Raw genomic sequence first — 72,089 nt, 5'->3', positions numbered from 1 at the left:
AAAGAATCATGAAGCTCTAGACTTTCCCACGGCAGAGCGGCATATAAGAGAGCATTTCCCTCCGTCTGCATCCCAAATGGCACCCTATTCCCTATGTAGGACACTACTTTTGACCAGGACCCATAGGGCACTATATAGGGCACTACTTTTGACCARGACCCATAGGGCACTATGTAGGGCACTACTTTTGACCAGTGCTCACAGGGCACCATGTAGGGAATTGGGTGCCATTTAGGACGCACTCTCAATCTTCCAGGGAAGGTAGGTTCAATTTGGGTCTGTGGCAACTTCTAGTTCTGTTAAAGGGCCATTCCCCTGTTCCTTATCATTACCAGGTGCACATGGGACTAATCAGACTAATCAGAACCAAGACACAGGTTGGAGCAGGACCATGGAGACTATGCATAGGGACTTAAGTGGTAAGCATATGAGTATGGCTTTTATTATGGGAACTAAACTTATTACAGTTACGGATGTGCACCAATAGGTCCACTGATTTTTACAGGAAATGGAACACCTGGACTGATCTGTTTTCATTAGTATTTTCAGCCTTGTCTCAAAGACTAGACGTAACATAGTAAACGTAAATTGGATTTCCCTCCAATCCCAACCAGCGGTGTGTCAAGGGGGTGTATATACCCCCCCCCCCAAGATCTGATTGGTCGTCTCTAAATATATTGATAACTTTGACCAAGTCGCGCACCGACAGCAAGACTCACTCATCAATCTCACCGGAAAAAGCATCCGGGCAAGCGAAACAGCTCCCCTCTGTCTTAGTAGTGTATCTGATGCTGCCCAAAATATTATTGTCTGGCCTAAAAGAGTATGACATGTCATATTATTTTTAGCCAGACAGTATCAGATACCTGTACATAGGCTACAGATAGCAAGATAGAGGGGCGCTGTTTTCCTCACTCTGATGCTTTCTCTGGTGAAATAGATTCAGCCTCCTGAAGGATGCTTTCTCTGGTGAAATAGATTCAGCCTCCTGAAGGATGCTTTCTCTGGTGAAATAAGACTCAGCCTCCTGAAGATGCTTTCTCTGGTGAAATAGACTTCAGCCTTCTGAGGATGCTTTCTCTGGTGAAATAGACTCAGCCTCCTGAAGGATGCTTTTCTCTGGTGAAATAGATTCAGCCTTCTGAAGGTGCTTTCTCTGGTGAAATAGACTCAGCCTCCTGAAGGATGCTTTCTCTGGTGAAATAGATTCAGCCTTCTGAAAGGATGCTTTCTCTGGTGAAATAGACTCAGCCTCCTGAAGGATGCTTTCTCTGGTGAAATAGACTCAGCCTCCTGAAGGACAACTATGAAACAAGAATAGACACGAATGAGAAACAATTTTAGACATTCTTATCTTTGGGGAAGCCTGGCTTTCCTTGGCATCCATGAATACACACCACTTTGTAGGCTGAATGTCATTTCACATTTTACATACATTTTTATTTAACCTTTATTTAACTAGACAAGATCAAATTCTTATTTACAATGACGGCCTACCCCAGCCAAACCCAGACAACACTGGGCCCTATGGGACTCCCAATTACAGCCAGATGTGATACAGCCTGGATTCAAACCAGGGACTGTAGTGACACCACTTGCACTGAGATACAGTGCATTAGACCGCTGCACCACTCAGGAACCCATGTTTGTAATAGATGTCCCTTCCTATTCAAATGCCAGTGCACATTGCACTGTTCGGATGCTGGACCTATTCTGGAGTAGACAAATGTAACCTACTTTTTGAAGAGATTTGTTTGACAATCAGATGAAAATATCATGACTGGTTGTGTTCATGACACATTAAAAGGTAATGCATTTTTACAGTTATAAATAATAATAATAATAATATTCTGGGTAAAAATTGTCATCTTTAATTTACAAACTGTAGAAACTATGAGAATAAAAAGTTTCAGAACTTTTGTGAAACATTACAGCACAGTTGCAAAATATATAGCAATTAAAAATCAAAACTAGATGGTTTTCAGAGATATATGGGTGGGGTTGAGGGTAGCTGAAGAGTGGGACTAAAAACAAATTTAAAAAAGAGAACTAATGTCAAATATACTGTGTCCATAAAATGTATATAATATGTATAAGCAGGAAGTAGAAGCCTAAATATTGTTGTCCATTAGTTTACTCAAATTACAGGAGCGGTGGTAGGGTTAGAGGAAAATAATAAAAATTGAAAAAATATTTTATAAAAATATATAATATTTAATAAAAATATATGGGGAATTGGAAATGATGCCGACAATTACATTGATAGAACCCACAATTCATCTACAATATTAAAGCTGATCTACCCCTTAATTAAAAAAAAGATATAATAATAATGACATGTTTTTACCATAAAGAATATTTAAAAAACATAGGAGCTCCCGTAAAAACATGGAGACCCCCGAATGTCACGGTATAATTCGTTCTCTGGATGGTATTTTCAAGTTAATTTACTGCTGTATGCTGATACCATTATATACAATCAGAATGTTATGGCCCCTCTAAACTGGGTCTGTACCTCACCTTGACCACCCCATTCAAAATGTTCTGTACACGCCACTGCCTCCAATTAGTATGATATGATACGTTTGGTATGGTTACGTAAGACGGAAGGTCACTTAATATTTTGCCAAAAATTAAAGGAGGAAGGTTTGTCAGGGAGGATGGGTGGGCATATAATGCAAACTTCTAAGCGATCCAAAGGTTGCGTGTGCAAATCACATCAGGGACAATTTTTTGTAGTTTAGCTAATTAGCATCTTTGTAACTACTCACWATTTTTTTAGCTACTTTGCAACTACTTATATACTGTATTTTATACCATCTACTGCATCTTGCCTATGCCGCTCGGTCATTGCTCATCCATATGTACATATTCTTATTCCATCCCTTTAGATTTGTGTGTATTAGGTAGTTGTTGWGGAATTGTTAGATTACTTGATGATATTGCTGCACTGTCGGAACTAGAAGCACAAGCATTTCACTACACTCGCAATAACATCTGCTAACCATGTGTATGTGATTTAATTTGAACATATCATGYGTATTGCWAATTCGTAACATATTGAAAGAAATGGATGATGGACATCCACAAATGAATACATACCATATAAAATATAACATATCTAACTAAAAAGGAAGGTGACAAATGTACRTTTACTATGTTACCAGGTTGGTATTTGACCAATTTCAGCATCTGTTGCAGCCACAGGCAGTCATTCAAATCTGGTGTTCCTATAACTGAACTAATGATATCCTGCATCAGCTACACAGCTGAGAAACAGTTTGTAATCCCTTTAGTAACTCGGTAATAGGATAGATCTTATCAAATAGATTGCGTGCATCTTCCTGTTAAAAGTACAGCTAGGGTAAAGTAAAAGGAGGTCATCTCTAAAATGCCAGAACACAGACCTAACAGACTATYAGGTGGATGGTGCAGATGCATGAATAAATACCCAACAGATCAACATGTATATTCATCACACAGGGTTRGGGAGTATTGAACTACATGTAGCTCAAACAGTAATTTAACTAAATGTTGCCGTAGCTTGGTGGTAGTGGAACCCTAACTTTAAATCTAGGTAGTGTTCTCAGTAGATAATGACTTTATTGCTTACTACTGGAATTACACACTCCTTAATATGGGTGAAGTAGGCAATAATTACCTTTTATTTTCGGTATCAGACCTGCGTAATTCTCACTTGAAACATTGTTTTTGTGTTTAATAGGCTAAATTACACATTATGCTAACATATGACCCCAAAGTGATCTGTAATTTGTAATCTATGACATTTCAGATTTACATTTTAAAAAATCAGCGAAGTCGTTTGAAAGTAGTGAACTACTTTTTCAAAGTAACTTTAGTTCAGTAAACAATATATTTTATAAGGGTAGCTTTAGTGTGGCTGAAGTTCTTCCAGTGTGAAGTCATTGGTAGCTTGGTAACAGTGGAGGCTGCTGAGGGGATGACGGTTTATAATAATGGCTGGAACGGCGCCAATGGAATGGAATGTATTTGATACCATTACACTAATTCCGCTCCAGTCATTACCACAAGCCAGTTCTCCCCAATTAAGGTGCCACCAACCTCCTGTGCTTGGTAAGCTATGTTTTCAGAGTAGCTTCCCCAACACTGTCATTACATTGTTGGCATGCAAGGAACCAGGGGCAATTTATTTTCATTTTGATCWTACACTGTAGAGATGTTCTCTATGATGTTTGGGTGGAGAAAGGCAAAAAATACCACTTCATTACCTTTGTATGTCCCAATATGTCCCAAGATTGATGGCAATAGTGCACAACAATTGCCCAGAGGTCTACTCATATTTTCTAATCTAACAGTGCACTGTATCCACCTTGGCAGGTTGGCAGAGGGACACATGAGCATGTGAATGGACACATCATGCACAGCAGATGGCAAACACCTGGTATTAAATGGGTAGTTTGTTAATTAATTAGTTTTCTAAAGCACATATGTGGCTGCAGGAATACAAATTGAGTGAGTTGGCCCTGTGTGTGTGTGTTTGTGTGTGTGTTTGTGTGTGTGTGTGTGTGTGTGTCTATCGTTGCATGGTCCAGCACTGTGGTGCACTGAGCTGGAACTCAGTAATTACTTTCTAATGAAGAATACAGTCTCGACAATACGGTGCTCAATTTATGTGCTCACCCACTGAAAKAATTAACATTTCTAAATGCTGCCGTTTCACATTCGCAAATTAAAGCTGAATCGTTTTGAAATGCCAACTCCCCTCACATGTATTCTCATCTAGCCTGTTTTTGTTTTCAATAGAACATTTGACATACGAGCTGCGACAAGCCTCAGTATAAATCCTCATTGAATACATTTGCGTTTGATGTGACTGTTTGGAAGAAAGGCCATTGCATTGCAGTGCTCTGATGGACCAATTCCGTTCTTTGAAATAGGTTACCATCATCGTCAGTGTTAAAGTCTTGCTTCTCTAAACAAGTGGTCCATTTGAAAATTAGAGTTAGGGTAAAGGCTAGGGTTGAACCGGGATGTAGACATGAAGCTAGGGGTTAGGATTACGAGGTTGCATGGGTAGCAACCCTCCCAGACCCTTCCATTATATCCCCTTACCACTAGAACAAAAATAATGGATCTGTCAGCTGTAGTATTAGAGCCGTACAACAGCCATGTAGGACTCTCAGCTGATAATGGCTCCAGCACAGTGGGAGTGGAGAAGAACGCAGGCTGAGACCTAGAAGGATTAACTAGGATTTACTTTGTCATTGTTTGCTCATTAAAGCATTATTGTGCTGTGTGTAGGTTCAGGTTCTTGCTGCACTGTGATTTATCATGGATGAGAGATGTTGGCATGCCTCCCTCAGGGCTGCAGACAGAGTGAGTGTGCTTTGTGTTTGGTGTTCAAAGTGTGGAGGGAAGACAGGAAGTCAAATAACTATCCCCATAAAGACTAAACTATCGAATCCTATTGATGGCAGTTGGAAATATGCTGCCTGGAGATGGGTTGGCCTGGTGCTGTAGCTCGACTGAAGTTGCAGCCAAAGTTAATCTACAATAAGGAGGAGTTGTTGGGCCCTTAAGATTTTCCTGACCATGTGACCTGACTATATACTCTAAGAAAAAAGGTGCTATCTAGAACCTAAAAGGGTTCTTCGGCTGTCCCCATAAGAGAACACTTTGAGGCACCMATTTTAGTTCCAGGTAGAACCCTTTTGAGTTCCATGTAGAACCCTATGTGGAAAGGGTTCTACATGGAACCCAAAAKAGTTCTACTTGGAACCAAAAATATTATACCTGAAACCAAAAAGGGGACAGCCGAAAAACCCCTATAGGAAGCCTTTTTTCTAAGAGTGTAGGAAGAACTTTGGATCGTATCCGTTGCTAATGAAGAAAAAACAACCATGTACATAGTGTAGGGTTACCATTCTAGGGCCATTCTAGAGCACTGTACTAGTCTAGTAAGAATAAAACTACGAAAGCCTTCTATGAAAGCCTGGCATCAAGCCAAAAGCCTTTGCACTTTGTGCATGCTGCTATCCATAAACTACACCAGGAAAACACAAACAGGTCAGGCCATGGTGGACTGTGCTAAGAATACTATTTCTCAGATTCAGCGTCTAACACTGCCTCACCAGCCAGCTCCTCTTATTCCTRTCCCACATTCTCTTAGGCTGTGTCTAGACTTGACAGTTCATGCATCTTTAGTATGCTGATCATAGAGTTCTGATCATGGAATTCGGAACACGTCATGCATCTACACCTACATGTGAATGTGTCTACCATGTCCAGTGTGTCCTGATTCCCTTTTCCCGYGCTATATTCAAATGCCAGTATACATTCTATAAATGGTGGAATAGGCTACATATGAAAATAACACAACAAAAAATGATGGTAGTAGCTAACTACTGTAGTTTATTAGCCAGCTAACCTMTGTAGCTAGCCAGCAAGCTAGCAAGCAACGCTAAAGGGATTGCAAACTCACAAAACAGGACCGCCAAGTGCTGAAGCGCGTCTGTCCTCAGTTGCAACACTCACTACCGAGTTCCAAACTGCCTCTGGAAGCAACGTCAGCACAAGAACTGTTCGTCAAGAGCTTCAATAAATGGGTTTCCATGGCTGAGCAGCCACACAGAAGCCTAAGATCACCATGTGCAATCCAAGCATTGGCAGGAGWGGTGTAAAGTTTGCCGCCATTGGACTCTGGAGCAGTGGAAGCGCGTGGAAATCACTCTTCATCATCTGGCAGTCCAACGAACGAATCTGGGTTTGACGGATGTCAGGGGAACGCTACCTGCCCCAATGCATAGTGCCAACTGTAAAGTTTGGTCAAGGAGGAATAATGGTTTGGGGCTGTTTTTCATGGTTCGGGCTATGCCCCTTAGTTCCAGTGAAGGGAAATCTTAACAMTGCAGCATRCAATGACATTCTAGACAAATCTTTGCTTCCAACTGTGTGGAAACTTGACTGGCCTGACCTCAATCCCATCGAACACCTTTGGGATGAATTGGAATGCCGACTGCGAGCCAGGCCTAATCGGCCAATATCAGTGCCCAACTTCACTGATGCTCTAGTGGCTGAATGGAAGCAAGTTCCCGCAGCAAGTTCCCGTAGCAATGTTCCAACATTTAGTGGAAAGCCTTCCCAGAAGAGTGGAGGCAGTTATAGCAGCAAAGGGGGGACTTACTCCATATTAATGCCCATGATTTTGGAATGGGGTGTTCTATGGGCAGGTGTCGACATACCTTTGGTCATGTACTGTATGAGGACCCCAGGGCAGCCAGATCAATACATGTCTGTCTACGACCAGGTTGCTACTAATATCATCACTGCTTGGTGACTAATGTCATCACTGCTTGGTGACTGTAATATCATCACTACTTGGTGACTAATATCATCACTGTTTGGTGACTAATATAATCACTGTTTGGTGACTATCATCACTGCTTGGTGACTAGCATCACTGCTTGATGACTATCATCACTGTTTGGTTACTGTAATATCATCTCTGCTTGGTGACTGTCACACCAGCCTTCGCTTTGTCCAGCCCTCCTGTTCAGCTCAGACGTTCGGCGTCGCCGGCCTTCTAGCTGCTGCCGAACCTGCTGCTGGCAAACGCCCTTCACTCATCAACCCCAGACGTGTCTCGTCATCATTACACACACCTCGTTCCAATCCCCACTCTATCACTGTATATATACTCCCTCTGCCATTTGTCTTTGTCTGTCATTGTAAATATTTCCTGAGAGGAATCGCTCCTACTATTTCCTGAGTACTTTATTATTTTGCACTTTAGGTTTCGTCCGGCTTTTATATGTGGTGCTTTAATAAATTCAGTAGTTCTAAACCTGCGACTGCTTCCTGCCCAGTCCTCTCTACACTTGTGACACTGAGCGTCTGCAATTTAGTCACTGGTGTGGATGGATATTTAGTCAATTAGGGAATGCATCTAATATGAAAGCTAACATGATCACAAAAATAACTCTCAAAAGCTGATGAAAACATTGTTTATGTGGTTGAGTATTTCCTGTATTACCCCTTATCTAATTTTGGATCACTCTGAATTGAATGTTCTGATTGTGTGTTCCAGTGAGGATGTTATTTTAGTTCATGGCTCTTTTGGCCACACAAGGTGATGAGAGGGGGACTTGCAACAGGTTTAACTACCCATCAAATCCTGAGCATGAGACACTTTTGCTGTTCTAATGGCACTTATCACAGTGTGAGCCGTCATTACAACTAGTATGCATGTTCGCAGCAGTCAATGAAAAATGTGCTTGCGGGGAACTTTCAGATATTGAAATGCTGAAAACGGCATGTTTCTGGGATAATCAAAGGCTGCTAACTTCCAGACTAATCACCTCCTCATGGTTTGGCAACAGGAGGGAATTCCACCTCAACATTTAAAAGAGTAACCCTCCCCTCTCTGGGAATTGTTGTCCATCATTTCAAATAGCCCTAAACTATGGGAGTATGGGCTCATTGTAATGGAAGGAGTAGAATAAATRGAACMGTATCAAACACATCAAAGATATGGAAACCACATGTTTGACTCCGTTACATTGACTCCATTCCATCCTTTACAAGGAGCCCATCTCATATAGCTCCTCCCACCAGCCTCCACTGCTGTAGACCAACATCATTCCTACAATTCACAAATACATTGCATAACTTATTCTAAAAGCAAGAATTTATATAGTCTTCCAAGCAAAGTACAAGTCCAAGAACTTCAATTTGTTCCATACTTTCTGATGGTTGTCAAACCACTACAGTACAACTAGTTGCGCTAACGTGGGAATTGGCTCATGGGATCTKCTCTGCTTCCAAAACACTGCATGGGAACAAACTCTGAGTTACGCCCCACCGTTACCTTCCCTTCTCTCCAACCTAAATGTTATGCTTCATGCAGACACAGGAAACAGACCTAGGAGGAACTCAAATATTTGTAGAAGATTTTGCAGTCATGTTGGGTCATGTCTTTATTTTCTCACCAAGTGGTGACTGAATGACCCCGTGTCTACCTATCAACAGTCTTCTCTCCACAAACTTACTGATCATTTCAGAAACTGACCCTTGACCTTGTTGTGATATGTGTTTTGTCCTATATTCTTTATTTATTTTTATCCCAGCCCCCGTCCCCGCAGGAGGACTTTTGCCTATACGTAGGCCGTTATTGTAAATAAGAATTTGTTCTTAACTGACTTGCCTAGTTAAATAATGGGATCCGCCCCTTCTTTTTCAATTTTCTCCTAAAATGACATACCCAAMTCTAACTGCCTGTAGCTCAGGACCTGAAGCAAGGATATGCATATTGTTGATACCATTTGAAAGGAAACCCTTTGACGTTTGTGGAAATGTGAAATGAATGCAGGAGAATATAACACATTAGATCTGGTAAAAGATAATACAATGAAAAAACATGTGTTTGTGKTTTTTTTGTCCCATCTTTGAAATGCAAGAGAAATGCCATAATGTATTATTCCAGCCCGGGCACAATTTATATTTTGGCCATTAGATGGCAGCAGTGTATGTGCAAAGTTTTAGACTGGTCCAATGAACCATTGCATTTCTGTTCAAAATGTTGTATCAAGACTGCCCAAATGTGCCTAATTKGTTTATTATTATTATTATTATCATTATCATCACTGTGCACTCTCCTCAAACAATAGTATGGTATTCTTTCACTGTAATAGCTACTGTAAATTGGACAGTGCAGTTAGATTAACAAGAATTTGAGCTTTCTACCGACRTAGAAACAGATATGTCTATGTCCTGGGAAATGTTATTGTTACTTACAACCTCATGCTAATCGCATTAGCCTACGTTAGCTTAACCGTCCCGCGGGGGACCCACCAATCCTGTAAAGGATAAAGGTTAAATAAAATAAAATACAAATAAAATAAAACCTAAAGCTCCCACAAAAGTCTGGGCTCGTTATGATTCAAAACTTGCTCTTTGAAACAAAACTCTAAGCGACGTGAAATTGTGGTAGTTGGGTTTAGATCAGTAGAGAGGCTGCTGAGGGGAGGACGGCTCATAATAATGGCTGGAACGGAACGAATTGAATGTCATCAAACCATGTGTTTGATGTATTTGATACCATTCCACTAATTCCGCTCCAGCCATTATCACGAGCGCTTCCTCCCCAATTAAGGTGCCACCAACCGCCTGTGGTTTAGATGGATGCCAAGCCCAGCACAGGAGCTCATCACAGCTGTCAATCTGAAATATCAAGCATTTCACTGAAATAACCCTCTTCCAAATCCAAACTCCCTCAGATTACCCAAGGTGTCATGTGTCATGTGTGAACATGTGCCTGCACCATGCTAGATAACAGCTACACCGTACATCTTTCATGGGCGTTTTATGAACTCTAGTCAACTGTGGCCTTGATTTACTCCAAAATGCAATTAATGTCACAGTGCGACACAATTCAGTGTTTGAAAAATTGGGGTCATTGAGGAATCTGATATAGGACCCTCACACGGGCCTGTAGGAAATGAGATGCTGCTCTCAATTTAGTCATTCTCTATACATTACTGTGAGGCTACAGTGGTATTCAAATCAAATCAAATCAAATGAATTGGTCGCACACACATATTTTGCAGAAKAAATGCTTATGTTTCTAGCTCCAACAGTGCAGGAATATCTAGAAATATAAATCCACAACATTAAAATAAAGAAATTAAGAAATATCAGAATTAGTCATGTCAGAGTCCGGAATATAAATATATATGTATGTATTTGGTTACTACATGATTCCATATGTGTTATTTCATAGTTGTGATTTCTTCACTATTATTCTACAATGTAGAAAATAGTATAAATAAATAAAAACCCTTGAATGAGTAGGTGTGTCCAAACTTTTGACTGGTACTGTATGTGCACACACACACACTCTGTGTCTGAAAATGTTTGCTCAAGCAGATCTCGAAGCCTTTAGCTGAGTAGCTGAGTACAGAGGCTTTGTTATTTCCAACCTCAGGCTAACAGGCTATTCTCATTGACAACATTAACRGGAGCAGTGTGACGTTACATTACAGTAATGTCTTTCGAGAGTCGACAACTCTTGAGAATCTCCCTAAATTCTCCTTAATTCTGTGTCAAGTTTTTCAGCAACATTCCTTACCAGCTCTCACCAACAGAACTAACAAGGGCATACAGTTTGTTGATTTGTTTCTATTACTGCTATAGCAGTAGATGCTTCCTTTGAGATGTAGCTTTTTCAAACCCACAGTTGATAGTCATCTTTCTGAAGTGTAAGCTATTTAAACAAAATAAAATGTCTCTCTAGTAAACCAGCATTTTTGCCATATCTTTACTTGAATAACAACTTATTTGTTGAGCCATTGCAATGTTTGTGTAAGCAGAGATAAACAAAGTTAACTGTTGACAAAGCAGTTTTTTTAGCTGCAAAAGGACTTGAAATGCTCAGCAAATAAATAAAAAGATCTGCCCTGGAGTGTGTCAATCCATGCATAGCAGCATGCTACATGATCAATGAAAATGTGCACACGAGGGACACCACAGTCAGTCATAGCCAGCCTATAGGTCCCTGCCAGACAATGCAATGGTATAATTATAGAGCACGCGCTGAACCCAGTGTGTTGCCGTGGGGGTTCAGTGCTGCTCTAGAAATGTCTTCCTTTTACTACAGGATCAAGTGAGTTTAATCCATGAGTCCTTTCCCCCTGCAGCAGCTGACTAATCTTCAGATGAAAGAGCAGAATCTTCTAATGGGTAAAAAGCAGAGTTTTCATACCCCATCACAATCTGGAAGAAAGTATATTCTGAGTGTACAAAACATTAGGAACACCTTCCTAACATTCAGTTGCACCCCCGCTCTTTAATAACCTGTCTCCTCCGCTTCATCTACACTGATTGAAGTGGATTTAACAAGTGACATCAATAAGGGATCATAGCTTTCACCTGGATTCACYTGGTCTGTCTATGTCCTGAAAAGAGCATGATGTTTTATACACTCAGTGTATATTAACAACAAAAGGTCTACAAGACATATCAGGAGACTTGATAAAGATGGATTTCTGCTGACTGTAAAAGCTGAGGCATCTGCTAAGCAAATAAATGAACCTTCAACATTCTGTCAAACCTCTCAATCTCTCTTTTCCTCTGACATTCTGCTGTTCTGCTCTGGCAAATGTGAGTTTGGTTCAATCTCTGGGTCCTGAGGTGTGTCCTATTTCAAGAAGAGACACCCAACTCCTCCTCCTTCTCCTCCATTTCCTCTCCTYYTCCTCATCCTCCTTATCCTTGGCATAACCAGACAGTGGTGAGACAGGCTCAGAGAAAATGGACAGAAAAGAGGACCCACATGAAAAAAGACTATAGTATACTATGTTTAAATATTATAGTATTTTACTGACTTTACTGTAGTATTCACTGGTGTTTTTGTGGACTAAATTCCGCAAAAACACTACAAACTGTATGCCCTACTGTATTCTTAAGCAATAAGGCCCGAGCGGGTGTCATATAAAGCCAATATACCACGCCTAAGGGCTGTTGTTAAGTACGACACAATGCGGTGTGCCTGGATACAGCCGTTAGCCGCTGTACATTGGCCATATACCACAAACCCCCTACAGTATACTATAACATTCTATAGTAAGAACCAGAGATGTGGACTCGAGTCACATGACTTGGACTCGAGTCAGACTCGAGTCACAAATATGATGACTTGCAACTCGACTTTAACACCAATGACTCGTGACTTGACTTGGACTTGAGCCTTATGACTTGACCTGACTTGATACCCTCCCCAAGCCCAAATATAAAAAATTATGCTATTAAAAAACGTGTGCAGCGCATCAACTCTTCATTTAATGGATTGCAGTTTGAATCGGACAGCAGCCAATCAAATTGTGCCAGCTGAGAAAAAGTTGTGCGTGGCAGTGCAGAGGAACGTCGGCGGGTGAATTCAGATGGAACCCTTRGAAAGGGTGCGTCTTTCTCATGGCTACCCGTGTATTTCCATGGAAATATAACGTTTATTTAGAAAGTAATAAAAATATAGATATTTTTTAAAGCATTCATGATTTGCGTAAATGTAATATAGTATTACTCTTGTTAAAAATATGAAATGGTATTACATTTGGTGAAGAGCATATTAGGACTTGTTTAGGACTCGAAACTCAAAGTTTAGGACTTGAGACTTGACTTGATACTTGACGGTCTTGACTTGAGACTTGACTCAGACTAGCCTGTCTTGAATTGGGACTTGACTTGGGACTTGAGCCTTATGACTTGACCTGACTTGATACCCTCCCCAAGGGGAGGACTTGAGACTTACTTGTGACTTGTAAAACAATGACTTGGTCCCACCTCTGGTAAGAACTACACATGATGAAGGTATGTTACAACGTGTAGTATAGTATTCTACAGTATACTACAGTTTACTACAGAATTCTAGAATAGGTAGTGTAGTATTCTATGGAAACTATAGTATTTCTTCATGTGGGGAGGACTAGAACATAATTGAACAAGCTCGGGATACTTCCATAGCAGCTGGATGATGTTTCAATAAGACAATTTTCAGACAGTAGATGTGAGGCCCCTTCTCTATGCATTTCACTCATGTATTTTAGAATAATACTGAGACATTCCAATCACTACTATTCATACACATTCCGATCATTGTTAAAATGATCAAGTGCTCGTTACTGTACTGTTTGAAATATGAGCTCTCGCTGTCAATTTAATGAGCTGTCTGCTAAATTATGGCTTTTCATCACTTCCTCTGATTTCACAGAGTAAACGCTTTTATCTTAATTGTGTAAATAAATAAATTTGACAAAATGTCAAGATGATGTATCGTTTGTTGCTTTACAAATGGAGCAATTTCAAATATTAAGTAATTCAATTTGTTCTGGGATCAAGCGAAAGGGCTCTATTCGATCAGATCTACTCTAGCCGACATCCGCAAAGCGGTTGTTTTGGTGGTGTAGGAGGTGGAAATGTGTTTGAGCTGTCAAATCCACCAGTGGACATTGTCTTTGGCTGCACTGAGTTGCATTAAGAGAAATCCCATGCAGCCTTGTTTACAAGTTGGTACCCTGGAATGTGAGATGTAATCTACACCTCGATTCGGCTGATAGAAATCATTATTTTGTTTAGTGATTTTCAATTAGAGTGTCATTACTTCTATATAGCCTACACTTTCTAGTTCCGAACTTCTAACGTGATTGGGAGGGGTGTGGCTTTGTGACAATGATCAGAAGAGCAGCTGCTCACTGGTTTGACAGCTACAATGCAGTTACACCTCCGATACCGCCAAAACATCAGCTATGTAGGTGTCGGCTATCGCCGGTTAACACTTGATCGCATTGAATCTAGGCCTACGTCTGCAATGAATGACAACAAACATTGGGGGGGCGGGACATATCCACAGCACACAACCAACCATGCTGAAACAGAGAAATTCACTTGACTAGTCAAATGTAGTCAGAATGGACAGTTTGGCCTGGCCTGGTGAAGCTGAAAAGAATGTTGATAAGAGCATCTCATACCTGCAGTCACCTCAATGCATTTACCACAAAATGGATTCCAAACAGCAAGTCAAAGAGCTGCAGTAAGAACATCGCCACATAACCTAAGGCCACTGTTGCCATGAACAACAGTGAACACACTCCATTAGTGACAACATGRCTGTCACAGGGTTCTGCTGTTGTTGTGGTCGTTGTCAGAGTGAGAGAGCCCTTGTAGCTATGGGCTAGGCTATGTGCCCATTGAATCTAGTGCCGTTGATTACATTGATAAACAAGGGGCTTCTTGGTAATGGAATTCAATGCCTAGGGACAGGTTTGCATATTCTTCCGCTCTCTCTGAGCTCACCAGGGATGGGAGACGTTAGATAGGTCTCAGAAACAGAAGGAGACATAGAGGAATCCTGTGGTAAATAGTAATGGACATATTTCCTCAGAGAGCGGATTTGTTCACTGGCCCATAATGGAGGAGAGGACAAAATGGCGTCAGGGCACTAACAGAGCAATGGTATGTCGAAGTGGAAGACAAGCTCTTGACAACCAGTGAAACATATTTTCTTTAGAGGATAAACAATAAAGACTGTCAATAGTTGATACAGTATAGAGGTGATTGAACGGAAAAACAACCTTGAAGAACCCTGTCCAAATCAAATCAAATCAAATTCTATTAGTCACATACACGTGATTAGCAGATGTTATTGCGGGTGTAGCGAAATGCTTGTGCTTCTAGCTCCGACAGTGCAGTAATAGGTAACAGGTAATACCTAACAAATTACACAGCATAATCCCAATACACACAAATCTAAGTAGGAATGAATTAAGACTATATACATATGGACGAGCGATGTCAGAGCGGAACGGACTAAGATACAGTAGAATAGTAAGAATATAGTATGTACATATGAGATGAGTAATGCCAGATATGTAAACGTGAATGAGATACTGTAGAATAGTTGAACAGTAGTACCCAACACTGTGTCAACCATAACACTTAATATGACGTGTTTAGGTAAACACTGTATGTGGGCAACGTTGAATTCATGATACATTTCTTTTGTTTTTCTTCACCACAAAAGTGTATGGTGTGTCAACTAGACAGTGTTGACCAGACGTGACTGATGTCATTGTTTAATTAAGGGGTGTTTGGTGGCTCTCACACCATTCAGTGGTTTCTACTGTTGACATTGTGGGTAGAGCACATGGTTAAACATGTCTACACTGAAAACACAACCAGATGCTCTGCCACTGAATGACATGCAACCCGTAAGTTGGTAGAACATGACACTTGCAACGCCAGGGTTGTCAGTTCGATTCCCACGGGGGGACCAGTACAGAGGAGAAAAACTAAAAGTAGGACATTTGCATCCTGTAGCACAAACTCAAAAATATTCTGTKACACTGTAAAGTCCATGGAGAATAAGAGCACCTCCTCCCAGCAGCCCACTGCACTGAGGATAGGAAACACTGTCACCACCGATAAATCCACGATAATTGAGAATTTCAATAAGCATTTCTCTACGGCTGGCCATGCTTTCTACCTGGCTACCCCGACCCCGATCAACAGCCCTGCACCCCCCACAGGAACTTGCCCAAGCCTCCCCCATTTCTCCTTCACCCAAATCCAGATAGCTGATGTTCTGAAAGAACTGCAAAATCTGGACCCCTACAAATCAGCCAGGCTAGACAATCTGGACCCTCTCTTTCTAAAATTATCCACCGAAATTGTTGCAACCCCTATTACTAGCCTGTTCAAACTCTCTTTCGTATCATCTGATATCCCCAAAGATTGGAAAGCCGCCGCGGTCATCCCCCTCTTCAAAGGGGGAGACACTCTAGACCCAAACTGCTACAGACCTATATCCATCCCACCCTTAACAAACAGATTACCGACCATTTCGAATCCATTTTTATCGGCAGACTCAACAGCCTTGGTTTCTCAATTGACTGGCTCGCCTGGTTCACCAACTACTCCTCAGACAGAGTTCAGTGTGTCAAATCGGAGGGTCTGTTGTCCGGACCTCTGGCAGTCTCTATGGGGGTGCCACAGTGTTCAATTATCTTTTCTCTGTATATGTCAATGATGTCGCTCTTGCTGCTGGTGAGTCTCTGATCCACCTCTACGCAGACGACACCCTTCTGTATACATCTGGCCCTTCTTTGGACATTGTGTTAACTAACCTCCAGTCGAGCTTCAATGCCATACAACTCCCCTTCCGTGGCCTCCAACTGCTCTTAAATGCAAGTAAAACTAAATGCATGCTCTTCAACCGATCGCTACCAGCACCTGCCCGCCCGTCCAGCATCACTACTCTGGACGGCTCTGACTTAGAATATGTGGACAACTACAAATACCTAGGTGTCTGGTTAGACTGTAAACTCTCCTTCCAGACTCACATTAAACATCTCCAATCCAAAATTAAATCTAGAATTGGCTTCCTATTTCGCAAAAAAGCATTCTTCACTCATGCTACCAAACATACCCTCGTAAAACTGACTATCCTACCGATCCTCGACTTCGGCGATGTCATTTACAAAATAGCCTCCAACACTCTACTCAGCTAATTGGATGCAGTCTATCACAGTGCCGTCCATTTCGTCACCAAAGCCCCATATACTACCCACCACTGCGACCTGTATGCTCTTGTTGGCTGGCACTCGCTTCATATTCGTCGCCAAACCCACTGGCTCCAGGTCATCTGTAAGTCTTTGCTAGGTAAAGCCCCGCCTTATATCAGCTCACTGGTCACCATAGCAGCACCCACCCGTAGCACGCACTCCAGCAGGTATATCTCACTGGTCACGCCCAAAGCCAATTCCTATTTGGCTGCCTTTCCTTCCAGGTCTCTGCTGCCAATGACTGAAACGAATTGCAAAAATCACTGAAGCTGGAGACTCATATCTCCCTCACTAACTTTAAGCACCAGCTGTCAGAGCAGCTCACAGATCATTGCACCTGTACTGTACATAGTCCATCTGTAAATAGCCCATCCAACTATCTCATTGCCATATTGTTATTTATTTAATTAWTTTTTTGCTCCTTTGCACCCCAGTATCTCTACTTGCACATTCATCTTTTGCACATCTTTCACTCCAGTGTTTAATTGCTAAATTGTAATTATTTCGCCACTATGGCCTATTTATTGCCTTACCTCCCTTATCTTACCTCATTTGCACACACTGTATATATAATTTTTCTATTGTGTTATTGACTGTATGTTTGTTTATTCCATGTGTAACTCTGTGTTGTTGTTTGTGTCGCACTGCTTTGCTTTATCTTGGCCAGGTCGCAGTTGTAAATGAGAACTTGTTCTCAACTAGCCTACCTGGTTAAATAAAGGTGAAATAAATTWAAAAATTAAACATGTATGCACAACTATTGACATGTAAATGTAACCCCTAGTCTTGCCATCCCCTGCGGTCACTGTCATACCAAACAGTTGTCAATACAGCACAAACAGATATGAATCCAGGCTATCATGAACAGTGTTCTAGCTGTAGATCATGTAAATTGCATTTGATTCTATCACAGCTGTTAGTTGATGTAGATCTTGGCTACTGCATTACTTTTTCCAGGGATGTGGAATCAAGTGGTGAAGGCATCTCAGTAGAACAGAGTTAATGGGGATTGATTGTCTTTGTAAGTTGCCCCTATCTCCTTAGGGAAAAGGTCAAGTCTCAACTGATCCATACGAAGACACTGACCATAACAATCACACGCAATTCATTCTACCTCAGGATCAATTCAGGTGTTTGCCCTGGGATTGAGTGATGGGATCAGTCTGTTACATTTTCCAACAGCTAAATGAAGGTTATATTTCTCATCAATAGCCATTATAATGATGTAGAAGTGCTCATTAAACACTGCATTATTCCACCGCAGAAATCACCCATGTAGATTAATCTGTTTAATCTCCAGATGAAAAACAATTTGTCGCAAATGATTTGCTCATCTTTTATGTATTATCTTTGTTTTATTTTAGTTGAATAACAAACAAAAGGCTTCCCTACACTCCCGGTCCCTGAACATCAGGGCACATCTTTTTCAATTTCCTAAAAGGTCACAGATAATGGGGCCCAAACAGTATTGTAGCATTGCAGGATCCTACACAGCCGCAACATAGAGACTGGCTCTTATAATCACACCAGACAAACGGACAATTTGCACTGTACTAGCCCAGCTGTAATTGCTTATTAAAACACAGATAGCTGGGTGGGAAGTGTAATTATACTGGTGGATGCATAGAGATGCATGAGGATGCTGAGGCTTCATATGTGGAGTGATGTCAGAGACGATATCACCCCTGCAATTCTGCAATCGTATTGCCGCTGGACAATCATCACATGCAGCACCCGCACCCCTCCCACACACCTCTCCACCCCAGCTGTGCCCCCACAGGGGTCTAATCGCTATAGAAGTATCTCTCCCCCCTCCCCACCACACCCCTCACTCTCCCCATCACAGCTATCCGCCTTTTAGTGGCTGTGAGGGTCTGGGCGCTGGCTGGCTGTTTATCCTGCAAATAAATCTAAATAAATTACAGTCTGCGGGGAAAGACTCACAGTAGGGGTGTGTTTTTATAGAAACAAGTAGAAACGGATGAGACAGAGATAAAGCCCTTCTATAGACTGTTGCTGGGGCCATTACAGAGAGGTGACACCATTTTTCACTCTTACTCCGTCTGGCTGAGGGAATTTGTTGAATAACAACACACTGAGAGAGGGATAGCTCACGGTCTCACGCTAAGACTCACGCCCAGTTGGTGCACAAGGGTGGGTGGGAGCCTGCGAAATGAGCACAGTGACAACTTACACACTGATGTCTTTGTGGTGTGTAGGGATGGTTATGTACAGGCACATTAACAGACACAGGCGTGTTGAGGCCTGTGGGCTTCCTGTGGTTTCTACTTTCCTGGAATAATTTCCATTTCTATGGAGGACCGCAAGGAACCGGAGCTCCTCCCGAGAAAGCGAGAGAAAGAAAACAAAAAGTAGGGGACCAGATGGGTCCAGAGATAGAAGACAGAGCCTGGTCTGAGCACAGCGCAGCCTGAGGACCCAGCATATAGAGAGAGGAGACTAGAGAGGAGAGAAGAGGGACAGAGCCAAGCAACACACACAGAGCCTGGAGTTGTGGACACTGGACAGAGGTGGAGGCTGAGACAACTGTTGAGACTGGTTTTCCCCAGCGCATCCTTAGTGGCCTGATGAAGACCTTTGGCTTGAAACATTGCACTCAATAAAACTGTGGGAGCATTCAACAGTGTTCTGGTGTCCATATTTCTTTCATCCTTAGAGACTTATCATACATCTGTGGTTTCAATTTCCCATCTTTATTTACCAACGGAGTATCTGAAAGAGACAGACTCCACACAGAGAGGACAAAGGCCCAGGGCTGGGAGCAGAAAGAGATAATCTCACACAGTTACACCATAGACTATCAGACCGCTGATGGTAGAGGTGGAGAGGAGGACAGGGGGGAAGACAGGGAGGCAGGGATCCAATCCAACAGGAAATTATATTTGGCTTAGGTGGCGAGGGACAGCACACCCCTCCAGACCTCCAGAGATATGACCTTTGCCCCCATTGGGTCAGAACAGGAAGTATGGGTCGGCACAGGAAGTAGAAAGTAAAGACCAGCCATTGGTCAGTGGTACCATGGAGGTCAGCTTGGGGTGGCTGGGTAGCTGGCTGGTCCACAAGCCAAATGTCATTAATTGTCATGGTTCAACAACAAGGAGGAGGTGGGCTTGGGCCCTGTCTGTGTGTGGGTGTCTAAAGCAGTGGTTCCCAACTCCAGTCCTCGAGTACCAGAACCACACACATTTTTGTTGTAGCCGCAGACAAAAAAAACTCTGATTCCACACGAGGACTGGAGTTGGAAACCACTGGTCTGACTGTGTGTGTAAGTAATGCTGGTCCCAAAACATTTAGGCAGGTCAGACTAAACACGTCTGTTCAACATTACCTTAGCTACTCAGCTTTCTTTATTACAAATGTTGAACTTTATGTATATATATTCATGGTCAATTTAGAAAAAATATTTGTTTGCTCTTTAGATGTAAAGAAAATTATTTWAAAAAAATCTTATTTTCAGAGGCAATTCCTCTATAATTAAGGTTTACTTCTTTTCAAATAACTGTTCATTATATTTAAAAATGACGAAAGGCATGTCCACAAACTGAACATCACTCTGTTCCAGAGGAACGTTTTAACATGGAAACCAATTAGAGGTAGATTCACAATCTAGTCCCACTCATCCCACATCCATCACACGTAGGGTAATTACTGAGAAAACACACACTGCTCCTGTGTCTCAAGGTTAAAAAAACAACAAAACAATTTATACATGAGACACTAGCCCTGTTTATACCTGGTTCTAACATGTATCCTTTGTCCTGATTTTGTCCACATCATTATGGTGCCCAAACCTTTGGACAGGTGTGATCTAAATGTGGTCAGATCTTCCTGACCTCAACTGGAGGTAGTCAGGCAGATATTGTGTCTGGATATCTAGTGTAGACGGATCTGGACAATGAAACGCTTTAAATCATCCTTATCCCACCATCTAAAATCATTGACAGGTGGCACCATTGATTTATGGCATCAAATTGTGTCTTAAAATAAATAAATATTATATTAAATTATACCACAGCATTGTTGAATATTGGTTTCTGATTGGCTGGAAGGGCATTTTAGAATGGACATTAAAACTAGATAAAGGGAGAATTTAAATAGATATCGGGACACCTTGCAGTCATGACGCAATAATATGCGCCTACACATGCAAATACAGGAAGGGACCATTAAATCTGTTCACAATGCGGACACAGTGGATGGATAAGAGACACATTTTAATACCATGTGTAAATGCATAATCAGGGCATACTCAGAATGTTGACAAGATTAGGACAAAGGACACATGTTAGCACCAGGTATAAACATAGCTTCTATGAATGAGCAATAAGACAGAAAGAAGCAGGTATTCAACAGCAGCAGGAAGGTTTGTATGGTTCTATTGGACCATGTCTATACATGGGGAAATGGGCGGTTCATTTTCAAACCATGTACTGGTGAAAACAATTACATTGACAGAGCAGTATAGCTGTAAAGAGAATCATGTCATTCATGCACCACTCAAGTTCTCTTCAAGTGTGACATGCAGTTACAGAATGTACTTCAACATGTATAAAATAAGATGACACCAGCTACAAATAGTGCCTAGTGCTACATGTACCATCTTAAATTAATGTAAAGTAACAGTGGTGTACTGTATGACAAGGTTAGTCCTCTAACGCAATTAAACTCCCCATCATGCCCAATCAATTTAACGCTGACAGACTCTCAATTTTTCAATTTCCAATACACCGTACCATATGGTATGTCGTCCACCCCAGCATGCTTTCTCTCTCTCCCTTCCTCTCTCTCACTCCCTTCCTCTCTTTCTCTCTCCCTTCCTCTCTCTCTCCCGTCCTACCTCCCTCCCCCCGCCCATGAGAAATCAGACCAATGTGTTGGCTTAATTACTTTCAGCATCGTTTCGAAGGTCAACAACTACTGTAAATCTGATTACGGCACCCTTTGGATAATGGGTTCATCAAGCCAGGAATTATAACCCTGACTATTGATTCAGACTATTGATTCAGTAATCCCAGGGAATCTCTGTAGCAGCAGAGACAATATAACTCAACATTAGACTCTGGCTTTGGTCTTAACTGATGCATGATAATGTGGGGATGCTATCAGTGTTATTTTATACAGTGTAATTCTCTTGAGTCCTGCTTGTTATCATCGCTGGAGTTTTCACTCGGAGTCGGTCTTATCTGTTTGCACAGGTGCATATTACACCAGAATGACACAAAATACAATCAGCTCACACAGGGCTAATCAAATGTCAAATTAAACATGTGACGGACACAAGATTGTGATTGTGACTATGTTATGGAAATGACTCATTACAACATCGAGCGACTATTAAATGTAGAGTGCAGTAAATAATCATGTCTACACACTGTAGAACGTAACCAGCCACTGTGTTGACTCGCTAGGAGAGCATGGTGAGTGAATGCAGGTGAATGATGTCATCTCCTCTCAGGTTCAGAACCTCTGTGAGTCACTCAACAGGTGGAGCAGAACCAGAGACCCGTGGATTGAATTAGTCCAAACTAAATATAACCCAAACCCATATAGACTGCCGAAAACAGACTATAATAGATTATACTCACACAGCCAGCTTCCTGTGTTTGGAGGGCTGCTATGTAATATCCTGTTGGCTCTTGGCTGCTGCAGATTTGTGCTGATTTTACACACCTGGTCTTTCCCCAGAACATTTGAGAACATTAAAGCCCTCATTTATGTATTTCCTTACATGTAATACATTTGAATGAGATGGGATTTAGTTACACACGTGTGAAGACTAATTTCAGCCACATGTTAAGGCTAACATAATAAAAAATGATGGTAGGCGTCCGTAATATAATTTACAAACATTTCTCATGCGACATTATCATGTACTGTATTCTAACTTAATTTGAGCACCGTTKGTGGGCTAAATCTGCGCCTCGGGTAAAATCTTATCTTCAATGAAAAAAATATATACAACAGTCTTCCATGAAAACTGTCATGTTGATTCTATTTTCCCAAACATATTGAAGTACTGTATCAAGTTTGTTCTGTTACACAAATGTATCAAAAATCATTCATGCCGCTAATGGGATATTGCCTAATGTCACATACAGTATTAAATGTGTTCCTTTAAKGAGCTTGGGGAGGATGGTTGTTCTTTCAGCAACCAGAGGCTGTAGTTAGTCCATAGAGGAGGGACTCTCAGTAGCAGACACATACTCAAGAGCATCTCCTCTTTGTTCCCAGACACCGTACAAGTACAATAGTTGATCATGAAGATACACCCCCAGTCACTCATTATAGGCCTAATACTGTATTCAGAGTGCTCACACAGTAACTGTAGCAACAGCACAGCTCGTTACTCTAAAAATGAATACACACTGGGCCACAAACATTTTGGAGGCCTTGAAGAGGTAGTACCATAAATATTGTCAGTAAAAGCACAGGCAACACAGGGGGGCAAAACAGGGAAACAGGACCAAAAAGCTTTTATCCTCCTAAGTGTGTAATTCATTCACTATCCTCCATCAACAAATCCATTTGAACTGAGGTAAAAGCGGAATGGGGGGGGGCACTCACAATTCACATTCATTCTCCTGCAAATGTAAAGAGTGCCTGTTGTACCCGTTGTCATGGCAACATTATCCATATGTGTCTGTGTGTGTTGTTAGAGGGAACCAGAAACCAGCGTCCCTCCCTCATGGGTCCCCCCCAGCTGTGTCGGGGAGATGAATAATGGAGGTGTACATGCCAGAGACAAGACTCCAGCAGAGAGCAAATGAGATAAGGACACCCACCACGGAAGACATTAAGGATCTGACTCCATCTAAATGCTCATAACTAGGGGGGAGCTCAACACATTGATAATACTCCAGTCAAACTTTCCTTCACTCCACTGGACTCCTTTCTCAGTCCATTCTAGACTCAATTATACACTGGCTGGTTTGAGCCCTGAATGCTGATTGGCTGAGAGCCGTGGTATATCAGACCGTGTAACATTTATTTTACTGGTCTAATTACGTTGGTAAACAAGTAAGGCACCTCGGGGGTTYGTGGTATATTGSCMATATACCACACCCCCTTGGGCCTAATTTCTTAATTATAGAACAGTTAGTAGCCTACGTCAAACCGATTAATGTGTGTCTGTTACAGGAGGTTGAAAGGTGGAAGGGTGGGACGTAAGACAGTGTTTTCTTTTCCATTCAAGAAGACCTGACCTTTGGTCGCCCATTACTACAAGGACATCCTCCCCTCCTCCCCTTCAGTCATTAGCAGGGTCAGATTAATGCAGAGGTTTACCAGGGTTGAAAGCCACTGTGCCCAGTCCTCATGGGGGGCCTATGAGGCAGCAACAACAAAAAAGTTACAAAAAAATAAATATGAAGGAAATATATACACGAAATATTATATATGTTGTATATATTTAATATATTTTTTTACTGCAACCGCCAACCACAGGAAGACTCATGTGACCGCTCTCAATGAGTATAGACAGCCTGCTACAGCCTGGTGATGTTCTGCTAATCATCAGATGGGGGAGGAGAGGAGGTCGGGGGGCCAAGTGGCTAACTGGGGGGCCCTGCCTTCATTGGGTAACTGGGGGGCCCTGCCTTCATTGGGTAACTGATTAATAAAAATTTAAAAAATGAACAGCATAATACATACATGTGACTGGTTAATTGTGTGAGTCGGGCAAAAATGTAATCAAAGTACGTAATAATATAATATATAATATATATATTATCCAACCGCAGGAGCCCGCTCTCAATGTTCAAAGTACACCAGAGGGTATAATTTAGCCACAGAGGATCAATAGTTAATAAATWATAACTGTGGATTAAGTTTTATCACAAGYGCATAGAGGTATCTGCCAAAATTAAGGAAACACCAACCTAAAGTGTCTTAAAATGATGCTGTGCCACCAGGAGCTGCTAGAACAGCTTCAATGCACCTTGGCATAGATTCTACAAGTGGACCTAAACCATGCCAAGAACATTTACTGAAGTGTTTACTTTATTTTGGCAGCTACGGTATGCCTACAGTCAGGAAAGCCGCAGTTTAGGCAGCATGAGCTCCAAATACAGGTTACAGCTTTTGTGTTGTGGCCATAGACATATAATCTATAGAGAGGTTCTGTAACCTCTTACCCTGGCAATTTGACTGTTAAACTCATGGGGATACTAGCAAACAATGCCAATCATATGACTTGAATGGGAACTACCATCTATGGATTATATTTAAACGGTTGGTTGTGGCTGTCAATTTGCCGTTTGCAGATTTCTAAATATAATCGCAGGAAAAACGCACACGCACTGACCCCAACGTGAAGTGTGAATTTAAATACAACGCCCCCTGTTGTGGAGGAGGGCCAGCGTCAAGACCGGGAGGTTAATCTGGACAGGTCAGTAACACGTTGGTTACCACGCTCTATCTCTTTGTGACCCTCTCTCGCTCTTTCTCTCTGCTCTTATACTCTCTCCATGACTGACTCCCCTCCTCCCTTCTCTCTCTCATCTCTCTCTCTCTCTCTCTCTCTCTCTCTCTCTCTCTCTCTCTCCTCAGTGGAGCATCTGTCCCCTGATAATCACCATTACGCCATAACACCGTGACCCCTCTGACACCAAGGGATGAGGACAGCATTTCAATCAACTCTCCACTCAGGGATGACAAAGTAGTCCGGTGGTTCATCATGACAAATGACACGGGTTATATGTAATGCTAATTCAAGTGGAAGGAGGTGGGGAGGTCGGGGTGGAGGGTCAAGGAGTAGTGTGGTGGGGTGTGTGAGTGAAACAGGGGTGAATTTGTGATGATTCCAGGAGAACGCTGAAGAGTCCACTGGAGGACATAGCTGAAGAATTGCAGGTATGTTCCAGAAATGAAATGGTGCTCAGACAGGCCAACTCTGCACTAACAGGAGGCTCTGTCTAAACAAGACAGTCAAGACTAGAAAGACAGGGTGTGTTACGAGACTAATGTTGCCCTCACACTCTGACATTCATCACCGCTGAGTCAGTCACCCCAGGCAGGGCTCGTCAGACGAAAACACTGACACACAGAGCAGTAGGCAACAACAACATGGTCCGGTTCAACATGGACCGGTTCAACATGGACCGGTTACCATAGCCTGTTGGCTGTTCTATCTTTTTCTCCTTTCTCCAAATACTCTGAATGGAGTTCAATAACCTGCCCTCTGGGTCCAGGCTTGACGGATAATACTCAGTATATCTCTAATGTGTACAGTTGTGTCCTGTGCTAGAGCCTCTCCTGTTAGTCCCTGCCCTGGGGTGATATCGATACTGGTTGATCCACAGCTGCACTGTCCGTGTTGATGATCTCACTTCCAGGCCTGCTCAGACTGTGCGTCCCAAATGGCACCATATTCCCTTGATAGTGCACTACCTTTCATCAGGTCCCATAATGCTCTGGTAAAAAATAGCGCACTATACGGGGAATTTGGGACACAGGGCCTTTGTCTGTCTAATGCAGGACATTACAGGACATGATTTTGACTGAGCTTCTGCTCCAGATCTAGAGATCCTCTCTCTGCCAGACAGAGTGAGTTAGATGGTCCACAGCTCCGTCAGCACAGCTCAGCTTGGTCTGGAACAGAGAGTACTGTACATTGAGATCTAACACGGTGTGCATCCCAAATGGTACCCTATTCCCTAAATAGTGCACTACTTTGAACCAGAGCCCAATGGGCCTTGGTCAATTGTAGTGCACTATATAGGGCATAGGGTGCCATTTGTGTCACAGACATGGTTCGGGATGGGCATTCCTCAAGTGCTTGTGCTGCCTACAATATTAATAAAATACTAATTCTCCTTGAAAACGGGTTTGATCTTCCAGCTAATTTCTTGTGTGGGAGAGGGTAGTATAATGGTATGTAAATTAGCATATTTGGTCCAGGGGTTGCTGCTACGTTCTCTATATTTTGTATCGGTTCAGTTTGAATACATACATCTTCAACAATCTGTCTCCATCTCCACAAGACGGCTCGCTTCCAATAGAACTGGTTGTGAAAAATATATTCATTGGATAACCATAAGAAATGTCCCACCTTATATTTCCACTGGCTCCAACCTCTGACATTAAACATTACGATACAAGCAGATTGTATCTTAAACTTCAGTGGTAATATATTATCTCCTTCTAACAAGGCAAACGAGAGAACTTGTTCTCAACTAGCCTACATGGTTAAATAAAGGTGAATAAAAAATAAAAAGGCAAACGACATTAACGAACATGAGCCTGTTTTCTCGACCCATGCCCATAASTCACAAGCTTTCTCATCCAGTGCACCAGTGACTCGGTCAATAAAAAAGTGGTCAGATGAAGCAGACGCTAAGCTACAGGACTGTTTTGCTAACACAGACTAGAATATGTTCCGGGATTCTTCCGATGGCATTGAGGAGTACACCACCTCAGTCATTGGCTTCATAAATAAGTGCATCAATGACGTCGTCCCCACAGTGACCGTACCTACATACCCCAACCAGAAGCCATGGAATACAGGCAACATCCGCACTGAGCTAAAGGCTAGAGCTGCCGCTTTCAAGGAGTGGGACTCTAACCCAGAAGCTTATAAGAAATCCCGCTATGCCCTCAGATGAAACATCAAACAGGCAAAGTGTCAATACATGGCTAAGATTGAATCGTACCACACCGGCTCCGACGCTCATCGGATGTGGCAGGAATTGCAAACCATTACAGACTGCAAAGAGAAGCAGCGCCGAGAGCTGCCCAGTGACACGAGCCTACCAGACGAGCTACACTACTTCTATGCTCGCCTCGAGGCAAATAACACTGAAAAATGCATGTAAGCACCATCTGTTCCGGACGACTGTGTGATCACGCTCTCCACAGCCGATGTGAGTAAGACCTTTAAACAGGTCAACATTCACAAGGCCGCAGGACCAGATAGATTACCAGGAGGTGTACTGCGAGCATGCGCTGACCAACTGGCAAGTGTCTTCGCTGACATTTTCAAACTCTTCCTGTCCGAGTCTGTAATAACAACATGTTTTAAGCAGACCACCATAGTCCCTGTGCCCAAGAACACTAAGGTAACCTGCCTAAATGACTACCAACCCGTAACACTCACGTCTGTAGCCATGAAGTGCTTTGAAAGGCTGGTCAAGGCTCTCCTTAACACCATTATCCCAGAAACCCTAGACCCACTCCAATTTGCAAACCGCCCTAACAGATCCACAGATGATGCAATCTCTATTGCACTCCACACTGCCGTTTCCCACCTGGACAAAAGTAACACCTATGTGAGAATGCTGTTCATTGACTACTGCTCAGCGTTCAACACCATTGTGCCCACAAAGTTCAACATTAAGCTAAGGACCCTGGGACTAAACACCTCCCTCTGCAACTGGACCCAGGACTTCCTGAAGGGCCGCCCCCAGGTGGTAAGGGTAGGTAACAACACATCCGGCACGCTGATCTTCAACACAGGGGCCCCTCAGGGGTGCGTGCTCAGTCCCCTCCTGTACTCCCTGTTCACTCATGACTGCACGGCCAGGCACGACTCCAACACCATCACTAAGTTTGCCGATGACACAACAGTAGTAGGCCTGATCACCGACAATGACAAGACAGCCTATAGGGAGGAGGTCAGAGACCTGGACGTGTGGTGCCAGGACAACAACCTCTCCCTCAACGTGATCAAGACAAAGGAGATGATTGTGGACTACAGGAAAAGGAGAATCGAGCACGTCCCTATTCTCATCGACAGGGCTGCAGTGGAGCAGGTTGATAGCTTCAAGTTCTTTGGTGTCCACATCACCAACAAACTAGCATGGTCCAAGCACACCAAGACAGTCGTGAAGAGGGCACGACAAAACCTATTCCCCCTCAGGAGACTGAAAGATTTGSCATGGGTACTCAGATCCTCAAAAGGTTCTACAGCTGCAACATCGAGAGCATCCTGACTGGTTGCATCACTGCCTGGTATAGCAACTGCTCAGCCTCCGAACGCAAGGCACTACAGAGGGTAGTGCATACAGCTTAGTACATCACTGGGGCCAAGCTTCCTGCCATCCAGGACCTCTATACCAGGAGGTGTCAGAGGAAGGCCCAAAACATTGTCAAAGACTCCAGCCACCCTAGTCATAGACTGTTCTCTCTGCTACCGCACAGCAAGATGTACCGGAGCACCAAGTCTATGTCCAAGAGGCTTCTAAACAGCTTCTACCCCCAAGCCATAAGACTCCTGAACATCTAATCAAATGGCTACCCAGACTATTTGCATTGCCTCTCCCCACCCCCTCTTTTATGCCAATGATACTCTTTGTTATTATCTATGCATAGTCACTTTAATATCTCTACCTACATGTACATATCCCCTCAATTACCTTGACTAACCGGTGCCCCCGCACATTGACTCTGTACCGGTACCCCYTGTGTATAGTCTCGCTATTGTTATTTTACTGCTGCTCTTTCATTATTTGTTCCTTTTATTTCTTATTCTTATTCATATTTTTTACCCTGCATTGTTGGTTAGGGGCTTGTAAGCATTTCACTGTTGTATTTGGCGCATGTGACTAATAAAATTTGATTTGATCCGAGCACAATCTCAATGACAAAGTGAATAATGTCAGTATTGCCAGCAACACTCATCATATTCCATTGCCTTGTATTTCAGTGGCACAGCCACTTGCGGTTGCATCCCCTGTCACAAAGAGATACATCTCTATATCGATCATACTGTTATGAGCTGGAGTTTCTTTAAAAAAARAAAATCTGCCTCATTATTTCAGCAGTGTAATATCTGTTGGTGGTATAAGGAGACACTGTGTTGTCTGCAGATGGCTGCAGAGAGATTCTATTCTTCTGTAGTGTTGCTGTTGATTCCAACAGAGATGAGGAGGATTCCCTACAGAGAGATGCTGACATATAATCACTAACAGACCTTTGTATTATTGACATCAATCCTATATGAAACAGACTGGGGGGAGGGAAGGCTACTCCAGTCAGGAATTTGCCTCAAAGTTATGTGACTATGTGAAAAGAAATGTGATTGTTTCGATAGAACAAGGGTTAGTTTATGTGTGTGCTTTTGTGTTAGTGTGTGTGCTTTTGTGCAGTGTGGTGTGTGTGTGGTGTGTGTGTGTGTGTGTGTGTGTGTGTGTGTGGGTGTTGTGTGTGTGTGTGTGGTGTGTGTGTGTGTGTGTGTGTGTGTGTGTGTGTGTGTGTGTGTGTGTGTGTGTGTGTGTGTGTGTGTTGTGTGTGTGTGTGTGTGTGTGTGTGTGTGTACAGTAGATCTGTAGCCTCTCTCTTCTGGTGCAGTCTGATTAAACTCCAGTCTCCCAGCCAGAGGAACAGGAGCCTGCAGTGCAATTTAGCCACGCAGTGGAGGATCCTGGGAGATTTCACCAAAGCAAAGCAGTAGGGAAGAGAAGAGGTCTGGAGGGGTACAGTGAAGTGGAAATATGTGATGGGTGGAATATTGCTGCATCAGTGCCGAATACAGTTCAAATAAGACTTAGTTTTTCTCACATTACTGCTTTAATCATAGAGGATATTATGGTTACTGTTTTTGATGCTTCAAGGCCTTTGTTGCTAGGAAGATCTATATACCATGGTTACTGATTACAGCACTGAGTATGTGGAAAGTGGCATGTGAGTTACAACTGTGGAGAGAACGTTATGTAGCCTACTCAGTTGTTTATGATTTGGTATGCTACCACTTTACCACATGGTCTAAATCACTGGACTGGTAGCAGCATACTGAATCACTATTATTAACTTGCATRTTGTATTTGAGGAAAACACATTGGTTTAAACAACAGATAAGACAAAAGAGGGACATTTTGAAGATTTGCTTTTGCTTTCCCCTCCTTGTTTGTTATTTTGCACTGTCAGGTGTTGTAGTTGCCGACCAGTGGAGGCTGCTGAACTGAGTCCGGCTCATAATAATGGCTGGAATGGAGTCGATGGAATCAAACATGTGGTTGATGTGTTTGCAACAAGATATCTCAGATGTGTGAGTGAATTTTTAATGTTCAAAGTAAAACACCAACAGTAGATGTGCCAATACTAAATAAAAATGTTTATTACAAGAAACACTTTTCAATGAGAAAACAGAAATCAAAATTTGGGTTTAAAAAAAGAGGACTTCACCAAAAATAGTAGAACATGAATACATGAATAGCTATAAATAAAATGCATACAAATGACATAAAACTAATTTTAATCAAGGCCTCCCTGGCAGTCACCTCCTTCTCCAGCCTCCACATACTGCATTAGCATCGAACAGCCCCCGTGATGTGCAACTTTTCAGGGAAGTTAGAAACCAATATACACAGGGAGTTAGAAAAGCCAAGGCTAGCTTTTTCAAGCAGAAATTTGCTTCCTGCAACACAACCTCAAAAAAGTTCTGGGACACTGTAAAGTCCATGGAGAATAAGAACACCTCCTCCCAGCTGCCCACTGCACTGAGGATAGGAAACTCTGTCACCACAGATAAATCCACTATAATTGAGAATTTCAATAAGCATTTTTCTAYGGCTGGCCATGCTTTCCACCTGGCTACCCCTACCCTGGTCAACAGCACTGCACCCCCCACAGCAACTCACCCACAGCCTTCCCCATTTCTCCTTCTCCCAAATCCAGTCAGCTGATGTTCTGAAAGAGCGGCAAAATCTGGACCCCGACAAATCAGACAATCTGGACCCTTTCTAAAAGTATCTGCAGAAATTGTTGCAACCCCTATTACTAGCCTGTTCAACCTCTCTTTCGTGTCGTCTGAGATTCCCAAAGATTGGAAAAGCAGCTGCGGTCATCCCCCTCTTCAAAGTGGGGGACACTCTTGACCCAAACTGCTACAGACCTATATCTATCCTACCCAGCCTTTCTAAGGTCTTCGAAAGCCAAGTCGACAAACAGATTCCTGACCATTTCGAATCCCACCGTACCTTCTTCGCTATGCAATCTGGTTTCAGAGCTGGGCATGGGTTCACCTCAGCCACGCTCAAGGTCCTAAACGATATCATAACCGCCATCGATAAGAGACAATACTGTGCAGCCGTATTCATCGACCTGGCCAAGGCTTTCGACTCTGTCAATCACCACATTCTCATCGGCAGACTCGATAGCCTTGGTTTCTCAAATGACTGCCTCGCCTGGTTCACCAACTACTTCTCTGATAGAGTTCAGTGTGTCAAATTGGAGGGCCTGTTGTCCGTGCCTCTGGCAGTCTCTATGGGGGTGCCACAGGGTTCAATTCTCGGGCCGACTCTCTTCTCTGTATACATCAATGATGTCGCTCTTGCTTCTGGTGAGTCTCTGATCCACCTCTACGCAGACAACACCATTCTGTATACTTCTGGCCCTTCTTTGGACACTGTGTTAACAACCCTCCAGATGAGCTTCAATGCCATACAACTCTCCTTCCGTGGCCTCCAACTGCTCTTAAATACAAGTAAAACGAAATGCATGGTCTTCAACCGATCGCTGCCTGCACCTGCCCGCCCGTCCAGCATCACTACTCTGGACGGTTCTGACTTAGAATATGTGGACAACTACAAATAGCTAGGTGTCTGGTTAGACTGTAAACTCTCCTTCCAGACTCACATCAAACATCTCCAATCCAAAGTTAAATCAAGAATTGGCTTCCTATTTTGCAACAAAGCACCCTTCACTCATGCTGCCAAACATACCCTCGTAAAACTGACCATCCTACTGATCCTCGACTTCGGCGATGTCATTTACAAAATAGCCTCCAATACCCTACTCAATAAATTGGATGCAGTCTATCACAGTGCCATCCGTTTTGTCACCAATGCCCCATATACTACCCACGACTGTGACCTGTACGCTCTCGTTGGCTGGCCCTCGCTTCATACTCGTCGCCAAACCCACTGGCTCCAGGTCATCTACAAGACCCTGCTAGGTAAAGTCCCCCCTTCTCTCAGCTCGCTGGTCACCATAGCAGCACCCACCCGTAGCACACGCTCCAGCAGGTATATCTCTCTGGTCACCCTCAAAGCCAATTCCTCCTTTGGCCGCCTCTCCTTCCAGTTCTCTGCTGCCAATGACTGGAACGAACTACAAAAATCTCTGAAACTGRAGACACTTATCTCTCTCACTAGCTTTAAGCACCAGCTGTCAGAGCAGCTCACAGATTACTGCACCTGGACATAGCCCATCTATAATTTAGCCCAAACAACTACTCTTCCCCTACTGTATTTATTTATTTTGCTCCTTTGCACCCCATTATTTCTATTTCTACTTTGCACATTCTTCCACTGCAAATCTACCATTCCAGTGTTTTACTTGCTATATTGCATTTACTTCGCCACCATGGCCTTTTTTTGCCTTTACCTCCCTTATCTCACCTCATTTGCTCACATTGTATATAGACTTATTTATCTACTGTATTATTGACTGTATGTTTGTTTTACTCCATGTGTAACTCTGTGTTGTTGTATGTGTCGAACTGCTTTGCTTTATCTTGGCCAGGTCGCAATTGTAAATGAGAACTTGTTCTCAACTTGTCTACCTGGTTAAATAAAGGTGAAATAAATAAATAAAACWTCTGGACCCTTCTGGGAGGGAGAGGAGCCCAAAGATGCAGTTTATTTTTCTTTAAGCCTAAGGTTCCTCTTTGTCACCCATGCAGGTGACAGTTGCCCCTCCAGCTCACACTCCTTCACAAAGATCCTGTAAAGACATAAGATGAAGTATAACAATGAAGTATTAACCTAAACATGCTTGTAGCTAAGCTCATGTTCAGAGAAACAAATCACCGGGTCTAACGGTCATCTCGAGCCAGACTGTGCATGTGCAGGCCGTCCAATCAAAGGCACTCGTTCAATATAAAGTTGATTTTGACGAAAATGTATACGTGTCAGTTTGTCACTTCGCAAGGTTGGAGTAATAACATATTCAATTACTTAATGCTGCATTAGGAAACTCAGAAATGTCTTACTTGCTGCAAGTTTCCTAGTTCCAACTAGCACTTGAACGCGGCATAAGACATTTTTGGGGGGTGGGGGGGGGGGGGGGGGGGGTAGCCTGTTTTGCATGTTATTTTGGCATTAATATGTATCACATATCAGTTTGCAAACAATGTCAAATATATATATATCAGTGAGTTAATAAAGCTGCATACAAACAGGCAGCTCCAAAATGCAGGTGTTTCAGCCTAGCTCAGTGCTTTCTGTGGTGGTGGGGCAGGCCAGCAGAAAATAGGAGCATTGCACCGTGATTGGCTCAGCATTGCACCATGATTGGCTCAGTGTTCTGTCACTCATGGGGACACTGTCTCTCGCCTTTAGTAAGGGTAGACATCAAGAATGTGAGCCTTTTGGGTGCTGCCACAGAGTTACAATAGAAGTGCCCTTCCAAAAAGGCTCAAGGTCTTTGGCCACAGAAATGACGTCAAATCACGTTATATGTAACTTTGATTGGACTGATCATGTCAACATCTTACTTTCACAATCTAAGCTAACAGTCATCATCATGAATCAAGTCTACTATAGTACAATTCATGTATTGTTTAGTGTTGTGGCTTTGCTGGCATGCATACCACAAAAAAAAATGTTGACCCACCAAAATCTACATGCTAAAATCACCACTGGATATGACCCACAATTCAATTCAAACTGTAGTCACATATCAAACTCTGGTGGCCGTGAAGTGTCAAATATAATCAACAAGGCTGCATTTTCAGCATGTCAGAAAAAAGTATGACGCTAGCTTGCTAAAATATATATAGGGCTGTCTACTTTGAGTTTGAATCGCAGCATTGGTTGTATTTCGAGAAAAATGTAGCCTGTCTGACCAGTGACCAGACAGCAAGAAGACTTCGAGAGCTGGTGTCAGCCAGACTATAGAAAACAACTAAGGAATAATTTTTTACTTACTGTTCTGTTTCGCAAGCGTTTCCGGAAGTCTCGTGATGTTGTGCCTCTGGGTTTAGAAAGTCTGTGATTAAACTTTGCACAAATTTTTTGTATCTTTGCGACACAGGAGGCTGCTGAGGGGAGAGCGGCTCATAATAATGTCTGGAACGAAGGAAATGGAATGATACTATTCCACTTATTCTGCTCAAGCAATTACCTMAAGCCAGTTTTCCCCAATTAAGGTGCCACCAACCTGTTTGTGTAATAAATGATCAAAGCTGATGTGCAGAAACACTGAATATGTCTACGCTTTGAACCCTGAAATAAAAAAATCATGAAATTGCCATCAAGCTGAATATAGAACAAAGGAGGACTACACTGTTTTGAATTCACTGTCTCTTTCTAAAGCACTTTAGACATCTGTTAGTATTCTTTACTTGAGCTGGTGTGTAGCCGTCTTCACAATCTGGCCAATTGTTTCTGGGGATTAGAATGTTCCCTAAAGCCTGTCCTCTATTTCCCTCCTCCACCTCTCTCTCTATAGTCAAGCGGGGGCCACTTTGTCACAATCTAGTCACAGACACACACACACACACCAAAAGATAATAGAAATTCATTGTCTCTATAGGATTCCTGGGACGTAACTACGGATGCACAAGTTTTCTTTCATTAGGCACCATGCGCAGCTGGAGGGAAAGCAGGGCATACATATTTGCTTTGTTTATTACTAAACCAAGTACCATGCATAAACTAAACCGAAACACACATTCTTTATTCCCAAACAGTTTTCACACAAGCTAAAAAACACTATTATGTTGAACTGCCAAAAGGTCATCAGGTGGAGGAGGTTGAAGGGAGATTTGTATTTATTTGTATTTGTATTCATTAATGATCCCCATTAGCTGCTTCCAGGGCAGCAGCTACTCTTCCTGGGGTCCAGCAAAATTAAGGCAGTTATATACAATTTCAAATATTACATGACATTACATTTAATAACACTTTTCACAACACATTAAGATTGTTGTAGTGTAGCTCATATACTTGAGGAACTGTCATGCATCATGCTCCCTATACCTCGTGGAATATTACGGGATAGGCCAATGACTGTACAGCAGATGTTCTAGGGTTCAAGGACACAGGTTCTTTAGGGACTACTGGGGCTGTAGGGAAAGAGGGGTCATCTGAGCTGTAACCTTGATTGACCAGCAGGTGATATATAAGATTGTAAAAAAAATACATATATCTAAAGCATTACATGGTTAGGGGAACTTTCACAGAGTTAGTGCATGTGACAAGACCCCTACAGATATCATTACTATGCATTCACAATGCACGTGGCAAATTGTCTGCAATCAACATGCCTTGCTGCTGATGACAAATGTATTGTGTGTCACAGATTTACCAGGGGTTCTGCCTGAAAAACTGCTCACTGCAGAGGAAAGGAAGGGAGGGGGGGGTCGGAGAGAAAGAAATTCAGCTTAGCAAACTGCGATATCAGCACGTAATCCATCATGATGCTGGATGATGCTGTGCATTCCACACACAGAGACATACACAGTAGAGGTCTTCATGGGTCCGCCCGAACCTGATTACCCAGGGTCGACCCGAGACCCGACTGGGACGGGTCCGAAATTCTGTAGTTGACCCTCGGATCCGGGTTGCATCAGATTTGATTGTCACAGTTCTTGGGTATGTGTAATTAGAAGTGATTTTCCGGTAAGGACCTGTACAGACCTGAACCTGACTGCTGCAGTAGAAAGAGAAACTCATTTATGCTGCTGCTTCTTTTCACAAAAGTTGCTGCCAGCTCTGTTCCTCTTTCTCTCGATGCGTGCATTAACAGTTTTAATTAATAACATATCTAAAAAATGATATACCTTTAGCTGCTTCCCTGACTCAGATTGGATCACACCGGGTCTATACGGTGCTGGGTCTGGTTGTCCTCGGGTTCGTACGGACCGGGTATTCATATTTCAAGGGAAATGTGAAAAAAAATATATAAAAATCTACTTCATATTCATTATCTCGAGCACCACCCCAACATCAACAAATGTGAAAATTACACATTTATTTTTAGTACAAAAGATGGCAGAAGATGTTTCCAATGACATCGGTGTGCATCGTGATTTTAACCGATTGTGACAAGGCATTGCCAATTAAATGGTTGTCATTGGAAACACTTCTTTCCCATCTTGTTTACTACAAAACGTGCCATTTTCACATGTTGATGTGGTGCTGGAGAGGAATATGAAGCTGGATTTTTTTTTTTACATTTCCCTTTAAAACATAACATTTAGTTGGGTAGGGTCCAGGGAGGAAATCCCCGATCCTTTTTGGAACAGGTCCAACTTCTTTCACCTGAGAAGACTTCTGATGCACACCCACTGGATCAACAGGTATTCTACACTTCCATCTGTGATCTGATGAGCAGAACAGCCACTGTTCTGTCCTGCATGGTTCTGTAGAATGTCTGAATCACATTCAGTAGGCAGGTTTCAACAAAAGCAATGGCTCAAAAAAATAAATCATTGCCACATGTAATGGAAATGGCAGATAAAACATTTTCTAAAGATCAACATTTGTTCGACAGGGGTAGATTATTCTTTTGTCGAACTTAATTGCGAAAAATTTAAACCATTTGACAAATAACGGATTGCCGACTACCTTAAAKGTATGGAGGCCACGTGATATCTAAGCTTCACTCCATTTAAATCTAAATGCCTACTGCTTTTTTTTTACAATATATATAATATATTGTTTCTTTGCAGGACAAGGATTTTTCTGACTTTCAAGAATKCKTCACCTTGCTTTTCTGGTTGGCTGGCAACTTTCACCAGCCAATTGTTTGAGCTAAAGGAGTGCATGTTCCACCATGGCACCGACTAGCCTAGGCAGCCAATTTATTAGAATGGCAAGTCTTAGTTTTTGCATTCTATCCATCCTGGCTTTCGCGGTCTACCCAAGACATGTAACAGATGGGGGGGGGGGTCACCAATTTATTAATGTGCTGAGTAACGCTCCCCCAAAAATGTAATGGAAACAGCTACTTATCACATCTCAGGGAAGGTTGTCAGATGAATAACATGTCCAGGGTGATCGTGGTTACCTAGACACTCAAAGTAATACACTGTAGGCCTACAGCCAGTCCTGAAATAAGTCAGATGTTAAACAAAATGTGAAACTCAAACAAGAAACTGACTAGACTATCATGGAGTATCTGACTAAACTGGATACATTTGCCTTAATTCTGTTCATTTGCGAGTGAAAGCATATCTATGGAGTCGAACCTAATTGACATCTTAATAGGCAGTTGTTTGAACCTGGTGAGAAAGTGCAAGCTGGCCAAGTGGATGAGAGAACACAACATCATTTCATTAAACAGCATTTCTATTTCTGAAAAGAGTGCGGTTACCATGTCCATGATGTTCTCAGATTATTAATGCGCCAGAAGGATGAAATATTTAATTGAATATTAATCAGATGTTTTAATTATCCCAAGCGACGCAATTATTTTACTGCTAGGAGACTGAGGATGCAGCAAGAAAAACAAAATGGCTGAAAATATCCAGGCAGAATGTGGTATTCCAGACAGTTTGACAAAAAATAAATCAAGTCTTAGTCAAGACAGAATTGGACCTTGTACTGTACACAGAACTTTATTGTCAAATGGAAAATATATAACTTCAATAAATACTGTGGTAACAATCATACAGACGTACAAATGGACTTAACATTCAAAAGAGGTTGATGTTCTACAGCTAACACTGACCGTTAATTTAAACAATTTTCATACAGAGTAGGCTACTCCCGCTGGCTGATAATAATATTCTCAAAGCMGTTCAGACTTCTCCAGTTATGAGAAATTGGAAAACACCAAAGTACTATGATGATAACAGAAAATAAAATTGCAGCTGTTAGATTTAGGACTACTTTACCAGCAGCTGCTTGGAGAGGGCGGAGGGCTCTATAGCTACAGCGTCTGCAGGCTAATTCTACTTAGCTACTTGACTTTGCCTACTGACCCAGTGAACTAGTCAAAGCCCATGGCCAAACAATGATACTAGCTATGAGATATGCGTTTGAAATAAAGTAGGCTATGGATTTTGGTGCACTTGCACCAGAGATCGACTGAGTAATGTGTAGCCTGCACTAGAGCGCCACACAAATCAAACATCACTGTACAGTCCTTCAACCAGCAAACATTGAAAACTAGACATTGGTCATCAGAATCCGTGCATTGCATAGCTGAGGACATCCTTGAAAAGAATCAGTGCAATAATGGATTTGAGCTCAGTGACCTTCTCAGCACTGGCATCATTAACCCCATCCTGCATGTAAAACTTGGTGTGGGTGTTCACCCCTACAGTTACGGAGTGACACGCTTCGGGGCTAGACACCACAGCTGAAATCTACCCAGTGACAGAGGAGCCAGGGTGTAGGATATGTCCTCAAAAAGAGATGTAGCACATCCTTTCAATTGATTGGCTGCATAACGATCATAGCCAATCACAACAGTAGTCAGCAACTGTTACTCTGAGCGACATCGCCACTCTGTCAAGCTTTTCTTTGGTTGTAAAATTATAAAAAGACAGCAAAACAAGGGGGAAGCAGGCGATGCTGAGGATCGAAAACAGCGCTAGAACAATATGCAACGTACTAGAACACATTAAAAAGGCTTTCAGCTCTGTCGTAACAGTGTGCAACAGCTTATAACAAAAACATCCCAATTCCATTTGGCAAACTCATCAAGGCAGTAACAAAACAAAAAACACAGGCAGTCCTTTCGAACTTCTGACTGTAAGTGCGAGACCTGGGGGCCAGCGCAGAGCTCCATTTCTCTTCGAAACCATTTCACTGTAGCAGAACACAGCAGTGGTCTCTCGCATCTGAACAAGGATCTTCTCACTCAGTGGTGAATCCACAGTACACTTTTTTTCTTTGAGGACAAGTCAAAACCTGACACCACATTAGCGCATTTACTGTCCAGATCCCGGACCAAAAAAGTGCATGTCATTTCCGCGGGTGAAGAAATGTTGACAAGAAGTCAGCACCTCTTTCTTGTGGATTAGTTTATTGACCTTTAAAAAAAATACACTAAAGACCATCCTTTTTTAAAAGTCTTCAGTGGCCTCAGTCTCTCCTGTGCACTTCTCCTATGACACAGAGTAGGGCAGCTAGATGTAGGTTGGTATGTTTTTTTTGGGGGGGGGGGCTGATGATTTAATGTGCGGCGATAACCCGCCTTCTCACTGCTTTGCATGCATGTCTAGAAGGAGGGGGAGGGGCTCTATGCACAGTCCTCACCACCCACCTGCTCCTCCCACAGTCCACAACAGTCAGTCGCCCTAGTCTAGGGCAATCACATGACAGTACAGCTCTTGGCCTTGTCTTTGCGAAGGTCTGACGTGACAGCGGTTAGTTCGGGCCTAGTGGGCATGTGCGAGATCCTCTTGGTGCTCCTGGAGGACTTGTTGCGTTTGACGTTCTTGTTGCCCTTGTTGACGCAGGCCAGCGTGGCCACGTGGAAGAGGTCTCTGACGCTGTTCTCAGACTGCAGAGACGAACACTCGATGTACGGAGCACTGATCTGCTTGGCCATGTTGGAGCCCTGAGACAGAGAATCAGGGTGAGAGAGGAACAAAGACTCTGGAACAAGCATATTTCAGTATTGAAAATCTATGCAATTTAGCAGACTTTAAAACAAAAAAAGCTGTAAACAGATGCCACATTTATTAATTAATAGTGCCAAGTGAAAGACACAGTACAAGTCCAATAAAAACTACGAACTGCATCTTAGTGAGTGTCAAAGTACGAGCAAAATGCATGTAGCGCCTACCTGATCGTATGACACGGGTGTCTGTCTGTGATTGGATAGTTCCACCAGTGTGGTGAGGTCTGTGCGGAGATCTGACTTGCATCCCACCAGCAGGATCTTGGTGTTGGGACAGAACTCCTGGATCTCTCCTCTCCACTATACAGAGGAAAGAGAACGGGAGAGATCAGCAACACTTCTAGTACAAAAAAAAGTTGTTCTTTTACAGGATTGGTTTATATTCAGCGTCAGAAAACATGAGTTTTGCGTTGATAACTTGACTTTTTGTTATGCGCACAGATCAAGTTACGATTTGGGCTTCTGTGAGTAAAATATGTGCATTAAGGGCTGTATTGATGGACACTGGWGCATCTCAACAAGTCAACCACCCACACACCCTCTCGTTCTCTTTCTATCATGCGGTCATCGTTGAAAACAAAACAAGGTCGCTCTGACAGCGCTAGCTCTCTGTCGCGCAACTGAAGTAATGGAAGACACCCTCTTCCGCTTATTCAGCGCCTTGAACATCATGTTTCCCCTCACAATGCCAGGTCTGCTCAGAATTGTTCAACACAGGACCACACGCCTCAGCTGGTTCAATACCGAGCGTTGGTGACGTCACAGGTCAAAGGGCACTGAGACCCACAATAGCCGTGTCTGGAATCCGAGCGACCATGTGTGAACAAGGTCGGTTGGACTACTGACCCTCACGTGAGTTTGTTTTCACATTCCTCTCAAATGGTACAACCCTAGTTTTAGTCCCCTCATTGGTACAGCCCGGTAAAGTAATTTGGAGCACTGGGGTTTTTGAAGTCACTTGACCCAGTAAAAAAGAAGCCTTTCAGAGAGGGTCAAGGGGGCTGAGTGAAAATGCTAGTGGGACAGGCCACTTCCTACTATAATTCAGGGGCAAAGCAGAGGTAGCTTACAACATACAGGAGATACAAGCCCTGAAACACACACCTTCTTCAGTACACTGTCCAGGGTCTCTGGTCTGCTGATGTCAAAGCAGATGAGGACTGCATCAGAGTCCGGGTAGGAGAGAGGTCGCACGTTGTCATAGTATGGTGAACCTGCAAAGACAAGTGTAAGAGCAAGGTCAAAATATGCAAACAAGGTCAAATTAATACACCATCACATCTCCTCAGCTCTGCGCTGTAACTGTGCTAAAAATCAACATTTCATCAGTTAGACATAGATTTTATACAGCGCATGTGTTAGAATGACCCAGGGATAGCAAACTTACTCCCTGACATCATGTCACTGTAGGCTACTGTGCGAGTCAACACCTAGGGACATCCATAAATTAGTAACAGCTTGTGTAATTATTTAATAAGCTCATGGGGCTCTCCCACACGCGCTCCTTGCTTGGAGCTCTGGCGTCCATTCATACCCAGCCCAGAGCCCTCAGTCAGAATTAGGACAGGAGACCTCGTCTAAATGGAGCAGATAAGGGAAGGATTTCACTGATTAGTTTAGCTATTCAAAGCTTCATCTAAGAAACAAAATTAGACACTCCCGTCCCTGGTCACTGCTGTACAGTACATAAAAGATCCCKCCAGTTAYCCCCCCCCCCCCCCAGAGTGTCTCAACATAAGGGGGACTGGGCAACTGATTAGGAGCAGGCTAGATTGGAATCTAGAATACAGGAGCACAGGAAAAGGAGAGGATGGTCGATGGCACTGCTGACAGACAGCTCATTAGCCCCATTTCAGTACAACCCTGAGGCTTGTTCAGTCCCCTGATTCCGACAGCCACATACCCATCTCCTCCTTAGCCATCCCTGTTTGATGGAGGACATGTTTCTACACAGAAGGGTCTCCAGGGACCTCTAAAAACACTGAGGTGACTATCCCTGACCGGTGACCTCCCTGACCAAGGGCCGCCAGCTCTAGGAAGAGTCTTGGTGGTTCCAAACCATTTAAGAATGATGAGGCCACTGTTCTTGGGGACCTTCAATGCTGCAGACACCCCCCCCCCCAGATCTGTGACTCGACACAATCCTGTCTCAGAGCTCTACAGACAATTCCTGCGACCTCATGGCTTGGTTTTTGCTCTGACATATTGTCAACTGACATACACATGTGTGTGCCTTTTCAAAATCATGTCCAATCAATTGTATTTACCACAGGTGGACTCCAATCAAATTGTAGCAACATCTCAAGGATGATCAATGGAAAAAGGATGCAACTGAGCTTAATTTCAAGTCTAATTGCAAAGGGTCTGAATACTTATTTATATAAAGTGTAACACTTTGCAAAAAYGTCTAAAAACTTGTTTTCGTTTTGTCATTATGGGGTAGTGTGTAGATTGCTGAGGATTTTTTATTTAATACATTACAACGTTATTCTAAAATGTAACAAAATGTGGAAAAAGTTGAGGGCTCTGAATACTTTCCCAAGGCACTGTACTTCAGATATAAAAGGAGAGAAGGTTTTGCTCACAATATAGGCAGAGTTTTGAAAATGAGCTTAATAAATAAAATAAAGCGTTGCAAACAATGGGGTTTTTGTGAATAGAAAAATCCAGCCTCTTGTGAATGTCATGCAGCTCAAACTCACTCAACCCAGATTCAAGAGCTCTGCCAGTGCTACCATATTAGAGGGCAGCCCAGCCATATCAGTCAAGGGCTGAACTACAAAATCATGAAATCCTTAAAAAGCCAGATATAAACAAGCTGTCCTAAGGCCTTTGTCTCAGACTAAAGACATCAAGAAGCTGCAAACAAGTGACAGCAATGACCAAATGCTGTGTGTGCTTGACTACTACACCCTACCTAAACACCAGAGCAACAGCCTGCCTCCCAGGCACTCATTCTCTGACCTGCTCCTCCAAGAGGTAAATGACCAGCCTTAGGGGCATCTACATGAAACGGGTGGATGTCAGTGGGAGATCTAATGAGTCACCTTACATGGACCTCCAGTTTGAAATAAGCCTCTAATCMAAAACACCACTGCATAAAGACAATAAAGATGGACCCAGTCAGCAATAGAGGGTGGGTGGTGCCCCGCTTTCTTCCTGTACCTGATTGCGAGTCAGTGTCTCTTTACAAACCATGCCATTCATTACACTGGGYGATAAAGGTGGGTTCAATAACAAACATGACCTCATTTATAATGCACAGATAGTAACAGTGTAGTGGTGAGCCTGAGGCTTAGAGGTGAGACAACTGACAGCTGATAAACCTACACTTGCTGTGTGCCAGGTCCCTGCAACCATCTGCTCCAATGGCTAGACCCGAGAACCATTAACACACAGTATATAGTGATGCTTCCAAACAAACTGCTTTAACATTAGCACAAGATACTAAAACATCTGGCTTCTCGTAATGCTGGACAGAAACATCCCTCATGAACAGCTTCTGCTATAAGATTACATTTGTAAAATAATATTGCCCCGTGTAGCTAAGACATTCCCCAACATGACCCATATCAGGCCTGGTGTGGTGAGCTGAACTTTTCCTGAAGCTGTGGTGTAGTCACAGAGTAATGTCCTGGACAGACACATGGGAAGCCACAATCAGCTGGTGGACATAGGAGGGGAGGCTGCCCAGAAGTCTCCTATCCCCCCAGCTGAAGAAGCAGCCCACAGCTCTTCCTCCCCCTACAGCAGGCAGCGTGGGAGTTGAGCAGCCCAATCCCCCAGTCAGTCCAGGCTGATTGAGGCTGTAGTATAGGAAATAATTACCACCTGGGGCTGGGTTAAAGGCGTCCGCATGCTTCCCAGGCGAAACAGTTCGGAAGAATTCATGTATACTGTAATGAAACAGCAGGGAGCAGGTCTCGAACCCTCGACCTTCTAAGCCCGAAGTCCGGCGCGCTATGGACTGTGCTGCAAAAGCATGCTCGTGCGGCAGAGTCGATTTCAGCGCTTATAAACCCAGGGTCGTTACAATACTTTATGACATTGTTACGTTTTCGTTTTGGGCCTCGGTAAGGTATTATTTTCGGCTCGAGGCAAGCAGACATCGGTAGTCTACGGTTCTTCGGTTATTGGGCAACAGTAGGGATTCTTCAATAAAGTCTTGTCATTCAATGATATGACTTGTTTTCATGAACATTTTCTTTGACAAATACTGCACCAAGTCCTTCGTTTGATGTAAACTGCGCTATTTAGATCTAGTCTTCAAAAACTAGAAAATGAATGACAGATTTATTGTGTCATCTTAATTCTGACTATTTTGAGGAAGCGTATACTGGCTATGTCGTCTCAAAATTGACAAATTGTACTAATGCCGCTTTTTTGTAGTTTTTCAAAGGAAGTTTTTTTTAAAGAGAGCATGCGAGCACACTCGTTCAGTTCGCCTAGCTGAGTGCGGCTAAGGACCAGCCAAACTGACGCCTTAAGGGTGTCCACATGCTTCCCATCCGAAACAGTTATATTATGGTCTCTGGCAAGGGTTTTCGGCTGTTCACGCACCCATTTTTTTCTTGAGGCAAGCCTAAATTCTGTAGSCTAATTCTACGCCCCCTACAGTGAGTTAATTGTGCAACAGTGGAGAAGATTGAGTGTTCGTTGTCATGCAAAATATTTCACTTGAAAAATAATGGACCAAACATCTTAGTTAGTGTAAAATTGTAYGACTAAGACCTCCTCGGTAACTCAAGAAATCTGTAATAAATTGAAGTTCTTATATTAATTTACACTTAATTAAATAGCTACGGTGTATCAAGACGGAGACAGTACTAATGCCTCTTCTCGTTTTTGAAACAAATATATTTTAAGAGTATGGGAGGCACATACGTTCACTTCGCCTAGCCGAGTTCTGTTAAGAGAAAACTGAGCCTACTATGCAAACGCCTTTAGGGTTAGATCTCCCGGGACCTCTATGGGGGAAATGTTGAGCAAGAACAGATGTAAGTAATGTGTCAGCATTTATTGAGTCATCAAAAACTATTCCAAATGGCAGCCGAGTGATTAAGTTCCGTTAGCCTGTTGCTGTCACCAATCAGGCCTTTTTCTAAAGGTCTTTTTCTAAATGCTATGCAAAACTCACAATATAAATAATTCATTTGCAAATGTATTGTGTTTGTTTTCTTAGCTGGTACCTCAACTGAGTGCCAAATGGCGTCATCTGTTTTTACTCAGCTCTGGACCAAGATGCGCCGAGACAGGTGTGGATGTAGACACTGCACATTGAAGACAAATCCATGCGCTACAGCGGTCCATTCCAACATGCTAGAGACGCGTCACCGAGTTCAATCTCTGTAGAGTCTCTCCACTCACTGGGCTTGTTTAATATATGAATGACCCGTCAAATTAAGATTTCAGGCAGAGCGCACTCTGATTCCCCACAAATTGAAATGTTAAGAAATGTTGACTAATTCGAACGCTCACTGTTCCAATCCAAATTCCAGTCGGACTCGTTCCCTGTGGCAATGTCATATTTAATAAATTCTATGGAGATTTAAAATAAAACATTGTAATGCAAAGTTACTCACCTGAAGTGTCCCAGAGACTGAGTTCTATTCTTTGCGTGTCGATTTCGAAACTGGCTGTGTAGTTCTCGAACACCGTTGGGACATAATTCTATAACAAAGAATTTACAACCCATCATTGACGATCACACACACAAAATTATCAAACAATGTTAAAAGGAATTGTAYCCACAAAAACATTTTCCTTCACAATTTGATCCATAACGCTGCAAGCGTATCATTTGAATAATGGAAGACTTGGCATGTGCTAAAAGCGAACACGAAAGTTAAATATTATTTTCCAACACTTCCCCAAGTAACGCCTTACAAACCGCACAAACACGCAAGTTTATTTGTATTTACCCAAACAACATCCAACAACATACCTCTGGAAAACAATCTTTCGCAAAGACGTGAAGTAGAGCAGTTTTTCCACACTGACTGTCCCCAACGACCACGATTTTACGCTTCACGCTCTGGTTAGGATCCATCCCGGATTTCGGTGAAAGCTTCAGACTGGATCCTGTATCCTTCATTGACTTTTTAAAATGTATGTAGATTGCCGACTTCAAAGAGAAAAGCTCCGCACAGTATTCAGATCCCCCATAGCAATGGCTCCTGTGCTGTGATATTGTTTAGCCTTTCATTCACACGCTTCCTCGTTGCACCGAAAAACTACTGTGGCTAATGCCCAGCGATGCGTACCGGGGTGTATATATGGGCCGCCGGTGAACCAATCGCTTTCCCCGGTAATTTTGTGAAGCAGTAGTCCGCCCCTTTCTCCCTCGTGGAGGCAATCAACATTACCACGAGGACAGCGCCCTCTATTTCTTGGTATTTCAGGATCTCAGAGGAGCAGAAAATAGAGACATGTTCAGAGATGAAAAGAAGTCAGCAAGTTTATTTCCCTGATAGTAAAAAAAATAAAAGTCATTATCATTGTGGCTGAATAAGTGGAACACCTCAAGATGAAGGTATTAATAAAGTTAATTAACTAAACGGTTCATTATGTAATTCAGCAGAAATACCTGGAAGGCTGGAACAAGGTGTCTGTTCAACATCTGGTGAACTAATGCGCACATAACTCTAGAACATGTGGCTGCCCCCAGGGCCAAACAGGCAAATATGTATGGAGAGACTTTTCTTCACTTCTGGTAGGTCTGCTTCTGCATCTGGTAACAACAGGCTAAACCTGTGTTTTCCCGCCCCTCCCTTGGGCTTGGGCAAGGGAAAACAGTGAGATTAATTCAATTCACTTTGAGATGAAGGACACTGGAGTAGTTCAAGATTAAGAGGGAGGGAAATTACATTTGTTTTGGGTTAAGTAGGCCAATCAGGGATGAGATGGGTGATGAATGTAATTCGAGAATGGAACGACTTTGAATGCAGTGTATGAATGAAAGGACACATTAATAAATAACATGAGAAAAATGTGCAGGGACCTTTATTTCACAATGTCTTTCTCCATAAATAGGCTACAACAGGGAATTCATTATCTTCCTCTGAGCTAGTCACTCAAATATCACTGAACGTGTCTAAAAAATAATTTGTCTGACTAAACTACTGACAGCTACGTTATTGAGGAAGAGTGTACTTACTATGCCTGTGATATGTGGTTGTCCCATCTAGCTATCTTAAGATGAATGCACTAACTGTAAGTCGCTCTGGATAAGAGTGTCTGCGAAATGACTAACATGTAAATGTAAAATGTAAACTACCACAGCAGGTCTACTCTTTTTTAAGGTCTACTCTTTTAAAGGACCTTTCCTGGGACTGTGTGTTCTTGTTCATAGAGGAGATGAATATGAATGATGACAGAGCCCATAGGCAACATCTGCTGTCTCTCACCTATCTCACCATCAGTCAGTGTGTTCTACTGTAGCACGATGGAGGAAACGACATCTCACACACACTCTCTCTGAGCAGCACTTATTGTGAGATATGATGAGTTCCCTTGACTTTGCCCTGCAGCTGTTCGTCATAGTAAACACACAACGAGGCTCTAAATAAGGGAGAGGATTCTGCTTTGGGTGAAGGAAAGCACTTCATTCTGCAGCATTGCCCCAGGGCCCGGGGCCCCAACATTTATCCCCCCCCTCTCCATTAAAATGAGCCACTAATGGTGTCGACTACGGCTAATGATGTTCACCATGCGGTCTCACATGCTGTCATTTCCTGAATATGCTAATAGTTGTAAACGGGGGATATACAGTGGGGCAAAAAAGTATTTAGTCAGCCACCAATTGTGAAAGTTCTCCCACTTAAAAAGATGAGAGAGGCCTGTAATTTTCATCATAGGTACACTTCAACTATGACAGACAAAAAAAAATCCAGAAAATCACATTGTAGGATTTTTTATGAATTTATTTGCAAATTATGGTGGAAAATAAGTATTTGGTCAATAACAAAAGTTTATCTTAATACTTTGTTATATACCCTTTGTTGGCAATGACAGAGGTCAAACGTTTTCTGTAAGTCTTCACAAGGTTTTCACACACTGTTGCTGGTATTTTGGCCCATTCCTCCATGCAGATCTCCTCTAGAGCAGTGATGTTTTGGGGCTGTTGCTGGGCAACACGGACTTTCAACTCCCTCCAAAGATTTTCTATGGGGTTGAGATCTGGAGACTGGCTAGGCCACTCCAGGACCTTGAAATGCTTCTTACGAAGCCACTCCTTCGTTGCCCAGGCGGTGTGTTTGGGATCATTGTCATGCTGAAAGACCCAGCCACGTTCATCTTCAATGCCCTTGCTGATGGTAGGCTTTGTTACTTTGGTCCCAGCTCTCTGCAGGTCATTCACTAGGTCCCCCCGTGTGGTTCTGTGATTTTTGCTCACCGTTCTTGTGATCATTTTGACCCCACGGGGTGAGATCTTGCGTAGAGCCCCAGATCGAGGGAGATTATCAGTGGTCTTTATGTCTTCCATTTCCTAATAATTGCTCCCACAGTTGATTTCTTCAAACCAAGCTGCTTACCTATTGCAGATTCAGTCTTCCCAGCCTGGTACAGGTCTACAATTTTGTTTCTGGTGTCCTTTGACAGCTATTTGGTCTTGGCCATAGTGGAGTTTGGAGTGTGACTGTTTGAGGTTGTGGACAGGTGTCTTTTATACTGATAACAAGTTCAAACAGGTGCCATTAATACAGGTAACGAGTGGAGGGCAGAGGAGCCTCTTAAAGAAGAAGTTACAGGTCTGTGAGAGCCAGAAATCTTGCTTGTTTGTAGGTGACCAAATACTTATTTTCCACCATAATTTGCAAATAAATTCATAAAAAATCCTACAATGTGATTTTCTGGATTTTTTTTCTCATTTTGTCTATCATAGTTGAAGTGTACCTATGATGAAAATTACAGGCCTCTCTCATCTTTTTAAGTGGGAGAACTTGCACAATTGGTGGCTGACCAAATACTTTTTTGCCCCACTGTAAATATGAAGAAATATTAGTGTGTGTGATTACATGCTGAGAGCTGGGAATATTCACCACCACCACCGTGGTTAGAGCGGTGGGTCAGTAACCGAAACGTTGCTGGATCAAATCCCCGAGCTGACAAGGTTACAAAATCTGTCATTCTGCCCCTGAGCAAGGCAGTTAACCGATTTCCCCGGGCACCGAAGACGTGGATGTTGATTATGGCAGCCACCCTCACCTCTCTGATTCAGAGGGGTTGGGTTAAATGCAGAAGACACATTTCAGTTGAATGCATTCAGTTGTACAACTGACTAGGTATCCCCCTTTCCAAAATCACTGATGAACATGAACTGACCAAACTATCGCGCAAAAGAAAAACAGTGAGAAAAGGAGAATTATGATACATTTTACTGCAATGCACCTCATAGTTTTTTTAAATGTATTTTATTTTTTATTTTATTTTTTAATACATTTTATCCCCTTTTCTCCCCAATTTTCGTGGTATCCAATCGCTAAATTACTATCTTGTCTCATCGCTACAACTCCCGTACGGGCTCGGGAGAGACAAAGGTCGAAAGCCATGCGTCCTCCGAAGCACAACCCAACCAAGCCACACTGCTTCTTAACACAGCGCGCCTCCAACCCGGAAGCCAGCCGCACCAATGTGTCGGAGGAAACACCATGCACCTGGCCCCCTCGGTTAGCGCGCACTGCGCCCGGCCCGCCACAGGAGTCGCTGGAGCGCGATGAGACAAGGATATCCCTACCGGCCAAACCCTCCCTAACCCGGACGACGCTATGCCAATTGTGCGTCGCCCCACGGACCTCCCGGTCGCGGCCGGCTGCGACAGAGCCTGGGGGCAAACCCAGAGACTCTGGTGGCGCAGCTACCACTGCGATGCAGTGCCCTAGACAACTGCGCCACCCGGGAGGCCCTTGCACCTCATAGTTTGATGCTATTGATTTTCATCGGTGGGAAGCAGTGCAAGTCAATCTGATTTATAAACTGGGTGGTTCGAGCCCTGAATGCTGATTGGCTGACAGCTGTGGTATATCAGACCATATAGCACATGTATGAAAAAACATGTATTTTTACTGCTCTAATTACATTGGTAACCAGTTTGTAATAGCAATAAGCACCTCAGGGGTTTGTGGTATATGGCCAATATACCACGGCTAAGGGCTGTGTGCAGGCATTCCGCATTGTGTCGTGCATTTGACCAGCCCTTAACCCTGGTATATTGGCCAAAAAATGTAGCTGATATGGCTGACTTGCTTAAACAAATGTGGTTTATAATGACAATTGAGATGCACAAACTATGGCATAAGGGGACGACAAGAGGATAAAAGGCGATCCGCAATTGTGATTAAGACATTAATGAGTGAGCTAGGAAGGACGTGTCACGGATCCCTCTGGAACCTTCATTGCGCACACCTGGTCCCTATTCCCACTGATTGTAACTGGATATATGTGCCCTATGTACCCTCTGTCTTGGTCGATTATTGTTACTATGTCAGTTGGTGCGTGTGAGTACCTGTGCTGTGTGTTTTGGCCTTTTCGTGCCCTTGTGGATTGCGCAGCTGAATACGGGTCTCGTTCCATGAGTTAATCATTGTGCTCTAGTGTTATTTATTCAAGGTACTCTTCGCTCTTTTGTTTGGGTTTCAACCCTGTGTTTTTGTTACGTGTTTGTTTGGTCTTCATCCCCGTGCCTTTACACGGCACGCCGTAATTTGGGGCTTAATAAAAAAAAACTATTACGCATTCCTGCGCCTGTCTCCCGAATCTCTTCATACCAGCGTGACAGAACGTTGTCAATATAACTATTTATTTAGCACTTTTGAAATGTACAGCGGGAGAATTCAGRACATGGGCAGTTCTTAGTGTTCTCCCTGTACACCAAGTCAGAACCGTAGGATATATAAAGGGGGCATATAAGACAATGAAAGCTTTTACAAAATTCAATGATTACATTTCTCTAAAACAGGTTATAGGCTATATGTGCACCACCAAGTCAGAACAGTAGGTGAAATTAAGAGGGGTAAATAGACCAAATTATTAGGGTGAGACCCATGGGCTACAAACAGCTTACTACACAACATACACTTAGTATTACTTTCTTAGCTACAGTATACATATCTCCCTGGCATATTACATCATTTATGCAGCAGCATTACAATACATTTTTGGACTCACCTTGTGCTGTGCTCACTTGAACAGGAAGTTGGTACAGTGGTACTTCGTGGGCAAATTTTGTCATCAAAGTCTGGCATTCTCTGGATTTATAGTGCTTTCAAGACAACTGGGAACTCTGGGGGGGGGGAAACAAGGTCAAATCATAATGTCATTGATCTTCAGGTCGTAGCTCTAGAAAGAGGCCCGAGTTCCAGACTTACAATTCCGGGTTGGATGACCGTTCAAAACGTATTTCCCAATCAGAGCTAATTTCTTTCTGGAATTCCCAGTTGTCTTGAACTCAAGGCAAGTTTTTGCAGTTCCGAGTTAAGTAGTTTTGCGCGCTGCACAAATCATTCTTCATTGACAGCATGGCCAATGTTGAATGTTTATCATTTTAAACTTGGAAAAGAGACACTTAATCCCAGATTTGGGACCACACAGCCACGCCACTGAATAGTAGGCTAGTGATTGCTCTGCAATGCTTGCAGTTAGCCACTGTCACTGATTCCTTCCAAACCCCTCATTGTTGAATTTGAGATTTCCAACTTGTGTAATGTTTATGTCCAATGGCCGATGAGCACCGATATGTTTCATCTATAATTTCTCTTGCTATGACAAAGATTTTAGAAGGATTTGCCAGTAGATTGTCGACTTGATTCATGATGATGACTGCTAGCTAAGAAAGTATGATATCACACCCTGACCTTAGAGAGCCTTTTTATTCTCTATTTGGTTAGGTCAGGGTGTGACTAGGGTGGGCAATCTATGTTGTATTTTCTATGTTGGCCTGGTATGGTTCGCAATCAGAGGCAGCTGTCTATCGTTGTCTCTGATTGGGGATCATACTTAGGCAGCCTTTTTTCCACCTTAGTTTGTGGGATCTTGATTTTGTATAGTTGCTGTGTAGCCTGCAGAACTTTACGTTCGTTTTGTATTTTGTTGTTTTTCGGTGTTCATTTTAATAAAAGTAAGATGTTCGCCTACCACGCTGCACCTTGGTCTCCTCATTCAAACGACGAGCGTAACAGATGTCGACATGTTGACAGTCCAATCAAATCTACTGTAGATATAACGTGATTTTATCTGTGGCCAATGACCTTGAGCCTTCTTGGATGGGCACCTATAATGTAACATCTATGGCAGCTCCCAAGGGGCTTGGATTTTTGAGGTCTAACCTTAGACTTGGCGGTGACGTACTGTCCCCGAGTGACAGAACACAGCTACGCTCTGTATTTTCCGCTGGCTGCCCCACCACCACAGAAAGCACTGAGCTAGGCTGAAACACCTGTATTTGGAGCTGCCTTACTCAAGAAAGTAAAGAAGAGACCATGTTTTTATGCGGCTTTATTAACTCAATTATTATTTTATTTGTTTTACATTGTTTGCAAACTGATATGTAACATGCAAAACAGATAAGCATGTTATTTTGTTAACAAAAAATGTGGGGCTCAAAACAGGTGGGGCTCTGCCCTGAATGATGGGTCGCCACTGCAGATAGCTCACAACAGTTCACAGTTCTATGTATTGGGTCCTGGCAATGTGCAATGGCATCCACCCTCTAGAAACAGGCATCACATGAACAAGGTGTGACAGACAGATGCTGTCATCATCGGTTCCCCTTCGTCTCAGTGTAGAGGAGAATGCTGCTTTTTCATTTCCTCAACCTTCTCAAGTGTTATTATATTAAATTGGCTTTATGTTTTTGCTCACAGACTGAGGAAGGTCGAGCTTCTTCAAAGCGCTCTTTAAGCTACTGTCCAACATTAAATTAACCACATCAGAGAAAATAAACCCTATATTACTGTAAACCAGATCAATAGTTGTGTCGTTAAACCACATTAACTTGGTAGCCTGTTATTTTCACACCTCATAGGCTTTCTCAATTACACTCCGTGTGTTGGAACTAGCTTAAATGGCTGCAGCCGCAGGGTCTACTCCTGTCTGGCTGCTAGTCAGACACTAGTCAGCTGCTGGTCAGCCTCCACAGAGACCCACTGGTGGGCTACAGACTAGCCTAGGGTCCTGGTGGTGCTGTCACAGCCATGGATCAAGTGACCGCAGATTAGAATCTGGGTGTCTGCAGGCACTGTGTGAGTGTGCAAACACACACAGAGGGAGAGAGAGAGAGAGCAAGAAAGAGAGATAGAGACTCCTCTGAGATGGTGTGCGGGAGGAAGGAGTGGTAAGTAGAGGGAGAAGAGAGGGGATACAGACAAACAAAGTCAACAAGGGAAAAGGGATGAAGTGGGGCAGGAGGACAGCAGCATATGATGAGTGTAAAAGTGTGTGTGTGTGTATGTGTGTTTGTGTTGTGTCGGTATGCGTGTGTGTACGTATACACTGTATGTGAATGTGTGTGGGTTTAGTGTCAGTGTAGTGTGTGAGTGAGTGTGTATTTGATTGGTCACCCAGGCTGTGAAGTCCAGTAGGCCTGTCATGTCAGATGCATGTTAGCAATGCACGCACGAACAAAGACACACACAAAGACAAAACACACACACACACAGACACACACAATATAGGTTTCTTTGTTTAACAGCAGTCTGTCATCCTGGGGTGGATCTATTTGGTGAGGTAATTCCTCCTTATGTGTCGGCCGCTCTGACTCACTCTTTCTGGAATGTGTGGCCGTTATGGCTAACAGGCCAGCAGGGTAGGAAACTCCTCTATAGAACTGCCCAATATCTACAATGACGCTGTGATTTTACTTATTAGGGTGTGTTTGCTTGAGTTCTTTGAATTACTAACAGCATGACATGATCAGTGGCGGAACATGAAGTACATTTGAGCTGCATGGACAGGACTGTATAACAGGTTTTTGAAAAACCAAGTAAAATAGGCATGGTGTGTACAGACCGAGCATATGCTGTGAAATGCTTACTTACAAGCCCTTAACCAACAGTTCAGTTCAAGAAGGGTTAAGAAAATATTTACCAAATAAACAAAATAAACAAATARAAAGTAACACAATAACGAGGCTATATACAGAGGTTACCGGTACCGAGTCAGTGTGCGGGGGTACGTGTTAGAGGTAATTTGTACATGTAGGTAGGGGTGAAGTGACTATGCATAGATAATAAACAGCGAGTAGCAGCAGTGTACAAAGCAAATGGAATGGGGGGGTCAATGTAATAGTCMGGTGGTCATTTGATTAATTGTTCAGCAGTCTCATGGCTTGGGGGTAGAAGCTGTTAAGGAGCCTTTTGGTCCTAGACTTGGCCCTCCGGTTCAGCTTGCCGTGCGGTAGCATAGAAAACAGTCTATGACTTGGGTGGCTGGAGTCTGACAATTTTATGGGCTTTCCTCTGACACCACCTATTATATAGGTCCTGGATGGCAGGAAGCTTGGCCCCAGTGATGTACTGGGCCGTACGCACTACCCTCTGTAGCGCCTTATGGTCAGATGCCGAGCAGTTGACATACCAGGCAGTGATGCAACCGGTCAGGATGCTCTCGATGGTGCAACTGTAGAACTTTTGAGGATCTGGGGACCCATGCCAAATCTTTTCAGTACATCACTGGGGCCAAGCTTCCTGCCATCCAGGACCTATATAATAGGCGGTGTCAGAGGAAAGCCCATAAAATTGTCAGAGACTCCAGTCCTCCAAGTCATAGACTGTTTTCTCTGCTACCACACGGCAAGCGGTACCGGAGCGCCAAATCTAGGTCCAAAAGGCTCCTTAACAGCTTCTACACTAAGCCACAAGACTGCTGAACAATTAATCAAATGGCCACCGGACTATTACATTGACCCCCCCCCGCTCCCCTCCATTTGTTTTGTACACTGCTGCTACTCGGTGTTTATTATCTATGCATAGTCATTTCACCCMTACCTACAGTACAGGTACAAATTAGATGGGGAATTTCCTGTACTCAGTAGTAACCACAGCGATGTCTGTTGATCTCATGTTCTAGAGCTCTGCTCTGGGAGAGGTGAGCAATGGAAAACTCAACTGTTGTTTCCTTTCCATTTTTCTAAAGAAGCTCTTGCTGTTCTGGAAGATTATTTTCCTTCCTCTTCTCTCTCTGTAACCCACCTCACTTCAAAGCCCTAGTGCTAAATTGAGGCAGAATTAGTGCTAGATTTTCCCAGTGCTCTGGTGAAGGTCACTCCATAAAGGCAGAACAGAAGAGTAGTCGATGTTGTGCGGTCTGACATCTGGGCCTCATGTGATCATGTCAGCCTAGTCTTGTTGGGTAACACAACTTGAGCTACGTAAAACTATCATGATAATGACATGGCAGATGTCATAAACGGCCATGTCTGTTTTATGCAGCCCTAGTGACAGAGGGGTCAAGTAGTCTAAAGTTGAACCCTATGTACAAGGCATAGTGACTGTTGATAAGGAGTCACTTGCTGTACAACATGATGTGTCTGGAAGTTACCAAGGTTATTGGTTATGTTTTTTCTGCGATGGAAAATCAAAATGGTGATTTTTGGGATAGGTTTGATATTTATGGCATAGTTTGGTAGGGTATTTAATAGGGTGAGGCTATGGGAGTGGAGGATGATGACATAAATCCTCACTTTTTCATTAAGGTAAAATGAAAAGTAATTAATCCATTCTGATCTATGGATTAGTAGTGCTATTTTCAAAGGACTTTCACTCAATATTTTCAGACATTAAAATTTAACGAGGTTGGAAAAATCTATGGGATTTCTGTAGTGATAAAGTCAAGCCCGTCAGAGCCTGAGCTGTGTGTCGGCAAGGTCATCCGCCTTGATATCCTACTCACAGCCTTATGAGTGCCTAGTTAAATAAAAGTTCAAGAAATACAGCAAAATTAGGGATTTATATCACGTATGATTAGCCCAACTGTGCCAAATATGTACCACCAGCCGGTCTGGCCACCTCTCCTCAGATGTGTGTGTAGCTAATGTTCAGTCTAGACTATAGTCAGTGTGTCAGTAGAGGAAAAGGTTACAACAAGGATTTATTCATTGGACCAGTGTAATAACCCTGTTAATAGCCTAATAACCATTGCAATAACACTGACATGTATACATCAATCAGATTATACTAAAGAGAAAAAAAAATGACAAGAGTGATGATCACTGACCATTTTCCCTTTGTTGTGTGGCCTTCCATAACATTGTCTGTATTCGTACTTCCTTGTAGCATTGAATAACGTTACCCACAGGTTAATGCCTAGTTGGCTTTGAGGACTAAACCTTTTCACCTGGACTGTTCCCTCTCCCCATCAGACCCTCACATCATTATTCCTAGGTCACCCAATCTCTCAACCATGTTTACTCTAGCTTAGTTAAAGTGTGAAAATAGCACATAGAGGATTTAAGAAAATTGAGAAAGTGGTTAGATTATACACAATACATGGATTTTATATAGAGCTTTTCATTGACCCAAAGACTCTTAAAACATACATCTCTTTTAGCGGATTTCAGGAAGGTGCTGTCATGACCACTGGCATGACATACAGTTATATCAACAGAAACATGTGAAGCCAGATGGATAGGGGTGGCCATAGGGGGAATCACAATCACTGCCCCTCCCTTTCTCCCAAATCCTCAACTGCGGTCTTGAAAATGCATCTGCTCCCCACAGTGAAGGAGGGGTGCATGGGCCTGCCAAGAGAAGAGATACTGTATATCCAATTTATCAGTCATTCATTTTCTGGACAAAATATATGTTTTAACAGCCGTATGATGCAGATTTGCACCTCATTGTTATCTGGAAGCTCAATGTGACCCTGCAGTGACTTGGACTGAAAAAAACATGCCCATGTCTGTTTTGTAACACAAAACATTGAATAACGTTACCCACAGGTTAATGCCTAGTTGGCTTTGAGGACTAAACCTATGTAACACATTGTAACTGTAATTGTAACTGTAATTGTAACTGTAATTATGTAACACATTGTAATTGTAAACAATGTAACACATTGGATGATATGGGAAAATAAAAGACAGCTAGCTACTTGTTCAACCACAATATACAGTATTCAAGTTTTAAAGCACTTCTTGCTCAGCAAAATGTTCTGTGTACATCATTTTGATGAAACGCCTCAATTATGAACTGTCATCTCAAGCAAGAGTTACTTCTCTCAAAATCAATCACACTCCAAATGGTCCACTGTCTGTAAACACCCACTTTCTACAGTCTGRGGCCGGCGCACAGTAGATAGAGGAGGTCCGTTGAAGAGAGGATTGTGAATGTGCTATAGACCCTACCACCCAGTCTTAAAGCAAAGCTACCAATGACTGACTGCAGGAGTCCCGTGAGCCATATGGACGATCAAATACAGTAAGGGTCCACCACTGGTTGGTTGGTCCTCAATACGAAATACAGCACGTACAGAAAGATAGGATTAATGGAGAGGTTAGAGGGAAATCAATTAACAATAGCTTCTACCCTTTAGCCAGAGGCACCCAATACAGCATATCACAACAAAACATTTAGGTCTGATTACCAGACCTGGAACTCTGGTCTAAATTCAATATATAGAACAATAACTCCTCTCTATCCACAGTATATTGGCCAGACTCGTAGACAGCCTTAGCTTGTTATATGGTTTGGTGCATCTCAGATTGCTTTYCTGTAATATCCAAATGTTTGCTTACTTCATTTGCTCAAAATGACAAATTATTTCAGCGGGGAGTGTTCATAAGTAGGCTACATACAAACTGGTGTACTGAAAAACAATGGCTAGATGATTTTTTTTAAAGGTCAACCCAGAGACGGTAAAATGACAAAGCATCTAAAAGCCTACTTGTCTGAATGTAAAAGAATCCACTGATCTCATTGTAACTGTTCTGTATGTATTTATTATTTAACATGGCAGGAGCCGGACAAGGAGGTAGGTCTCCATCTCTCAGAGATCAAATCCCAGCGCAGATGTTTACTTGAAGGTCGCATTTGTTCAGCCTCCCTTTTAAGGAGACCTGTATGTGTGCATGCGTGCAGTCCTGAACTAAGGCAAATAAGCTCTTGTATGCATCAGAGCAGACCAGAAGGCATAATTGCCCTCTTTATTCATCTGCGGAAGAAATTAACGACCTCCTTAAAATTATAAGAGAGGAAGGAGAAAATAGAACAGCGTTCCAGTCTCTGGTACCTGTGCTTTTGTAATGCTGTAAACTCATTTAAATAATGTAAAAAACTGCAATGCAGTAATCTGTCAATAATGACATTGGAAACTGACATTCTCCGTGCCTCACTAGAAAGTTACACCTACAAGAGACTAATCTTCTCACAGCCATTGAAGAGGAGTGGGACAACTCTCCACAGGCCACAATCAACAGCCTGATCATCTCTGTGTGCGAAGGAGATGTGTCGCGCTGCCTGAGGCAAATGGTGGTCACAACAGATACTGACTGGTTTTCTGATCCATGCCCCTACCTATTTTTTTTAAAGGTATCTGTGACCAACAGATGGATATCTGTATTCCCAGTCATGTGAAATCCATAGATTAGGGCCTAATTAATTAATTTCAATTTATATGACCTGTAACTAAGTAAAATCTGAAATTGTTCCATGTTGCATTTATATTTTTGTTCAGTTCCCTCAAACATTTAATCTRTTCTGTTAGAGAAACAAAGAAGTCATGATTTGGGGTTTTGAAGTGGCTAATGATGGGATACGTTTTGGCTTGAAGACATACAGCAGGCCAACTGAACAGTAGAGTCTGGTTCATCCATGTCTGTAGTGATTGCTGTCACTATATCCAAGGTACCTGCCTGTCTCACTGGTATAACTTGGCAAAGGCACTGGGGTCTGTAATGGAAAATTCTGATTTCAGAGAATGGAATGAAAGATGCAAGAACAAATGTTGACATCACCAGATAAGTTTCTTACATATCCCACTGTACTTCACTCCTGTATTATGATATTCAACCAGCCGTGGGCTAGAACACAAAAAACAGAAAATTATGCAAAAGAAAGGTAAGAAAAGAGATATGCAATTTCATGCCAGGTTTGATTCAGTCTATCAGTGGTGTAGAAAGCAAATCCCTGGTATTACAAAGTAATCCATGTGGGAGAAGGGAAGGTGGTAAGTATGAATATATTCTGTATTCTGGCATTGTAACTGTATGTTGTATAGCAGTATGTCAAGATAATCACTATATGCATGCTGATGTTCCTCTAACAGCAGGTGGATTACAGCTGGAGTTTCACAAGGCAACAATTACCCCCCRCCCCCATGTTTTCCTAGGTCTTCCCTACACTTTTCTTCACACATGGAACTCACCACCATCTCATCATTGCTCAACAAAGTTGCACCAGGTGAGAATAGTAATGTTGTTGGAATAGTCAGGTATGGAGGATCACAGGGTTTTGTAGTGGTCATCATGGAGGATTGAGTCGAGACAGAAAACTCTCAGGTGAATATATCTGATGGCAGCCATTTTAATTTATTTTCATAGACATGAAATAAGCTCAGAAAGGAAGCTTTTGGCAGGATGCCACCTTTCCAACAAGTCAGTTCATCAAATTTCTGCCCTGCTAGAGCTGCCCTGGTCAACTGGAAGTGCTGATATTATGAAGTGGAAACTTCTAGGATCAACAACGGCTCAGCCGTGAAGTGGTAGGCCACACAAGCTCACAGATCGGGACAGCCGAGTGCTGAAGCGTGTAGCGTAAAAAGGATCTGTCCTCGGTTGCAACACTCACTACCGAGTTCCAAACTGCCTCTGGAAGCAACGTCAGCACAAGAACTGTTCATCGGGAGTTTCATGAAATGGGTTTCATGGCCGAGCAGCCACACACAAGCCTAAGATCACCATGCGCAATGCCAAGCGTCGGCTGGAGTGATGTAAAGTTTGCCGCCATTGGACTCTGGAGCAGTCCGATGTGATGATTTACACTTTACTATCTGGCAGTCCGATGGACGAATCTGGGTTTGGCAGATGCCAGGTGCCAACTGTAAAGTTTGGTAGAGGAGGAATAATGGTCTGGGGCTGTTTTTCATGGTTCGGGCTAGGCCCCTTGGTTCCAGTAAAGGGAAAGCGTAATGCTACAGCAAACAATGACATTCTAGACAATTCTGTGCTTCCAACTTTTTGGCAACAGTTTGGGGAAAGCTCTTTACAGTTTCAGTATAACAATTCCACTTTTGCACAAAGCGAGGTCCATACAGCAAGGGTTTGTTGAGATCGGTGTGGAAGAACTTGACTGGCCTGCACAGAGTCCTGACGTCAACCCCACTGAACATCTTTGGGATGAATTGGAACGCCGACTCTGAGCCAGGCCTAATCGCCCAACATCAGTGCCTGACCTCACTAATGCTCTTATGACAGAATGGAAACAAGTCCCCGCAGCAATGTTCCATTATCTAGTGGAAAGGTTTCCCAGAAGAGTGGAGGCTGTTACAGCAGCCAAGGGGGGAGGATGAACTCCATATTAATTCCCATGATTTTAGAATGAGATGTTCAACGAGCATACTTTTGGTCATGTAGTGTAATTAGAAAATGAGCCATGAATACATTATATGAGAAACTCCAATATAAGACGATGCGAGAGCACAGATATTAAATGACATTCTGAAACAGCAGGTTTAGTAGGCTAGGACAAGTAGTCACACTATTATTCAGAATGATGAGACACTTAAAATTCTGCTACATAATTATAGAGAATGTAACATTGTATGGCAGCTACTACAGTAATGACAATATCATCTCATGCGTAATGACTCCAGGTAATATTAAACATCAACATCATCCATTTATCTTGCTTTACAAACGTTTAAATTGACATTCTCATTTCATATCAGTGAATCGCATGGACGGTCTACTCAGACCTGCTCAGTTGCTGTGAGGTCCTGGTATATCCCCAGAGAATTTTGTCTCCACCCAACACAGTGGTAATGTCAGCTTTGTCTCCACCCAACACAGTGGTAATGTCAGCTTTGTCTCCACCCCACACAGTGGTAATGTCAGCTTTGTCTTCACCCCACACAGTGGTAATGTCAGCTTTGTCTTCACCACAGACAGTGGTAATGTCAGCTTTGTCTTCACCCAGACAGTGGTAATGTCAGAGCTCATTGAGTCAGAGATGCATTGTCTGGGATAAGGCCTCACATTTGCTCTTTCGTTCTCCAAGCTAGAGCATTTGCCTACCGTTATGTTTACTTTTATAGAGCAAGAAGGGAYAAATGGATAGGATTCRMGCAAGGATTTAACCTGTTTCGACAKATTTAGCTGGAAGCAAGTGAGTTTGTGTAGCAGGGCTTTGTGTTGTGGTAAAATAATRAGAATATAGGATTATCTTAAAATGAGTGACAGAACAGAGGATAAATATATGTTTTTCCCCTTAATTAACCCCATGCCCCTACCTCACCTAACTGGTTCTCTGTTACAGACCTCACTAATCCTTAGATTTGGAGACTGACCGTGGCAGGACCTTCAGGTTACAGGGTTTCATCTTGCAAAGTTACGTGATCCATACAGAACACTACCAGCCACACAATTATGTAACCTACAGAGTTCGTACGGCACACAGTCGTGGCCAAAAGTTTTGAGAATGACACAAATATTAATTTCCATAAAGTTTGCTGCTTCAGTGTCTTTAGATATTTTTCTCAGATGTTACTATGGAATACTGAAGTATAATTACAAGCATTTCATAAGTGTCAAAGGCTTTTATTGACAATTACATGAAGTTGATGCAAAGAGTCAATATTTACAGTGTTGACCCTTCTTTTTCAAGATCTCTGCAATCYGCCCTGGCATGCTGTCAATTAACTTCTGGGCCACATCTTGACTGATGGCAGCCCATTCTTGCATAATCAATGCTTGGAGTTTGTCAGAATTTGTGGGTTGTTTGTYCACCCGCCTCTTGAGGATTGACCACAACTTCTCAATTGGATTAAGGTCTGGGGAGTTTCCTGGCCATGGACCCAAAATATCGATGTTTTGTTCYCCGAGCCACTTAGTTATCACTCTATGATAAGTCATTTGGCTAAAGAATAACGACTCTAGGAAGTGAGTCTATTGGCTTTTGTAATAGAGCTAGTGAGTGGAGCTACGTTTAATAAACCACCTTGATTAGCTGGAAAGTTTCAGGCRAAGTTATTTCAGAAATGGTTTCTTCCACAGATGAAACTTTCTTTTAAGACGGTGAAAAGTTTGTTAAAAGCCATATTCCCACTGGTCAAAAACGGGTTAAATCAACATTGTTTCCACGTAACTGCAACCACAAAAAAATCTATGTGATGATGTTGAAACAAYGTGGAAAACTGATTGGATTTGCAAAAAGTCATCAGCATGAGGGCGTTTCGTCTTTTTTTCATCTAACTTTTGATCCAAATCCAACGTCCTGGTGACACTTTGTTGATTTCAAATTTAAATCAAAACTAGACATTGAACTGAAGTCTGTGCCCAGTGGGTTATGTCTGCTAGCCCCACAATTACCATCTTCTCCCCACTTTACATAACACTGTAAAAAAAATACAATCTCTCTCTCCATCTGTTCATGCTTTTAGTGAGAGTATAGCGTCGTGTAGTGCCATCTACCATGTTAAAGGGATACAGTGAATAGGATTGGTTTGCTAATGACTTCCCTCATGATGAGGGGCCAGGTGCGTCGGGCTCAGTCCTAATTGGATCTCTGCTACAGGGAGGATTGCCCAGTCTGTCATGAGACAACATTTCCCAGGGAGACCCAGGCCCATAGCCATCCCATTACCCACTGAGCCTTCTTTGATTGCAGCTGCTCTTTTCAGAGTTGTAATGGACTGGAGGACCCATTTTCCTTCCTTCGTGACTCAGGTCTAGCTGAAGAGCCACTCTCTCCCTTTTCTCAGAGGATTGTATGAGGAGCACTAAAATCATTGGGAAGAACATCATGAGCTTTACATTTCAGTTGCCGTTCATTTGTTTGAATACGATTGACAATTGAATACGATTTTAYATGATATTTATATATTTTTTTAAATCACAAGATTGTACATTAAGTTCAAATTCCCCATTGTCTAGCCCAGAGAAAGTCATCTCCTGCGGCAGCCTGACCTTTGACTTCTGAACCCTCGCATTGAGCCCTCTGCTGACTGCCCAACGACACCAGTCTACCACAGAAACAGAGCAGAACAGAGCACACAAACCCATGGCGCTGCGGATCAATATAAACTGTGTGCTTCATGAGCATACCACTCTAATCAATTTAAACAGATGCCTATAATTGAATATTTACATGACCAGATGTCATCATTTAAAGATCTAGTCCGCCATCAGAATCGTTCAACTAAACATGTTATGATTCTCTACTGTAGGTATGAAGCAGTATATGTCCATTGTTATGTATATACAGTATAATGCAGCATGTTCTATCTCTTTTCAACCATCAGATCAGGGATAATGGGAGCGCTAACAGACCAGTGGTTATTACAGATCATATGGCTGCCTGCATCATCAGCCTCCTGCACAACAGGGTAGTTATCTCCTCTGTCAGCTACTGCAAAAGAAACTAGGTAATGACAGTGTTTTGTGTCTTTCGTTTTCTCTCCCCGCTTGCTAAGAGTATCATTAATGGTAATTATCTGTTGTGTTCCCATGGTAATTAGGAACTATGAACCATCCATAAGTGTCAACATGGTTGACCATGGTTGGTATTCAACTTCATTATCTGTTGGGTTTCCAGTAGGTTGGCATGGGCTCACTGGTATTGACAAAGAGGCGGAGTCTGTAGTACAGTAGCTACAGTAGGAAGGTTGACATGAGTCAGTTCTTGTCAGACTAGCGAGTTTTAGTTACAATGTTTTGATTTCTTGCTCATGGATAATCATAAGACTTTATAGCATTTAAGTGATTGCTGGAATTTCACATTCAGTTCAGAACTATGTCTTGGAGACAATGAATTGATATTCATAATCTAGGTATCAACCAGCCTTAGATTAGTATCAACCAGCCTTAGATTAGCATCAAACTTCAGCAAGAGCAATAGGTTCAGCGTGCCACATTAACATGTCCCATGGAACGTTCGTGATCACCCCTGGCAACAGGAAGTGAGGCATAAATCAAGCTGTCATGTCATTATTGAAACATGAGCCCTCCAATGGGACGGGACCGCCTCACACACATGAAATAACACATGACCTCAGCTCTGCCAGCCTGGGCCCTCGCTACGGCGCTACGACAGGCCCTGTGTATTTCAGTGATTGATATGCCCCCTCAATGCATCCATAATGCTCACGTTTAGCTTTTGACCCCTCATCTCTGTATCATAGTACGTGCATCGCCATCGAGACCTTGTCTATATCATAGTATGTGCATCACCATCGAGACCTTGTCTATATCATAGTATGTGCATCGCCATCGAGACCTTGTCTATATCATAGTAGGCACTGTGATGAAGAGGAAAGGGGTAGGTTAAGACAGATCTTGCTCCTTTTGTAAGAGTTCCGTTTGACTTATTTTAAAAACGTTCTCCTTCCATTTACCTAATTCTAGCCCACCTTTATTCAAATGGTGGTTAATGCAGGTCCTGAGAGAGTAATATGAATGGCTGTAATAGGTTGAAATCGTCGCTGGGATGAGAGAAGAATCTCCCAGTGAGTCCTGAATCTCCCAGGCACTCAGACAGCTTGGAAAGCCACTGCCTGTGTCCCTCTAGGGAGAGAGAGAGAGGGCCTTTAATACCCATTAGCCCACAACATGGTTACCATGGGAGGGGCATTACAGAATCATTGTGGAATCATGGCATTCCAACACCAGCCTTGTCCCAGATCTGTTTGTGTCATCTTGCCAACTCCTATGGTCATTGTGACATAGCTTGACAAGGACCATAGGAGTTGGCAAGACAGCACAAACATATCTGGGACCAGGCTGTTCCAACATGCAGCAGGTATGTTACGTAATGTGTCTTGGGGATGGAAGGAAAAGGCATCAGTGACATTCTGCTCTTAATTCACTGTTAAGGGACTGGATCATCAAACAAGACCCACCATAGCACAGAATAGRGCCTTGAGCGCCGTAGAGGGATGTAGTAACCTCTGCAAACCTATTTTTAACACAAACTCAATGTAAATGACTCATCAGGACCGAGGCAACAGCATTTACTGGRAAACGCCCTCAGGTGAAGAGTCTCGTGTCCATGTAGAGAAATCTCTTACATACGTCGGTATGGTGATGTGAATCTTAAATATCCAGCAAACTAAACATCAAACGTTAATGACTGATGGAAGCGATRTCATATAAAAGTGTCATACAGACATGTCGACAGGACTGTACACTAGATTGGAAGTTGAATAAAGTTGTGTATAGTACCAGCATCTGTCATAAATCGGACCAAAGGTGAACATTTAAAATGTCTACTGTATCTGCAGAACATTATAGAGTATTAAACAGTTTTAAACAACTTAAATTGTGTTGTTCTGTAAAGATGACTGTTATGTGTACATGATCCCTCACACTCCAGAATCCATTCATATTTTTAATAATAACAGTATTTCATTAAACCTGTGACCGCACACTGTATGTCTCAGGACAAATCTACCTCAATACGCAGAAGAAAAACAAAGAATTCCCCCTTGATACTTGGTTAAATTCTACAGAGTGGACTGTTTTCCTACGTAGAGCTATATTTCAGTGTGTTGACCTGAGGTTATGAAATCAAGCCATCCCCGAGAAAACAGGATATTGCTCCATCGCTTCAATCTCTTTACCAGAAAACCTTGGCAAGAGTCCCTCAATTAAACTTGAATAAACTCTACAACTCTGGCAGTAACTCACAGGCCAACGCATCACTAGTGTGTTTTCAGACTTCTGACAAAGGGAAAGTTCCCTACTACAAGAGTGTGGGGAAAGGTGCGTTTTTAGTCCCGGACTTTCCAACAATCACTCACTGGGTTTTATCTTTACTTTAAGTTTTGGTCAGGTTGCTTTCCTACAAGCTTGAGACAGGTTGCTCACACATAGTATGGGCAAATCGGTGATTACAAAATATTAGAAAATCCCTTGTGACTGATTAGGCTGCCATATGTTACTGTAGCAACTCATTGTAGATTTATGAATTGGGAAGAAAGTGATCAAAACATGTTATCCCCTCCAAAGCAGCAGCTGTTCTTCTCTTCAGTAAATATACTGCTAGAACGTGAGTGTGGAAGATTGTAAGTATTTGTGGGGATTAGGATATTCCCTATGCTGCCAGTCTGGACCTCTTCCAGGTACAGTAACTAACGTGGTCCAGATGAGTTGTTCTTACAGGGATGTAAGCATTTTCTCAGTCTGGAGATGGCTGGCGTGTGTGTGAATCTGACACTGGGTGGGTCCTTGTGTGTGTGGTGGGCTTGTCATAGGAGTCATCGCTGGTTTTCAAGCAACCAGCTCTCCCCTGATAAACAGACAGCATTCTCAGCCTTAAAATCCTATGCAGAACATGTTTTCCAGACTCACAGGAAGTTACGGATTGCATTGCCTGGCTCACATCAGTAGACCTGTATAGGGTTTGCTGTATGGTTGTCAAGGAATAACTGTCAGTTGTGTGTGTTGGGATCCCACTATCGTCACTACTCTAACCATTGGAACAGATGATCAGTGTGTCTGAACAGTGAGGGTGTAGACTGGTGCTAACTGCCATTGGAAGGGAGCGGAGCAAAATGGATCTGGGAGAATTCATGCAGGGCACAGAACATGCCACAGCACTCACGTCACAGCTCTACCACAGAAATAGGGACTGGTTTTGTTTTCATTTCAGGTACAGTTAAAACCAGAAAACACACACATAAACAGTATATATATAAAAATAAATATATATAAAACAAAAGCCATTTTACCAAAACTTGTTGCTATTAACCCTATCCTTTGGAATGCCCCACCATGTTAGCCAAGGCTTGTGGCAGCTGTACAGCACTGGGACAGCTATTCTACAGGGCTACATTGGTTTTGGGGGCTCAGTTGACAGTAAGGAATGCAGTATTGCACCCATCCTCTCTCCAGCCCGCTGCACGGCTTCCATAAAAAGCAAGCTGCAGTGCAGATGCCGACACTTACGCTGTTGGGCCAGGTTTATAATAACTCTGGGAATGTCTTTGATCCAGGACTTGTTAGGAGGGGCACTAAAGTGATGGTTTCTGGGAATGTCTTTGATCCAGGACTTGTTAGGAGGGGCACAAAAGTGACGGTTTCTTTCTGCTGACATTTAGCGAACCAAATACACAAACATGAACAGCACTAGGTCTAGGTGCTGGTGTATGCGTCATCAAAACCTTTAATGCCTTCAAAATAAACAATGAATAAATAAAGAGGATAGGCCTCTCACTTTTTATGGAAGTGTGACGACATCTCTTGTGAGTATTTTGTTGGGTAGTGTGAAATACGTCTAACTAGCCTTGTGAACTACACTACCGTTCCAAAGTTTGGGGTCACTTAGAAATGTCCTTGTTTYTGAAATAAAAACAWTTTTTTTTGTCCATTAAAATAACATAAAATTGATCAGAAATACAGTGTAGACATTGTTAATGTTGTAAATTACTATTGTAGCTGGAAACGGCAGATTTTTTTATGGAATATCTACATAGGCGTACAGAGGCCCATTGTCAGCAACCATCACTCCTGTGTTCCAATGGCACGTTGTGGTAGCTAATCCAAGTTTATTATTCTAAAAGGCTAATTGATAATTAGAAAACCCTTTTGCAATTATGTTAGCACAGCGGAAAACTGTTGTGCAGATTTAAAGAAGCAATAAAACTGGCCTTCTTTAGACCAGCTGAGGATCTGGAGCATCAAYATTTGTGGGTTCGATTACAGGCTCAAAATGTCCAGAAACAAAGACTTTCTTCTGAAACTTGTCAGTCTATTCTTGTTCTGAGAAATGAAGGCTATTCCATGCAAGAAATTGCCAAGAAACTGAAGATCTCGTACAACGCTGTGTACTACTCCCTTCACAGAAGAGGGCAAACTGGCTCTAACCAGAATAGAAAGAGGAGTGGGAGGCCCCGGTGCACAACTGAGCAAGAGGACAAGTACATTAGAGTGTCTAGTTTGAGAAACAGACGCCCCACAAGTCCTCAACTGGCAGCTTCATTAAATAGTACCCACAAAACACCAGTCTCAACGTTAACAGTGAAGAGGCGACTCCGGGATGCTTTTGTGCTTTTCTTTAAAAAACAAGGACATTTCTAAGTGACCCTAAACTTTTGAACGGTAATGTACGTCTAACTAGCCTTGTGAACTACGTTAAAACACCTAATAGGTTTCTATAGGCTTATGCCTGTATTAAAAACACAGAAGGCTGGTCACCAGTAAAAACACAGCGAAGGCTGGTCASCAGTAAAAAAACGAATCAAAGGCTGGTCATCAGTGTCCAAAATACAGTGAAGGTAGCAACTAAGGGGGATACTTGTTCAGTTGTCCAACTGAATGTATTCAACTAATATGTGTCATCCATATTCAACCCAACCCCTCTGAATCAGAGAGGTGCAGGGCGCTGCCTTAATCAACATCCACAGCACCCAGGGAACAGTGGGTTAACTGCCTTGCTCAGGAGCAGAACAACAGACTTTTACCTTGTCAGCTTGGGGATTCAATCCAGCAACCTTCCGGTTACTGGCCAAACGCTCAAACCACTAGGCTACCTGCCGCCCCAACTAACTAAGGTGTCTCGGGGGAGTTGGGATATGCAACAACAACAAATAATTCCAATTGTGAACTAGAACAAATATAAGCACCCACCAAACGATAATTATTATTTTTATAACTGAAAGCTAAGGTAATGAACTGTCACTCCAGCCCAAAGCCTGCTAATCCTCATCCTACCAATCAATCAATTGTTATTTGTCACAGGCTTCGTATACAACGTGTACACTAATAGTGAAATGCTTAACTTAAGGGCCTTTCCCAACAATGCAGAGAGAAAAATAGAAAAATAATAACACAAGGAATAAATACACAATGAGTAACGATAACTTGGCTATATACACGGGGTACCAGTACCGAGTTGATGTGCAGGGGTATAAACATAACATTGGAATGTAGACCATATGGTTAAGGACATATACGGACTCCAGCACTGATACTTACTAACCAGTACAGCTCAGAGTAGAGGCATCTGAAGGCCACAGCTGGGATACAGTACAAACCTCACTTCCACAGCAGCACAGATGACTCAAGTCAGACATTCCTTCCACTCACAGTCAGCGCTCAGAACCTTGAGGACTCATGCTCCAAGACATGCACATTCCCAAACAGACCACTTKAATTATAATATACAGTGTATATATATATAGTTGAAGTCGGAAGTTTACATACACCTTAACCAAATACATTTAAACTCAATTTTTCACAATTCCTGACATTTAATAATAGCAATAATTYCCTGTCTTAGGTCAGTTAGGATCACCACTTTATTTTAAGAATGTGAAATGTCAGAATAATAGAGAKAATKATTTATTTCAGCTTTTATTTMTTTCATCACATTCCCAGTGGGTCAGAAGTTTACATACACTCAATTAGTATTTGGTAGCATTGCCTTTAAATTGTTTAACTTGGGTCAAATGTTTCAGGTAGCCTCCCACAAGCTTCCCACAATAAGTTGGGTGAATTTTGGCCCATTTCTCCTGACAGAGCTGGTGTAACTGAGTCAGGTTTGTAGGCCTCCTTGCTCACACACACTTTTTCAGTTCTGCCCACAAACGTTCTATATGATTGAGGTCAGGGCTTTGTGATGGCCACTCCAATACATAGACTTTGGTGTCCTTAAGCCTTATGCTTGGAGTCATTGTCCATTTAGAAGACCCATTTGCGACCAAGCTTTAACTTCCTGACTGATGTCTAGAGATATTGCTTCAATATATCCACATARTTTTCCTRCCTCATGATGCCATGTATTTTGTGAAGTGCACCAGTCCCTCCTGCAGCAAAGCAGCCACACAACATGATGCTGCCACCCCTGTGCTTCATGGTTGGGATGGTGTTTTTCAGCTTGCAAGCCCCCCCCCCTTTTTCCTCCAAATATAACGATGAGCATTATGGCCAAACAGTTATATTTTTGTCTCATCAGACCAGAATAAATTTCTTCAAAAAGTACGATCTTTGTCCCCATGTGCCGTTCCAAACCGTAGTATGGCTTTTTTTAATGGCAATTTTGGAGGAGTGGCTTCTTCCTTGCTGACGGCTTTTCAGGTTATGTCGATATAGGACTCGTTTTAATGTGGATATAGATACAGTCGTACCTGTTTCCTCCAGAATCTTCACAAGGTCCTTTGCTGTTGTTCTGGGATTGATTTGCACTTTTCACTGTTTAAAAAGCACAGTCAACTTAGTGTATGTAAACTTCTGACCCACTGAAATTGTGATACTGAATTATAAGTGAAATAATCTGTCTGTAAACAATTGTTGGAAAATGACTTGTCTCATGCACAAAGTAGATGTCTTAACCGACTTATATATATAGAGTTGAAGTCGGAAGTTTACATCCACTTAGGTTGGAGTCATTAAAACTCGTTTTTCAACAACTCCACAAGTTTCTTGTTAACAAACTATAGTTTTGGCAAGTCGGTTAGGACATCTACTTTGTGCATGACAAGTAATATTTCCAACAATTGTTTACAGGCAGATTATTTCACTTAYAACTCACTGTATCACAATTCCAGTGGGTCAGAAGTTTACATACACTAAGTTGACTGTGCCTTTAAACAGCTTGGAAAATTCCAGAAAATGATGTCATGGCTTTAGAATCTTCTGATATCAATTAGCCTATCATTTGAGTCAATTGGAGGTGTACCTGTGGATRTATTTCAATACCTACCTTCAAACTCRGTGCCTTTTTGCTTGACAATATGGAAAAATCAAAAGAAATCAGCCAAGACCTCTGAAAACAATTGTAGACCTMCACAAGTCTGGTTCWTCCTTGGGAGCAATTTCCAAATGCCTGAAGGTACCTCATCTGTACAAACAATAGTGCGCAAGTATAAACACCATGGGACCACGCAGCCGTCATACTGCTCAGGAAGGAGACGCGTTCTGTCTCCTAGAGATGAACGTACTGTGGTGCGAAAAGTGCAAATCAATCCCAGAACAACAGAAGGACCTTGTGAAGATGCTGGAGGAAATAGGTACAAAAGCATCTATATCCACAGTAAAATGAGTCCTATATTGACATAAACCTTGCTGATGTATTGACATAGCTCAGCAAGGAAGCCCACTCTCCAAAACCACCATTAAAAAAAGCCAGACTACGGTTTGCAACTGCACATGGGGACAAAGAATCGTACTTTTTGGAAAATGTATTCTGGTCTGATGAAACAAAATATAACTGTTGGCCATAATGACGATCGTTCTGTTTGAGGAAAAAGGGGGGGCTTGCAAGCTGAAGAACACTATCCCAACCGTGAAGCATGGGGTGGCAGCATCATGATGTGGGG

General features: G+C 42.6%; 1 protein-coding gene across 1 annotated transcript; it reads right to left on the bottom strand.

The window, feature by feature from the left end:
- Positions 1 to 38,587: 38,587 nt before the first annotated feature.
- On the bottom strand, positions 38,588 to 46,899 carry LOC111959696 (rho-related GTP-binding protein RhoE). Its single transcript, XM_023981458.2, has 5 exons — positions 46,573 to 46,899; positions 46,211 to 46,298; positions 41,733 to 41,842; positions 40,794 to 40,928; positions 38,588 to 40,565 (listed from the first exon to the last, which is right to left on the bottom strand). Exons 1-5 carry the CDS (start codon positions 46,720 to 46,722, stop codon positions 40,317 to 40,319), a joined length of 732 nt encoding a protein of 243 aa, XP_023837226.1. The 5' UTR covers positions 46,723 to 46,899; the 3' UTR covers positions 38,588 to 40,316.
- Between the last annotated feature and the right edge of the window lie 25,190 nt (positions 46,900 to 72,089).

Source organism: Salvelinus sp. IW2-2015, linkage group LG36 (assembly GCF_002910315.2).
Source record: "Salvelinus sp. IW2-2015 linkage group LG36, ASM291031v2, whole genome shotgun sequence".
Lineage (NCBI taxonomy): Eukaryota > Metazoa > Chordata > Actinopteri > Salmoniformes > Salmonidae > Salvelinus > Salvelinus sp. IW2-2015.
The sequence above is the reverse complement of the archived record's forward strand: the minus strand, read 5'-3'. Positions and strand labels throughout refer to the sequence as shown.

What these genes read in the sequence shown, in the direction of transcription:
- LOC111959696 (XM_023981458.2), bottom strand. Translation starts at nt 46,722, where the DNA reads ATGAAGGATACAGGATCCAGTCTGAAGCTTTCACCGAAATCCGGGATG. An exon ending in CGAAAGATTGTTTTCCAGAG is followed by an intron (nt 46,299 to 46,572) that starts GTATGTTGTTGG and finishes TCTTTGTTATAG; the next exon opens with AATTATGTCCCAACGGTGTT. An exon ending in CACCCGTGTCATACGATCAG is followed by an intron (nt 40,566 to 40,793) that starts GTAGGCGCTACA and finishes TCTCTGTCTCAG; the next exon opens with GGCTCCAACATGGCCAAGCA.